The sequence below is a fragment of the Canis aureus genome, chromosome 20 (assembly GCF_053574225.1).
Source record: "Canis aureus isolate CA01 chromosome 20, VMU_Caureus_v.1.0, whole genome shotgun sequence".
NCBI classification, from domain to species: Eukaryota; Metazoa; Chordata; class Mammalia; order Carnivora; family Canidae; genus Canis; species Canis aureus.
Window position 1 is genome coordinate 9,158,451 of NC_135630.1, and position 58,302 is coordinate 9,216,752.

The window sequence follows — 58,302 nt, forward strand, 5'->3', positions numbered from 1 at the left end:
GCACAAGGCTCTTGATTTCAGGGTTGTGAGGTCGAGCCCCACGTTGGGCACAGAGCTTACTTGAAAAACAAAACAAAACAAACAAGAGGCATTAAGCTTTTAACTAAGATGGATAGGACCTGGAGAGTGGCACTATTTATCTCACAATTCTGGCCTCTCTCAGCTGGCAAGGCCTCACCCAGCATAGAGGACGTGATAGACACCCCACTAGATCTTACCATATGATAAGAGAGTGGAATACAATGGGTCCTGTCGTGTGTGCCTTGAAAAGCAGCAGAGGGATGCCTGGGTGGCTCAGAGGTTGAATGTCTGCCTTCAGCCCAGGGCGTGATCCTGGAGACCAGGGATTGAGTCCCACATGAGTCCCTGCATGGAGCCTGCTTCTCCGTCTGCCTGTGTCTCTGCCTCTCTCTCTCTCTCTCTGTCTCTCATGAATAAATAAAATCTTAAAAAAAAATGAAGGAAGGAAGGAAGGAAGGAAAATAAAGAAAAAAAGAAGAAAAGAAAGAAAGAAAGAAGAAAGAAAGAAAGAAAGAAAGAAAGAAAGAAGAAAAGAAGAAGAAGGGAAGGAAGGAAGGAAGGAAGGAAAGAAAAGAAAAGAAAAGAAAAGAAAAGAAAAGAAAAGAAAAGAAAGAAAAGGAAAGAAAAGAAAAGAAAAGAAAAGAAAAAGAAAAGAAAAGAAGAAAAGAAAAAAGAAAAGAAAAGAAAAGAAAAGAAGAAAAGCAGAATATGGTAAAAGGAGCTTTGGGCTCCAGCTTGGGCTGGTAGCCAGAATCTAGCAATGCCTCCTCCAACTAGGTGAGCATGTTTCATACTTAATGTGCCTTAGGGCTCACATGAACCCTATGAATAAAGGAATTATCCACATTTTACTCAGACCAGTAAAACAGACTGGGTATCTGGCTCCAAAACTCACACTTCCAACCACACTAGTATACTACCTCAGTGTTTCTCATGAGTGATGATAAAGGGATAAGCAACATTACCCAATATCCCTTGGGATTGTCAAGAGGATGGAGTACAGAAATAAATGAGGCAATACTTTGGGAAAAGCTTTTAAAGTCCTATACATGTGTGTTATTCTTGCATCATTTAAACCAATCGGTTTGCATTGTTAAAACTAGTTTGGTTTTAGGGGTCCCTGGGGGGGGAGCTCAGTTGGTTAAGCATGTGCCTTCAGCTCAGGTCATGATCTCAGGGGCCTGGGATCCAGCCCCTCATTGGGCTCTCTGCTCAGTGGCAGTGGCAATTCTGCTTTTCCCCCATCCTTTGCCTCTGTGATCTTTCTCACTCTCACTCACCTCAAATAAGTAAATAAAATATTTTTTAAAAACCTAGTTTGGTTTTAACCAAAGGCCTTAGATTACATTTATTATTAATATCCGATCGGAGATTTCTTTGTGATCATTGGCCCCACTGACGGTGGGCTTGGTAGCAAAGGTGGTTCTCCGCCTCATATACCTGCAACTATAACATCTCTGTGATGGCAGAAATCTTGTCTTGTTCCTTGGAGAGTGCCTTGGAACAGTGCCTACCGTAATAATACTCGGCAAGGATTTGTGAGATAAATTATGACCAATCTCCAGCGTCTAGCATGGTCTGTAGCATCTTGTGAGCATTTTGACACACATTTAGAGTCTGACCGATGGGGTGACTACTATGCAACCTAGAGGTGATCCAGAACACCTCAGACTATACCAGAAAGAGAATACAATTGCACTCTGAAGAGGAGCCTAGAACAGTGTCCCCAGAGCCACCATCATTTACAAATATTTACTCAGAAAAAAAAATCCTTCTTTTTTTTTTTGTTGTTGTCTTTTTGCTTTTTAGAATCTGTTTATTTTCCATCAACCTTATTTCCATTTTGTTTGCCTCTGTAGAAGAGCAGCTTAAGGCCCCTCCACGGTTGTTCCTACGCACTCAGCGGCCTGAGCAGCAGGAGCTGCAGACCAGTCGTTGGGGGGTGGGGGGACGGGCTGAATAGGTGCACAGGGCCCCAGGCCGCCTGCAGACCATCTGCGACTTCAGGCTGGGTCGCAGTGACTCAGGGACTGGAGCCATCCACTCACCCTGAACTTCCTCCTTGGTCACAGCCTGGTCAGCAGCTCTTCCTTTTCCATCTCCCCAGTATCTCTGCAGAAGCAGACATCAGGCATGACTTCCCACGGGTGCTCAGGGTACACGGTGCCACACACATGCAGGATCTCCCGGGGCCAGCACCTCACTGCGTGAGCTCCCTTGGTTGCAGGGATGGCAATGCCCACGCAGGGGAGGGTCTGTGTTAGAGCCACGGGAGGCAGGCTAAGGTGAGGCCTGGGGGTCAGCCCTGGGATCGGTCACCGCCAGAAGCCTTGGCTCTCAGAAGGCGGCCTGGATCAGCTTAGCGAAAGTTCCAGGAGCAGAGAGGCCAGCAATCGGAGTGGCTCCCGCGGCAGCAGCAAATTCCGGATTTCTGGATGATGCGACACATCAGCTGGGGTTTCAATGGCAACAACGGCACCAGCTGCCAGCAGAAGCTTCTCCCGGGTTCTCTTCAGATTTAGGAGGTAGATACCATCACTTTGCCCTGTGTACTGTTCCATTTGGAAGTCAAGGTCGGTACCACCGAAGTGGGTTCCTGCTGCAGGAAGTTGAGGGCCTCCAACTCCATCATTTGCAGAACATCAAGGGCCCCAGACATTGTGAAAGTTTCCCCTGTCATATGGCAAAATGTATATGGCAAAACAACGCCATATGGACCCTTCCCTGGGTAGCAAGGAAAGGCAGAAAAAAAAAAAAACATTTTAGGGGAGCTTCTGACACAATAATAGTATAACGCACGCATTAATTCATTTAATGCATTTATTGCCTTTGACTACTTCTCCCTGGCAACCAAGTAAAAATTCATCGCCAAGTATACCAGGGAATGAATGAGCCATAGTGGAAGGCAGATTTGGTTTGATTTGTCCGTTGGTCCTACCAGCTAGCAGTTCACTAAACATCCCACACCCCACGGAGATAGCTAATCTCTAGTTGCCAACGGATGTGTGCCTGATGCTGCTCAACGTAGTAAATGCACTAACCTGCATTCTGCTACTATCAGGACTATCTCCTTGGTGGAGGCCTAGCCCCTTCTCACACTGTTTGGAAACCAAAATTTGATCTCTCGTTACCTACAGATTACCTAATTGCTTTTTTTTTTTTTTTTTTTAAGATTTTACTTATTTATTCATGAGAGACACACAGAGAGAGGCAGAGACACAGGCAGAGGGAGAAGCAGGCTCCATGCAGGGAGCCCGATGTGGGACTCGATCCTGAGTCTCCAGGATCAGGCCCTGGACTGAAGGTGGGGCTAAACCGCTGAACCACCCGGCTGCCCACCTAACTGCTCTTATTTAAATGTTTCATCACTAGGGATAGCTAGCTACTCTGAGTATCAAAAAAACAGTTCGGATCATTGACTTTGTATTCTTCCAGTGAGAGTATGTCAGAGTACCCAGCGTTGGGTGCAGAAGTAGAACCTCTAAGGAGTGTTTATTCACACAGCAAAATGTGCAAATGTGCCTGTAACATGCCAAGAGAACTTGACACTAGAAGAACTATGATCACGTCTTTTATTTTTTAATTCATGGTCATCAGCTCCTGGACATTCCTTCCTACCACCAAGCCATTTGATAAAGGCGAGAATGTTGAAATGAGAATTAAAAGAGATAATAAAGGTGCAAGTGCTTTATAAACTATCAAGTTCCAAACACACAGGAGGGATTATTATAGGAGGAAACATGCCTTCCAAAAATGAATCATTTAGAAATACTGTAAGGGGCAGCCCTGGTGACTCAGCGGTTTAGTGCGGCCTTCAGCCCAGGTTGTGATCCTGGGGTTCCGGGATTGGGTCCGACGTCCTGCTCCCTGCGTGGAGCCTGCTTCTCCCTCTGCCTGAGTCTCTGCCTCTCTCTCTCTCTCTCTATGTCTCTCATGATTAAATAAATAAAGTTTTTTTAAAAAAAAATACCATAAGCATCAATTATTGGTTTCCATGCTCGAATCATGACAAATTCTTGTAGCCACAACGAAGCAATAAATTGAAATCTGAGGTTAGAAACTAGTAATTCAGCATTTTTTGTCCGTGTGGAGATCCTAAATTTCACAACCGGTGGAGGTATCTACAGCATTTTAGAAGTTTATAGTTAAAAGTCTTCGTAACGGTGAATTGCCTAGAGATCCAAGTATTCCTGGGGCTTTGAATACTCCGAAACTTCCCGCTACCCCTTCCACCTCTAGGAAGGCTAAGGGCTGGGTAACTTAATGGGTTCAGGAGGTGGCTCAGTGGTTGAGCGTCTGCCTCCGGCTCAGGTCGTGACCCCGGGGTCCCGGCCGGGATCGAGTCCCCGCGGGGACTCTGCGTCTCCCTCTGCCTGGGCCTCTGCCTCTCTGTGTCTCAGGCATAAATAAATAAAATCTTAAAAAAAAAAAAAAAAAAAACACTCTCTCTAGGTCTATCATAAGTAAATAAATATTTAAAAAATATAATAAAAAAACCCCAAACAAACAAAAAACGGGGTCAGGATTTCACCCGGCTGGTAAACCGCGTCTATGTCACGCGAATCGCGGAGCACTTCCAGCGGGCCGCCCCGCCCCCACCCCCGCCCCCGGGCCGCGCGGGGCTGGGCCGCGGCGGGCGCTCCTCCCCGGGGCGGGGCTCCCCGGCTCCCGGCTCCCGGCCCCCCGCTCCCCGCTCCCCCGGCGCAGCCGCACGCGGCCCCGAGTGTGCGGCGCGGCGGGCGCGGGGCGCGATGTACCTCCGCAGGGCGGTCTCCCGGACGCTGGCGCTGCCCCTCAGGGCGCCCCCCGGGCCCGCGCCGCTGCGCAAGGACGGTGAGTGTCGCGCGGGCCTGGGACCTGCCGAGCGCGGCCGGGGCTGCGGAAGGGGGCACCGAGCCCCCGGGGTGGGGGTGGGGGGACCGAGGGAGGCGAGTCCGGGGCCGACGCCCCGAAGGTCGGGAAGACCTCGGAAGTAGGGAGCCTTTCCCGCGCCCTTCGGAATCCCGGCCGGGCTTCCCGGGTCCGAATCCTGACCTGGGGCAAGTGAGTTAACCTCAGTTTCCTCATCTCTGAGATGGGGACAGCAGTGGGGTGAGTCGGAAGGAGTCACTATGCGGTTAAAGCGCTTAGAAGGGCGCCTGGCTGACGGCTGCGTAGCTGAGCACCTCTATGAGGTTAGGGACCAGGGCGCTGCAGCTGCCCGAGGGCGGAGCGCGGAGGGCGGCGGGGCACACGCATCGCGGCCAGGAGGGCGAGGGGCCCCGCGGGCCGCACAGACGTTAGGGACCAGGGCGCTGCAGCTGCCCGAGGGCGGCGGGGGACGCGCATGGCGGCCAGGAGGGCGAGGGGCCCCGCGGCCCCGCAGACGTCGGGTAAATGCCCCCGAGCGAGTACAGCCGAGGCTCGCCCAGGGCTCGGGCAGCCGGGACTCCACGGGCCTTCGAAGCCCCTTCCCTGGGGCTGCCCGGGAACCGGGAGCGGTGCCCCGTTCCAGCGGCTGGGCCCCGCCGTCCCCGGACCTGCCACCCCTCCATCTGGGGCTGCCAGGGAAGACGGGGTGCGCAGAGGTGTCCTAAAGGGGCGGCCGCGGGGCGAGCTGAGGCTTCCTAACTGAACCTCGAGGAGCAGGGCGGCGCCGGCTCTAGCGCCTGGAGCGCGGTGCGGCCCGCGGGGTGCGAGCGCGCGTGTCCCCCCCCGCCCCCCCCGCCGCCCCCCGCCCGCGGCTCTAGCCTGGAGCCCCGCGGCCTCCGCCCCGCACCCCCGGACGCCTCCTGGGAAGGGCGCGCTCCCAGAGCGTGCATCCGAGCCGAGAGAGACAGAGACAGAGACAGAGAGAGAGAAAGAGAGAGACAGAGAGACAGGGACAGAGAGAGAGACAGAGACAGATAGAGACAGATAGAGACAGAGAGAGAAACAGAGACAGAGAGACAAAGACAGAGAGAGACACAGAGAGACAGAGACAGAGAGAGAAACACTCCTGAAGAAATATGTATGGACCCTTTTTTTTAGAGAGAGAGAGAGAGAGAGAACACTCCTGCAGGAAATTCTGTGGACCTTTTTTTCCCTTTTCTTTTCACATTCATTAGGCCTGTGGCGGTGATGCTGGTGGTGGGACGGAAGGAAGGTCTGTCCCGCTAACTTTATTTTTCTCTTAAAACACCGGGAATAAGTTGCCTGGCAGGTAACAGAAGAAGGCATCTTCGTTTCCTCTGATCTTTGCGCGCAGAGATAGAGGCAGTTTTTTCGCAGACGAAACAGGGAGAAGCGGTTGGTGCCGGACCGAGGCAGGTGACGGTGGTGACTGGGGGGGTGGGATGCGGAGAGAGGAGCGCCCGCCCCGACCGCCTGCACCGCCCCCCGACCTGGGGACCGGCCTGCACCCCCCCACCTGACCCGACCGCGGCCTGGGGACCCGCCTGCACCCCCCTGCCCCGTCCCCGCCCCGACCGCGGCCTGGGGACCCGCCTGCACCTCCCGCCCCCCCCCCGACCTGGGGACCGGCCTGCACCCCCCCACCTGACCCGACCGCGGCCTGGGGACCCGCCTGCACCTCCCGCCCCCCCCCCCGACCTGGGGACCGGCCTGCACCCCCCCACCTGACCCGACCGCGGCCTGGGGACCCGCCTTGCACCCCCCTGCCCCGTCCCCGCCCCGACCGCGGCCTGGGGACCCGCCTGCACCTCCCGCCCACCCCCCCGACCTGGGGACCGGCCTGCACCCCCCCACCTGACCCGACCGCGGCCTGGGGACCCGCCTTGCACCCCCCTGCCCCGTCCCCGCCCCGACCGCGGCCTGGGGACCCGCCTGCACCTCCCGCCCCCCCCCCCCCCCCGACCTGGGGACCGGCCTTCACCCCCCCACCTGACCCGACCGCGGCCTGGGGACCCGCCTGCACCTCCCGCCCCCCCCCCCGACCTGGGGACCGGCCTGCACCCCCCCACCTGACCCGACCGCGGCCTGGGGACCCGCCTTGCACCCCCCTGCCCCGTCCCCGCCCCGACCGCGGCCTGGGGACCCGCCTGCACCTCCCGCCCCCCCCCCCCGACCTGGGGACCGGCCTGCACCCCCCCACCTGACCCGACCGCGGCCTGGGGACCCGCCTGCACTCCCACACCCACCCTCGTCCGGCGCAAACACACACACACACCCCTTTTGTAACGACGGTTTCAGAGGATTTCTTTCCCAACTTGGGATAAGGGGAAAGTAGGTTAAAAGTCCTAAATCGGAGGGTAGCAATTCGGGCTGTGGCAGCACTGATCTGTCCCTAATTCTCGTCTGATTGTTTTTTCCTCGTAGCCCTGATTTATGTAAGTAGTTTAAGAACCATTATTTACTGCAAACCCGGCTTCAGTCAGGAACGTTCATTGACCATTTTCCTGGTACTTTCTCTGTTGATGAGAAATAAAACTTTCAGTTTTATCGAAGAGCAAGATGTTAGCTGTGCCTGGTCAAATTGTGTTTTCTGTGTTTTGCTTTTAAAAATATGACTTTTTAATGAGTAAAGAATTTGGGTTTGTAATCGATCATTTGGAAGGGATGCAAAAAGGCAAAATAGAAGTCACCTGTAATCCTAAGTGAAAACCACCATCTACGTTCTAGTGTATATAATGCTCCAGACCTTTTTTCCTCTTGCATTTTATTCTTATGCACTTGGCTTCCACAAAGTGAGATAGCCCTGTATAGATTATTCTGCTATAGCTTTGCATTTAATATATTGTAAATATTTTCTCATGTAAGTAAATATTCTTCTGCAAAATTTCAAATATCTAGTTCACATTGTATGGATATGCTCAAATTAAACTAATTAATCTTTATTTTTCATTTCATTGCTCTTTTAAATAACAGACATAAGTGTATTTGTGTTTGTCTTTACCTAAATCTCTAATGAGTTATTTATTGCTTCCTACTTAAAATAATCTTTTTGGTATCTATGGCTGGTTGACAAGTATGGAAGCTACATATTCCCTATTTAATAACAAATGTATTTTTAAACGAACAAAAGCCCCCCCACACACACACACACAAGTCAAAGCCATTACCTCTTATGCTGTCTTCTTTGGGTACATTTGTGGGGGAAAATATTTTTTTGCAAGAGACGGTCATTTGTATCCAAACTAAAAACACAAGAAATCTCTCTAGTATTGCTACTATAAAGGTTTGTGATCAGTGCAAATGTCTTAATATTTGCCGTGTGCAAATCACAACTTCTTACTAATCCTCACACCCATACTCTGTGTCAGGCCACGTCCGATTTCTTTGCACTTTCCCAGTCACAGCTCTCCTACTCTTGCATATACTGTGCCTTCTGCCTCCAGTGCAATTTCTCTTGCCTTATTTATCTGATAATCTCCTCTACTGTTCCTTCAAAACCCAGGTCACGTCTCTTCAATTGTGACAGGTACCTTGAGCCAACTAGCTGAGATTTTTCACTGAATTTCCATGCTGTTGTTGCAACTTCTACTTACTTCTGTTCCTGCATTCGTCCTACTACATTGCAGTTATTTGTCTACAATTATTTGTCTGTAGCCTACTTGAGGCTAGAGACCTAGTATGTCTTGTTCACAGTTATATCCTTAATGATTCTAACCGTGCCAAACACACAGGAGGTGCTCGGCTGTATTTAATGAATGAACAAATATATAAATGCCTCTACTTTTTAATCTTTAAAATAAAGAATTTGAGCTGTATGAACTTTCAGTTATTTCTAGCTCTGAGTTTATCATAAAAATTTCACTTCCAGGGCATATGGTATAGGTAAGGTTTATATATTTAAACATAATAATATAGCACTCTTATCTATTTCTATTGTACAGGATTGTACTTCTATTTCAAACATGACCTTGTAACATTTGTCTTAAGCTTATATCTACCTGTCTTTAGAGGCTTTTGTTAGAAAAAATAAGATTTCTGCCTATTTGTATGTGCATTTATATATGATGAATTTGTATTATAGATTTATAGAAATGTGTTGGATTTCAACATGTTTTATTTAACATGTAAGTTTTAAGTACAAATATATTTAATTCACTTTTTGGAAAAATAATCGTTTCCATTGAATCCTGTGGTGGAGTACATACAGCAAGTGGATTTCTTTTGCATCTTGTTTGACTATTAAAATTGTTCAGTGCTTTTGTCATTTCTCCTTACCTACGCCTGCACTCCTTCCAAGAAAAGCATGATGCTAAGCATGAAGGTGACAGGTTTCATGACCACTTGTCAAATTAGATTGGGAAAATGTCAAATGGAATTATTACCCTACCTTGTAATACTGTATTCCCTTAAGCCAAAAGCACTTGATGTTAATAGATTCTAGGTTCACTGATGGGGAAAAGTTTTTTAAGATATAATTATTTTAAATAGTTTTGCTTAAGTGGTGGAGCTAACTGCGTTTCAACTTGTTTTCCTAGCATCTCTTCGCTGGATGACGTCTAACAAATTGCCTGGACCATCTGGATCAAATATGATCTATTATCTCGTTGTAGGTGTCACAGTCAGTGCTGGTGGATATTATGTAAGTGTTTAAATAACCATAATGTTCAGGAATTCATATATTTTACAACCTATGGTAAAACTCAAAGCATTGCTAAAGTCAGGACATGGGATTAATTAAATATATGAGATTATGGAGATTTTTTTAAAGTATAAATCAACATTTCTTATGCATCATACACTGCCAAGTATGGGTGACTTTCAGTAAAAATGGTGTTATTATAGGGATGCCCAGGTGGCTCAGCGGCTGAGCGTCTGCCTTTGGCTCAGGGTGTGATCTTGGAGTCCTGGGATCGAGTCCTGCACGGGGCTTTCTGCATGGAGCCTGCTTCTCCCTCTGCCTGTGTCTCTGCCTCTCTTTCTCTGTGTCTCTCATGAATAAATAAATACAATCTTTAAAAAAAAAAGATGTTATTCTAAATACTAATAACACTAGTTGACGTTTGAGTATCCATCTATCAAATGACAGACTTATGGCTCATTTAATAATTACACCAATTTTATTAGGTAGATACTATTATTAACATTTAACAAGAACTATTTGGAAAGATTAACTTAAATTAATAGACTACTTTTTTCTAGAGCATTTTACGTTTGCAGAAAAATGAGCAGAAAGTACAGAGTTTTCATACCTCCTCTCAGCACTCCCTCCATTAACAATCTTGTATCAGTGTGGTACATTTGTTACAATTGATGAATCAATATTTATACATTATTATTAACTAAAGTCTATAGTGTACATTAGTCTTGGTATTGTACATTCTATGGGTCTGTACAAATGTATAATGATATATCCATTATAGTATTATACAGAATAGTTTTACTGCCCTAAAAATTCTGTGTTATATCTATTCATTCTTTCCTCCCTGAATCTTTTTATTGTCTTCATAGTTTTTATTAATTTTACATATCTTTATATACCTTCATTATTTTACAAAGGTAATATTCATACATTTTTTTAAAATTCAAAATAGACATGGAAAATTAAAAGTGTTTTCTTCCCTGGTCCCTTTACCCACTCCTCCCAGGTAATCACTGTAAAACAAAGCTTTTGGGATCCCTGGGTGGCTCAGTGTTTTAGCGCCTGCCTTCAGGCCAGGGCGTGATCCTGGGGTCCCGGGATCGAATCCTATATCGGGCTCCCTGCATGGAGCCTGCTTCTCCCTCTGCCTGTGTCTCTACCTCTCTCTCTATGTCTCTCATGAATAGATAAATAAAATCTTAAAAAAAAAGCTTTTGATGACATAATTTTGAACTTAAAATGATGGAATATTTGCGCACTAAATAAGATGAGTCTATTGAATCATTCATCATTTTGTCATAAACTTTTTTTTTTTAAGATTTTTAAAATTTATTCATGAGAGCCACAAAGAGAGAGGCAGAGATGCAAGCAGAGGGAGAGGCAGGCTCCCCACAGGTACCCTGATGCGGGACTCGATCCCAGGACACTGGGGTCATACCCTGAGCCGAAGGCAGGCATTCAACCACTGAGCCACCCAGTGGCCCCTCATCTATCAGCTTTCACTCATACCTAGATTTGTTTCTTCTACCATCTTTCAACGGCTTAATGTTGAATTCACTGCCCAGGGCTACTATTGTTGGATGTAGGCCATTGAAGAAACAGAGTGGACTAGGCCTTGTGATTATATGGGAAGCTGGAAGATGGAATTTCATCTGGAACTAACTGTACCCATAATTATGTTTATTAGTGCCAGACATGAACGGCTCCAGTCCATGAATTCTTTCTTTCTCCATCGTAAACTGGAAGGTTGTAAACTGACTGAGCTTTTGAGTCCTTTCTAGCCTTGTTCTCTCACAGTGGAAGTGGAGGTTGGACAAGGTGATAGTCTCCAAGTCCCTTTCCACTTCTAGGAATATGTAGGTTTACTCTTGAATGGTGGAAGCTTTAATTCCTAAGAATCTTAGGCTTTTGTCAGCAGGAAATACAGAATACGAGGCACTTGAAAACCTGTATTCGAGTCCCCTTCCTTGTCCTATACTAAAATAAGTGCTGTCCTAGATTTATCTGAATTGAATCCACAGATGCTCACTAGCCAGTTTTTCATTTCCAAGTAAAATCTTTTACTATGAGGACATCCTAGAATCTGGGAGAGGCACAGGTCGTGTCAATTTTTGAGGGTCTGAGCTATTTGTGGGATATTTTAAATACTAACGTTTCATAAATAATATAATAAAATAATATCATTATATTATATATTATATATTATTATTATAATAAAATAATATAATATAAATAATATCATTTGGAAATAAATTCCAGAGTCTAGATTGGAGGCCGTCCAAAGGCCTCTTCCGGCAGGCCTTCTTTCCACCCTGCGTTTGACCATGTTAGATTTGGAAAAGGTAGGTTCTCTTGGCCACGGGGGTATGAATCAGTCTAATACCATCATCTCTTTGATTCTGTCTAAACTAGTCTTTCTTCTCACCTTGTGTTTTAGCCCCTTGAACAACAACAAAAAGGTAACATTCCTTGGGATGTCATTCATTGTTGGGCTGGCGATTTCAGGACTGTGAACCCCTACACAGGCTCAGCTCTGTGTACTGAGGATGGAGGGTGCTAAGTCAGCAGAGTGGCTTTATAAGCTACGAGGAGCTCCCACCCGACTAGAAGAGTAGTCCCTGCTCTTACTCAGAAACCATGACCATCACTCCTGCTGATCCTGTTTGCTCTGCCTGTTTCAAACCCCAATGGTTCACATCAGAATTCACCAAACCCTGTGGGATTTGATAGGGCCACTTCCATATCACTTCCACCCTTGAGGTTATAGATTTTCCGTTTCCACAGTCTAATTTTAACATGCTATCAAATGGTTTGTGATTTGCAAAGCACAATTTTTATTTATTTTTATTTTTTAAAAGATTTTATTTATTTATTTATTTATTTATTTATTCATTTATTATTTATGAGAGACACAGAGAGAGAGAGAGGCAGAGACACAGGCAGAGGGAGAAGCAGGCTCCATGCAGGGAGCACGATGTGGGACTCGATCCTAGGTCTCCAGGATCACGCCCTGGGCTGAAGGCGGCGCTAAACCTCTGAGCCACCCGGACTGCCCACAAAGCATAATTTTTAATAGATGCTTGGTCTTTCATTATGAGAAATTTTGAGAATACTATATACAAATATACAGATTCTGAAAATCTGTCATCCTACTACCGAGTGATAAATCACTACCATCCTTTCTTTAAAGCTGAGATAATACAAACAATATTATCTGACTAGTGGGATTTTCATTTTTGAAATATCATTGGCTAATATGAGTACAGGCCAGAGACGACTACTTGAATATGAAATGAAAGGAAGCCTGCACTTTGGATCTATGCTTCAGATGGTGTTATTCCCAGTTCTGTTTCTGAAAATAACCATGGTCAGGTCATAGTGCTGCTTTTAAGGAATAACACTAGCTTACATAAGGAGTCTTCATGAGGGTCTACAAATAAGCTATTTTGGAAGATTTTTTTCATACTTTTTATTGTGGGATGATCGAGTTTCACATGCAGTGATAAGAGCTCATACCAAGAGGATCTCATATCATCTTTGCCTCATTTCCCCCGGTGATTAACGTTCCTGAAAGCTCCAATACAATATCACACCAGGAAGTGGACGTGGATAAAAATCCATTGTCCTTATTCAGATTTTACCACTTTTACATGCACATTGTGTGTATATGTGTGTGTATTTAGTTCTGGGCAAGTCTGTCACATGGAGATTCGTGTATTCACCACCACTGTGAAGATACAGGCTCCCTCATTTAGCCCTTTATAATTGCCCTCAGTCTCTTTTTGCCCCTCCCCTCCCTTCTTCCTGGCCCTCACCACTAATTCGTTCTCTAGTTCTATCACTTTCCACTGCAAGAATGCTACATAAATGGAATCATAAAGTACATAACCTTTTGAGACTGGCTTTTTCCCCTCAGCATACTTCCTTGGAGACTCATCCAAATTGTTATACCTGTATTGACAGCTCATTGCTTTCTAATCCTGAATACTGTTCCATGTTATGCGTGTACCAGTTTATTTAACCATTCACCTGCTGTTGGACACCCAGACAGATTCCTGCTTTTGGCTATTACAAATAAACAATCATGAACACTTGTATATGGGTTTTTGTGTGCACATCAGGCCCCATTTCTTGGGGATAAATGCCAAAATGTCTCTGCCTCTCTCTCTCTCTCTCTCTCTGTCTCTTATGAATAAGTAAATAAAGTCTTAAAAAAAATAAAAATAAAGTGTTCTGCTTCATAGTGAACGTTTCCAAAGGGGAAGCAGAAGAGTAGAGAGTGCGCATTGGTTTCTCTTCTTTGAATCGTAGATACCTTTGAATTTGGCCTGATGAATCCTTGAACTCCAGAAATAACCTTAAGCACACATTTGTTTTCAGACTTATAAGATGGTCACATCAGAGCACGCCAAACCCACGGAACATATAACAAATTTGAAAGAAAAAAACAAAGCAGAGTTACATCCACCGCAAGGTAAAGTGAATTTATTATTTTTTTCCCTTGAGGCACTGACTTCCATCACCCTAGCCTAGCAATGGAATACTATTGGTTTTTGGCTTCTTTACCAACTTAATAGAATGGCTCTGGGCGGGAGTTCATTGAGAAAGGGAAAGCCCGACCAAAACCTAAAAAATATTGTTATGTTTTGGATGAGTGCATCAGATAAATGAGACGTTTTACTTTTGTACTGCTGACCAGTGACTTTGAATTCTTTGTGTGGTAATGTTCCTTTTCCCCTACTCAGACTTCCATTCATGCAGGCATAATTTTAGTATCTGACTCTCTCAGCAGCTTCACCTTTCATTTCCCTCATTTTTTTTTTTTTTTGAATCACAAAACTAATTTTCGTTTCAGTTTTGGGTGCCTACCCAAAGTACACTTGACATTAGGACAGTCAATCATGTCTTTTAAGTCCCTCAGGTGATCTGATTGATAAAATAGCAACTACTGGAACAGAAACTTTATATTTTCACTCTAATGTGTATTTTTGCCTTAAACTGCTGCTTTAAATACTTTTTCTTCCAGGCAGCCCGGGTGGCTCAGCAGTTTAGCGCTGCCTTGGGTCCAGGACATGATCCTGGAGTCCCGGGATTGAGTCTCACATCGGGCTCCCTGCGTGGAGCCTGCTTCTCCCTCTGCCTGTGTCTCTGCCTCTCTCTCTCTCTGTCTGTGTCTCTCATAAATAAATAAATAAAATTTTTATAAATAAATACTTTTTTCCATCTCAATTATAATACCATTATTATTAATGAGTATGATCACTCTTTAGGGACAGATAATAGCTACTTATGAGAGGCGCCTGGATGGCTCAGCAGTTGAGCATCTGCCTTTGGCTCAGGTTGTGACCCTAGGGTCCTGGGATCGAGTCCCACATAGGGCTCCCCACAGGGAGCCTGCTTCTCCCTCTGCCTGTGTCTCTGCCTCTCTCTGTGTGTCTCTCTTTTTTTTCCTCTGTGTGTCTCTCATGAATAAATAAAATCCTTTAAAGAAAAGCTACTTATGAGCCAGTTTTAGCCTTTTAGTCATGACAACAGTAAGAAATGGAATATCATCAATAAATACCACTGAAGGGGCAGCCCCGGTGGCGCAGCGGTTTGGCGCCGCCTGCAGCCTGGGGTGTGATCCTGGAGACCTGGGATCAAGTCCCACATCGGGCTCCCGGCATGGAGCCTGCTTCTCCCTCTCCCTCTGCCTGTGTCTCTGCCTCTCTCTGTGTATCTATGAATAAATGAATAAAATCTTAAAAAAAATTGATTTACTAAAAAAAAAAAAAAAAACCCACCACTGAATACAATTATGAGAAGGCTGATTGTAATGATAATGAAATAACAGCATTTCCATAGCACTTCTTTGTTACTGGGGTGGGGAGGAACCGAAGGGAGAAAGAATCCCAAGCAGACTCCCTGCTGAGAGCGAAACCCCACAGGGGCTGGATCTCCAGATCCTGAAATCATGACCTGAGTCAAACTCAAGAGTCGGGTGTTTAACCTACTAAGTGACCCAGGCGCCCTGCACTTTTGGTTTTAAACCAAAATGATAAAAAATGTATGATAAATCGTACACATTATTTTAATCAACCCTCACAGTAGCTCTGTGAGGTAGATATTATCAATATCCTCATTTTACAGATGATAAAACTGAGGTTGAGACAGGATTGTCTTCACATTCCTTATATTAAAATAAATAATATTTATTAAAAAATTTTTTTAAGGTTTATCAGGTTCAAAGTGTTTATGAAAAAGCAGGTCCCCATTTTCCCTCCCAGAGGCAGGCAATAATACCAGCTTCTCCGTAGCCTCCTGGAGAGAGTCTTTGCAAATAAAAACCACCTGGGTGGGGATCCCTGGGTGGCTCAGTGGTTTGGCACCTGCCTTTGGCCCAGGGCGCGGTCCTGGAGTCCCGGGATCGAGTCCCGTGTCGGGCTCCCAGCATGGAGCCTGCTTCTCCCTCCTCCTGTGTCTCTGCCTCTCTCTCTCTCTCTCTCTCTCTCTATGGCTATCATGAATAAATAAATAGATAAATCTTAAAAAAAAAAAAACCACCTGGGTATATCTTCCCTCCTTTTGCCCTAGCACATATGGTGCCGTACAATACACATTGCTCCTTTTTTCACATAAGAGGCCACCTTGAAGACCATGTCCTATCAGTACATATAGATTTGTCTCATTTTTAACACTGACTGTGCAGAGTTCCCCCGTATTCCCGTGCTGTTTAACACTTTGTTTAATGGACTAAATCTTAAAGGTGAAAAAGAGAACGTTTTGGGAGCTGAGAAAGCAGGTTCTGAAGTCCATGCAGTATCGTTAGTGGAAGTTCCGGAGGTGGACGCAGAAGACAGTCCGGATGCTGCAGGTGCAGCCCCAGAGGCCTCGGCCTGTGCAGGTGACACGGAGGCCACTGCGCTTGGGGCCGAGGGTACAAAGGCAGCGCTGGGCCCCGGCCCTGAAATGCCCCCTGAGGGTCACAGTGCAGCTTCGGATGAAGCTGTTGCCAGAAGTCACGATAAAGGGACAGCAGAGGGGGAAAGCTTTGGTGGAAATGCTGAACTAGAAGAAGAGAATCCTCCGGTTGAATCAGAAGCCTGTGCAGGGGATGATTTACAGGAGGAAGCCCGCGGTGGTGCTGACGCGGCCCCGGCCCAAGGCTGATCCCAGGCTGATTGACACCTCAGCAGAAAAATGCCAGAGAGGGTCTGATGGGTGCTTTTGTAGTTTCAGTAACCGTAGCTTCAAAACAGGCTGCTTTTCTAGAACGCTTTAATGTGCCTTGAAGATTTTTGGTGTCTACTGACAGATTTCAGGATTGAGAGACTTGAGATTTTGCACATCTGAATAGTTTCCTACTGAGATCATATTCGGAGATCAGAATATGCCGTTGGGGTAAAGAGCTTAAGGAATTCCATCTTTGCATTTGAGTTTTATGTTACAGGAATCGAGCTATCCATATAATCTGCATTCACTTTAATTTTGCTATTCCTGTACCTTACTTCAATGTATGTTAACTAGATTCTCGAGTTTTGATTTGAACTCATTTAAATAAAATTGTAAAATCTTTAGTGCCTGTTTTTATTTGCTAATATTTATATGTATAAATAGTCTATAATATTAAAGATTATGTATAATATAATAAAATGTTATATTATGAATTGTAGATTACCGTACACACATATAGCTTCACATGAACAATCAAAGAAAACATATAATCTACAGAGAACCTTAATGGATGTCTTATGAAAGAAATATATTCATTAAAAACATAGGATGGGGGCAACCCTGGTGGCGCAGCGGTTTGGCGCCGCCTGCAGCCTGGGGCATGATCCTGGAGACACTGGATCGAGCCCCACGTCAGGCTCCCTGCATGGAGCCTGCCTCTCCCTCTGCCTGTGTCTCTGCCTCTCATTCTCTCTCTGTGTCTCTATAAATAAATAAATAAAATCTTAAAAAAAAAAACAAAACAAAACAGGATGATGTGAAAAAAAATCTACAGAGAACTCTGCATATAGCAATATACATACCTGTTCTCCCGTCTGTATTACATGGGAGGCTGTGCCAACATTTTTCATTTCAGTTCAAATAATGTTTACTGAGGATTTATACTTTGTGCCAGGAATCATTCTTTCGTTCACATATTCAACAAATCCTAAGTGAGCACCTGTAATGGACTAGGCACTGTTTTAAGTGCTGAGGTTAAAAAAAAAAAGACAAAAATTCCTACCCTTCGCAGCTTATATTCTAGAAAATGATCAAATAATAAATAAGATACATAAGAAAATTATATAGTATGGTAGATACTGGTAGGTATTTTATTTTTATTATTTTTATTTTTTATTTTATTTTTTTTATTTTTATTTTTATTTATTTTTTTTTATTTATGATAGTCTCACAGAGAGAGAGAGAGGCAGAGACACAGGCAGAGGGAGAAGCAGGCTCCATGCACCGGGAGCCCGACGTGGGATTCGATCCCGGGTCTCCAGGATCGCGCCCTGGGCCAAAGGCAGGCGCCAAACCGCTGCGCCACCCAGGGATCCCGGTATTTTATTTTTAAAGATTTTTAAAATTTATTTATGAGAGACACACAGAGAGGAAGAGAGGCAGAGACACAGGCAGAGAGAGAAGCAGGCTCCATGCAGGGAGCCTGATGTGGGACTCAATCCTGGATCTCCAGGATCACACCCTGAGCTGAAGGCAGCGAGCCACCCAGGCTGCCCCTGATAGGTATTTTAAAAGAAAAGCAGTGAAAGGGAAGGGGTTTATAAGTGTTGGTTGGGAGTGGAAGTTGTCATTTTAGATGGCATGGCCCGAGACAGCCTCACTAAGAAGCTGTCTAGTGAGTAAACACATGAAGGGTGTACAGGGACCTAGTGGTGAAGACATGAGGGGATAGAGGAAAAAGAGACATTCCAGATGAGGGAACCGAGAAGTGCAAAGGATCTGAAGCATGAACATGCTAGAGAATTTGAGGAATTGCAAGGTGGCCAAGTGGCTAAAGTGGAGTGAAAAGGAGGGAGAGTAGTTGGAGATGATTTCAGAAAGAGTGCAAAGTTATACAGGGATGGGCGGTATCCTGCAGGGTCTTGTAGGATTTGGGCTGTTACTTGGGGCAAGTTGGGGTGTTGTAGTGGATGCTGCTGATGCTTTGCTTAGATCCCCTTACCTGGACCAGTATTTACTCCCAGCCTCTGGGAGAGGTACGCACACACACATACACACACACACACACCCTGCCCTAGCCCCAGGCTGCTCAAAACCAATAACTGACTGCCATACTGGTCCAAAAAAGGCAGGGCCAACTCTGTGAGACAACTCATGCTCGAGGGCTCAGCTTGAAGCTGGTTTCCAATCTAGATTACATCTTTGCTTCGCTTTCCTCTCCTGTCCTATCTTGCTTTCCTCTCTACTATTCTCCCAACAGCACCTCTTCCATAGATCACTTGCCCCCAGATTCCTGCTGTTTCAAGCTCTGTTTCTAGGGATCTCCACCTAAGATAATTGGCACTAGATGTGGTCCTAGGATGCAGACACTAAGAGTAGGATTCTGGAATTGCGTCACTCTCCAGCTAGATGGTAACAAGGACCTTATCACTACTGGTAGATGGAAGATTGCTAGTTCCTGGTGTTCTGTAGCAATGTGATCGCTGAGATTTTCACCCGTGGTAAACTAGGTTGGAATATATAGACATACCTCAGAGGTATTGCAGGATTGGTTCTGGAGCGCTGCGATAAAGCGGGTATTGCAATAAAGTAAGTTAAAGGGATGTTTTGGTTTCTCAGTGCATATAAAAGTTATATTTAGGGGCACCCAGGAGGCTCAGTCGGTTAAGCATCCGATTCTTGGTTTCAGCTCAGGTACTGATCTCAGGGTCATGAGATCGAGCTGGCTTAGTTGGTAGAGTGTGTGACTCTTGACCTTGGAATCGTGAGTTCAAGCCCCATGTCGGGTGGCAGCAATAGACTTGCTCCATGCAGGGAGGCCAATAAACCTTCTCTTTGTAAAAAATGTAATATCCATGAAGCACAACTAAAAGAAGTATGTCTTTAAGTCGAAGGTGATCTACTACTATTGGCTTGATGCCTATGGAATTTGAGAAGTACAAAGAAGCAGTAACTTTAAGGACTGGATCATTACAGAACAATGTTTAACTCCAAAATTAGGATGGTACCTTGGGTTTGTTTTGAATTTGTCTTAGTGTCAACTCTGTATTAGACTCACAAGTCCAAGGCCTATGGCACAATTAAGGGATGCTGTTTTATTTTATTTAAAGATTATTTATTTGTTTGTTTATTTATTTATTTATTTATTTATTCATGAGACACAGGGAGAGAGGAAGAGGCAGAGAGACACAGGCAGAGGGAGAAGCAGGCTCCATGCAGGGAGCCCGATGTGGGACTCGATCCCGGGTCTCCAGGATCACGCCCTGGGCCGAAGGCGGTACTAAACTGTTGAGCCACCCGGGCTGCCCTTTTTTTAAAGAAGGGGATGCTGTTTTACCAAATAGTCTGTAAGATGAGGCGGAAACACTACCCAGTACCACACTTATGACTTCAACATACACACAAAAATACATTCTTTTCCACTGTTTTGCTTAGGATGGTTTCTGCTGCAAATAACAGAAATAAACTCAAAATGGGTTAAATGACAAAGACAGTTATTATCTAACTAGGTATCCAGAGGTTGAGCTGCTCCAAGGTTGGTTTATCCTGTGGCTCAGTCATCAAGAATCAGGTTGTTTGTCTTATTCTGCTCTACTATCAAGAATGTCTTGGCTTTGTCCTTGGTAGGCTTTCTTCATAATCACAGGATGAATCACCACAATTCTAAGTATTTTATTCAGACACAATAATGTCCACCAGAAGTCTTTCAAAAAGAATTTCCTCATCTTAAGAAAATAGTTTAAATGCATTTTTTTCTTTTTAATATTTTATTGTGGAAAATTTCAAACAAAAGTAGTGAGGACAGTATAAGGGAATCTTCATGTGCCCTACATCCCAATCACCAATTATCAACTCTTGGCAAATACTATATTTTTAGTCCCACCCACTTATCTTCCACCACCTGGAATGTAAAATAATAATATGTATGTAAAATAATAATATGATAGCAATAATAATTCCTTCTATTACTAATTATCTAGTCAGTGATCCAATTTCTTCAACTGCCTCAAAGGGTTTTCCCTCCTTCAGTTTGTTCTTTGAATTAGAACCCAATTAAAGTCCACAAATTGAAGTTGGTCAGTATATACTTATGTTCTTTTTTTTTTTTTAAGATTTTATTTATTTATTTATTTATTTACTTACTTACTTACTTATTTTAGAGACAGAAAGAGCTGACCTGGGATAATGAGGATTAGAGGAGAAGGGAGGAGGGGGGAAAGAATCTACAGCAGACTCCACATCGAGCTTGGGGTCTGTCATGGGGCTTAATCCCATGACCCTGGGATCATGACATGACCTGAAATCAAGAGTCCAATGCTTAACTAACTGAGCCACCCAGGCTCCCCTCCAAGAGGTCCCCGCCAAGATCCTTGTTAGTTCTTTAGTTGTCTATTTTTTTTTAGAAACTCTTTATGTACTAGAGATAACACACTTTTGTCTGATATAAATATTTTCCATGTTTGTTGTTCATCTTCTTACTATACTTATGGTGTTTTTGTAGCACGAGAGATTTTTTTGAATTTTTACATAATTAAACTGATCAATCTTTTCCACATTGTGAATTTTGAGCCATTGTTAGTGTGGTAGACTGGGGAAAAAAACAGTCACATATTCTTTCCACGTACACTCCCGTGAAGTGTACCTTTATATCTCTTCCCATCAAGAGATAGAGACTCTTGGGCACTTGGGTGGCTCAGTTGGTTAAGTATCTGCCTTCAGCTCAGTTCATAATCCCAGGTCCTAGGATCGAGTCCCACATTGGGTTTCCTGCTTAGCCGGAAGTCTGTATCTCTATCTCCCTTTGCCCCCCCACACTCATGCTCTCTCTCTCTTTTTCTCTCAAACAAATAAATAAAAATACTCTTAAAAAGAGAGAAAGAGAGATGGAGACTATTGTTCCATCTTGGATTTGAGCTTCCATTGTACTTTGCTTTGATGGAATGCTGTGGAAGTGACTTTGTGAGAATTCTCACTTTCTTGGAACCTGGAGACCAGGATGTGGGCTCCATGAATGAGAGACCTTATGGAGAGAGAGGCCCCATCTATAGCTAGCACTAACCCCACATATGTGAGTGAGGCCTCTTAGACCCTCCAGCTCCAGCGTCCTTGCCAGATGACTGCAACTGAGTGATCCCGGGCAAGACCAGAGAAGAACCATTCAGCTGAACATAGACCAAATTGCTGATCCACAACATTACGAGTAAATAAGAGGGTTGTATACTAAGCAAGGAAGGTGAGGGAGTGTAAGCAGCAATATGTAGTGAACATAACTAGGAAATAAAATGTAACTTTGAATTTGGTGCAGACTAGCTTTTGTATTGTCACCTGTCAACATTCCTCAACAGGGATGAAGAAAGAATGAGTTGTACTCTGCAGATCCAGAATTTGGCCAATTTTTGCCTTTTCTGAAAAAAATTTCTATTACTAAATGCCACACATGACTGCATACAGAAGGATTTTTTTCCTTTTAAAATCCAGTGTTTATTTAGAGATCATGTTACTATCTCTAAAGCAGCAGCTTTTAAGTCCAAAGCAACCTATATTTCACTAACCTTTTCTAGACTTTAACAAGAAATGTAATGAAAGTTTAACAGTATTTCATAAACAGCATTTTTATTATTAGACATTGGCTGATTTTTTTAAAATTAAAAATATATATCTTTAAAAAGTCAAAATGGGATATAGTGTGGGGCTTAGAATATGAAATCAGTTACAAAAGATTAAAAATGGCAGCAGAATCAGATAACCAAGTTCTGTTTGATGAAGACAGGGAGATAAAGGAGGACTAAATTTATAAAAACACAATATATGTTTTAATCAGTGACATGCCCCTGAAATTTAAACAGTTACTTTCACTATTGAAAGAAATGTATGGGTCAGTCTTGAATAATGTGAACTAACTCCTCTGTCCATTTTTTTTAAATGTGAATTTTCCAATGCAGTGTATTCCACAGCCAGCTTTTGAGTCAAAGCTGAATTCAGGGAAGATTAGTTTCTGAATGTGTTAGTAATTTCTGTGCCAAGTATTTGTCCTGTCAGATAACATCTGTTGACCAGAAGCAACACTGTCCATTACAATAAGGCACATTATATAATGTTGGTCCTCTGTTAAAAACCTCTCTAAAGAAATTTCTAGAAAAAGATTTATTTATTTTATTTAACTTTTGGGGCAATAATGGGAAGAATTTGACCAGTTAAGTATTATTATTTTAATTTTTCACATAGATATATAATTTTAAATAGCCGTTGCCTAAAATAATAATTAATGTAAGAACTTATTTTCTGAGACTATTTCTTATGGATAGTGATTTCTGGGGAGGAAGAAGAGACTGAAGACAAAATTAGCTTTTTCCTTTACTGGATGAGAACATTGTGGACATTATTACTCCTATTCAAGATTAGAATCCCTTTTCACATATAAGAAATGCTTTCCTTCAGAATTAGGGAAAGAATGTTCCTTTGGAGTGGAAGATTCGTGGACTGTGGTTATATCTATTATGTCTCAAGCAGAAACCACATAGAATGACCAATTAAACTGATTTTTTAAAATATTTTATTTGAGAGAGAGAGATCAAGAGAAAGAGAGAGTGTGTGTGCAAATGCACGTATGAGCTGGAGGAGGGGCAGAGAGACAGGGACAAGCTGACTCCACCCTGAGCATGGAGCAGAGCCCTATCCGGGGCTATCCATGGCCCTGAGATCATGACCTGCCCCAAAGTCAGATGCTTAACCAACAGAGCCACCCAGGGACCTCTAAACTGATTTTTTAAATTCATCTTTCGAGCAGCATCTGGGTGGCTCAGTCAGTTGGGCACCCAACTCTTGGTTTGTGCTCAGGTCATGATCTCAGGGCGATGAGATCGAGTCCCAAATGGGGCGCTGTGCTGAGTGTGAAGCCTGCTTAAGATGATCTCCCTCTTCCTCTTTCTCTGCCCCCACCCCCGGCTTGTACACACTTTCTTTCTATCTTTAAAAAAAAAAAAAGAAAAAAAAATAAATAAAAAATAAAAAAAATAAAAAAAAGAAAGAAAATTCATTTTTTGATTAAGTGATAATTGAATTAATCATGCAGTGATTTTATTCTATTAATAGGATATTTATTAAACAAATTTTACAAAGACTTAACCCAGTTATTTTACTCATATAAAACCTTCTTTTTTCTTTTAAATATTTTATTTATTTGAGAGAGAGAGTGCAAGAAAGCATAAGCAGGGAGAGCAGCAGAGGGAGAGGGAGAAGCAACTCCTCACTGAGCAGAGGGCCGATGTTCAGCCAACTGAGCTGAACTGAGCCAGGCACCCCATATAAAATTTTCAATAAGGAAAATGTAACATTCTTCAAAAGAAGTCAAATGGTAGAGAATATTCTGGAACTAAGCTCTTTTGCATTTACTACCATCACACCTCTCACTCCCCCTGGTCCTCTCTATCCCCATACAGGCTGCAAAATGTTACCTTAGCTCAGTTCCTCACCTGTGGCTGCTTGGCGAGGCTCCCTACCATTCCATTGACAGAGTTAGCCTTCGAAAAACATACGTTGAACACGTTGCCTCCCAGTTTAAAGCTTTTCACTAGCCCACCAATATCCAGTTGAGGACATTTAAATTTGTCACCATTCTACAGTCAAAATTCTTACTCTATAGTGTGACACAAAGCACACCTGTTCAACCTCTCTCCATTTTTATTTTGTCCTTGCTCCTATTTTCCTGCAACCTCCAGCCACTTTTCCTTACCCAGGATCCAAAAGGCCTAAACGATGAAACAGTGTCATTACTTGAACTTGTCATCCTCTGTTATACCTCAAAGATGGGTGCATGTAGTTTCCTCCACCCGGGAAGACACTCCCAACTCTCAACTGGCTCCACTGCTTTCTGGTTACTCAGCTCAAGCACCATCTGCTTCGCAACACCCTTCCTCACTGGGCTGTGCTGAACCTTTCACACCTTCCTTTGTGTCATTCTGTACCTTCTCTATCATTGCTTCCATTTTCTGTTTTTTAATTGCTTATTTCTATTTTAGAGTCTCCATATAGAATGGGAGTTGCCCGAGAACACCATATTAGGGGCCTCAATAAATATTTGTTGAATGAAATTATGAGGTTCAGAGACTAATGACCTGGTGGAGAGAATTGACCTCTACCAACTGCTGATATTTGGCCATTTTGATCTACAAAACCAGCAATTCCCTTCTCTTTTTAAATTCACTTAGTTACTTGAGAGAGAGGAGAGCAGGGGGAGAGGCAGAGGGAGTGGGGGAAAGCAGACTCCTTGCTAAGTGTGGACCCCGAGGCAGGGCTTGATTCCACGACCCTGAGATCACGATTTGAGCCAAAATCAAGAGTTCGATTCCAATTAGCAATAATCAGGCCTCGGATAAACCTCACTGGCAACGAGCCTGCCACTGTGCAAAGCAAAGAGCCCAATTCCAAACGAGCCACCCAAGTGCCCCCTAAAACAGCAATTTCATAAATACGTTCCATGAGGTAAATCTTGAGAAAAATTCAGATGGTTAGTTTCACTAAAATATTTACAGCTTCTAAGGTAAATACGAATTTTGTCAGATTGTGTAGAAACCCAAACAAAGATAGTCTCAAATGCAAATGTCATTTCTTTACATAAAGAAATCAGCCTATATATTTCTTCTCAAAGTACAAAGCCCATTCGTTATTCTAATGGAATTTTCATTTCATTTGTATTTTTTCCCCCAAAGCCTTACATTCATAGATATCTTGCAGAGGTTTCTACGTAGACCATTTCCCATCATATCTTTGTTAATAGTCCAGAGAGAATGAGCATAGGGGTTTGGTTCAACGGTGCTCTGGGAAGCCTTTTCAGTTTCAGGACAAGCATCACCACATTAATCAATTTACATGAGAACTGTGGCTGCAGGCAGATTCCAGTGCAATTCATGTGCCACCTCACATTATTTTAGCTTCACTGTTCCTGAAGAGATTGTTTCCCAAGTATTTAGATATGACTCTTCTTGACAATGACTGGCTTCCTCCTAAGCTGAAAGCTGAACAGAAATATCCAGAAGTATCTTCGCATTATTCCTTAAAAATCATTCAAAAATCAAATCAATATAATGAAATTGACATTGAATTGTCTTGCAGACATTTCTTGTGCAATGATAACACACTTAAAACAATTTACCCGTGAATATAGCAGTAATGAAGCAGTGTTCCCAGTACCACCTTAACTCTTTTTTCCCCTATTGGCTATTTTGGTTACAGTAATATTTTCTGCTTCTCTCTAAAAGTCAATTTCCTGTTTCCTCCTAACCCAGGATTAATTGGAAGCAGAATTTCTCATATTCTTGTCAGTGCGCACAGTTGGCCATCATCCGGACTGTGTGGAATGTCATCATGTGGATGAGTCCAATTCCCATTGTTTGTGACCTTACATAAATATATGGCTAAAAATATATGTTTAAAACATGGAGAATATTGAGTGTCTGGGAACTTATTCTACTAGACATAAAGAGCTGTAAAGCTATAAGAATTAAGATGGTGAGGTGAATGGATAAACAAATAGCCAATGGAAAAGAATAGGGAGCTGAGAAACAAGCCTATGCATAGATGGAAAGGAGAATTATGATTGATTAGAAACCAGTGAGGGGGGCCTGGCTGGCTCAGCTGGTGGAGCATGCAACTCTTGATCTCGGGGTTGTGAGTTTGAGCCCCACATAGGGTGTGGAGATTACTTTAAAAAAATCTTTTTAAAAAATTGTATTTATTTATTCATGAGATACACAGAGAGGCAGAGACACAGGCAGAGGGAGAAGCAGGCTCCCTGCGGGATCCCAGGATCATGCCCTGAGCCAAAGGCAGATGCTCAACCATTGAGCCACCCAGATGCCCACTTTAAAAAAAAAAAAAAAAAAAAAAAAACTTAAAAAAAAATAAAAAGAAATCAGTGAGGCAATAATGAACTCTTTAGTAAGTGGTGCAAGGATTATTGGGTATCCAAATGGAAAAATAAAACAAAATTAACCCATTACATTATAATACACAATCAAAAAATTGCAATAACAAATTTGAAGTGAAAAGAAAAAATTTAACATTTTTGGAAGAAAATATTTCTTTAACTTTAGAACAGGGAAGGATACCTCAGACACAAAATTGCCAAACAGGATAAAAAGACTGATTAATTTGGGGTTCCTGGCTGGCTCAGTTGGTAAAAGCATGTGACTCTTATTGGAGAAGGACAAACATTATATGTTCTCATTCATTTGGGGAATATAAATAATAGTGAAAGGGAATAAAAGGGAAGGGAGAAGAAATGGGTAGGAAATATCAGAAAGGGAGACAGAATACAAAGACTCCTAACTCTGGGAAACGAACTAGGGGTGGTGGAAGGGGAGGAGGGCAGGGGGTGGGGGTGACTGGGTGGCGGGCACTGAGGGGGGCACTTGATGGGATGAGCACTGGGTGTTATTCTGTATGTTGGCAAATTGAACACCAATAAAAAAAATTATTATTAAAAAAGAAAAACATGTGACTCTTGATCTCATGGTCATGAATTCAGGCCCCACGTTGGTCCCAACATGAATTCAGGCCCCACACTACTTTTTTTTTTTTTTTAAGATTTTATTTATTTATTCATAAGAGACACAGAGAGAGAGAGAGGGTCAGAGACACAGGCAAAGGAAGAAGCAAGCTCCATGCAATGAGCCTGATGTGGGACTCGATCCCGGGACTCCAGGATCACACCCTAGGCTGAAGGCAGGCGCTAAACTGCTGAGCCACCCAGGGATCCCCCCACACTACTTTTTAAAAAAAATCTAAAAAAATCTGAAAATTAACAAAAAGAAAATGAAAAAATAATTTATGATTTGTTGATACAATTTTATCCTGGAAAACTGAGATTCTGTATGGATATTAAAATTAATCTGTTTGAGTCACTTATTTACTATTCTAGGAAAACAACTTATTTATAAAGAGGGCTATTCCTATATTGTATGTATATATATGTATATAGGTAGATATATTAATAAGAAAAACTTATTTAACATTATCAGTCAGGTGATAGTTGGTTAAATATGACAAAATCATTGAACAAAATCAGCCTCCTATGCAAACATATTTTATAATTCAAAGTGAACAAACTTTAGGTCTCTACACCTCATATTTTAACCAACGCAATTACCTATTAAAATAAAACTTTAAATGTTACAGAAAAGGTGGTTTTTGGGTTGGTATTTTTTTCTTGCCATTTTCAGTAAACAAACTTAGAAAAGCCATTTTCTATTGTCAGGACAGAAAAAGATACATGATTTCTTTGAATTTTTGGTAACTGATATGCAAATATAATATTCACCCTTATATTTCTTTCTAAATAAAAGATAATTGTGCTTGAAGTTCTCAAAATCACTTGTTTCAATAGCTTATTCATATTTTCCATTAAGTGCTATTGAAATTTAGGACCTAGGGGCACCTGGGCAGCTCTGTTGGCAAAGTGTTGGAGTTTTGATTTTGGCAAAAGTCACGATCTGGGAGTTCTGAGATTGAGCCCCAAATCAGGGTCCACTTCAGGTTTCGCACTGCTTGGGAAGCCTGCTTGGGATTCTCTCTCTCTTTCTCTCTCTCTGTGCCCCCTTGCCCGCATGCATTCACTTTTTCTCTTTCTCTCTCTCTCTCTCTAAATAAATAAATACTCTTAAAAAAAGAAATTTAGGGCCTGTTATTTCAAGTTTTCTCGTAATCAACAATGAATTTAAAAAATTGAAGGTTTATATATTTGTATTTGTATAAGCAGAAAAGCAGTGGGGGAGTCAAGAATGGGAACAGTAGGGAAGCCTAGGTGGCTCAGTGGTTGAGCGTCTGCCTCTGGCTCAAGTTGTGATCCCGGGTCCTGGGGTCAAGTCCTGCATCAGGCTCCCCGCAGGGAGCCTGCTTCTCCCTCTGCCTGTGTCTCTACCTCTCGTGTGTCATGAATAAATAAATAAAATCCAAAAAAAAAAAAAAGGAATGGGAACAGTATATAACAGTGAAAATGAAGAAAATAGAATTACTTGTATCAATATGGATAAATCTCAAAAATACGTTGAGTGGAAAATGCAAGTGGTACGTAGCATATGATACCATATACTTAAAAATAAGAAAAACATTGTTAATTATAGATACCTATGTATAAAAGTATGAATTTATGCATACACATGATGCATGTAATTTTAGAATAATGGTTAGCTCTGAGGTGGGAGGGAGAAGAGTGAAATAGGAAAAAGACATATAGGAGAATTTTATATTTTTATTGCTTGATGTCTTTAAAAAGATGGAAAGCAAAAATGGCAAAATGTTATACTTCAAAGCAAGTTAGTGGGTAGATGTGTGTATTCATCATACTTTTCGCCGTCCTTTTTTTATATGTTTGAAATATTTTGAAATCAAAATGCTAGATAAAAGTAAGAAAACCTCACTGCTTTGTGTTTAACACTGCACTTTATCCTTCTTTTCCAAAGCTAGAAGAATATTAGCTAACTGGACCTTCTGCAACAGAAAAAAAGAACATAGAGGCACTTGGGTGGCTCAGTCGGTTAAGCAACTCACTCTAGATTTTGGCTCAGGTCATGATCTCAGGGTCTTGGGGTTCAGCCCTGTGCTGAGCTTGCTGCTCAGCAGGGAGTTGGCCTGAGATTCTCTCTCTCCCTCTGCCCTACCCTCTGCTTGCACAGGCATGAGCTCTCTCTCTATCTCTCTGTCTCTCAAATAAATCAATTTTTTTTAGAAAAGGAAGAAAGGAAAAAGAATACTTGGGGCATAGAGCACTATCATGAGCTTGGAAGCCTATGTTTTATGATCCTTGAGCATCAAACTGTGTGGCCTTGAATAAATCTTACATCCTTCCTGGACCTTGGTTTCCTAACCTGTTAAATGAGAAGATTGAACTAGAATGTCCTCTAGGTTTCCTCTGAATCTAAAAAAGTTGACATCAGTGTACCTATGAGAATGGTTGGGAGAAAGACTCCTTAATGTCACAGGGGCCTGTTCTGAAGCTAAATGGCTGCCCGGAGACTGAAAACTTCTAGGCATATCCTGTCTTACAGCAGATGTGGCGTCTGAGCCAAGGACCGTGTAGTATTACAGTGTCCGTGAGTCCTACTCAAAAGTAATGTGCATTGTGGACTAAACCTCTGAGGAATTTTGACCATTTTCTGACCTTCCAGTTAATAAGTAAATAATACTGTTTCTTCCTCTGAACTTCTCACAGCTCTTCTTCCATAAACACGGTATGACCCTTCTTTATTTATCAATTTAATTGATTCTAGGTTTATTTTCTTACTGATCTTAAAATCCTTCCCTTAAATGTGTCACATCTATTGTCTTTTAGGCCTTAAAAATTCCACAACAGTCTTCTAAATAAAGTTAAAGGTGTTGACTACAGGCTTCAGCATTTTCTCCCAGAAGGCTCTGTCCTCATGGCCTTTCATTATCTACCATTTCTGTGCTGATTCACAGTCCATGATTCCACCAGGTACTTTTGTTTCCTTATTAAAAAAAAAAAATCATTTCCTCAGTCTCCATTTCCTTTCCCTGTCTCTTGGTCTTTTCAGAGGACATCTGTACATTTGAAAATAAATTATTTTCTCCTTTTGATCTACTTCTGTTCTTCCTTTCAATATTATCCCCATAAGAAATAAAATAAACTTGCATTAAATATTTATTATCTATCATCATATATTGCACTATGTATTTGTTGATTTATTCTTTGAATGCATTCGAGCTTAGTATGATTGTCATGATTAAAACTGGAAAACGTGTTCCTCTCTGCATCTGGCTCCCTTCTACATATTTATGTAGATGTAATTAGCACATAGAGGATGAAATCAGGCCAGGCTTATGAATGAATACCCCTTGTATTCTGGTTTGCTCTGTTTAAAGAACAAAACCCACATTCTCAACTATAGGACTTCAAGAAAATGTATGCCATTAATCAAAGAAAGGGCCACATAGGAAAAGGTTGTTGGTATAACACAAACTCATGGATACTAGTGGGAAAACATCACAAAGGTAATGCTCGATTTATGGTAGATAAAAAATATGAGAGGATATCACTGTCTGAGTCTTTGGGTTACAATCTACATAATGATACAAAATGTGTCATTAGCCTTCCTCCACGGCACACAGAATGGGGCCAAGATACATGTGCACCCCAAGTCAGTGATGGATGATTAAGGAAGTATAGTTTTATAGTTGTTATTTGCTTATAATATTTGTCCATATGGACTTCAAAAGATACAATGACCTGCAATGAAATCACATCCATTCTTTGTGAAAATTAATATAGAGAAATGTAAAACCAGGTAGAAAGAAGAGGCAAAATGATTATAGATTCATGAGTAATTTTATTAAATATAAACTCTACTAGTACTTTATTATTTTTTTAAAGATTTTATTTATTTATTCATTCATGAGAGACAGAGAGAGAGAGGCAGAGACACAAGCAGGCTCCATGCAGGGAGCCTGACACGGGACTCGATTTCGGGACCCCTGGGCCTAAGGCAGGCGCCAAACTGCTGAGCCACCCGGGAATCCCTCTATTAGTACTTTAATCCTTCCTCAAAGTTAACCACTCACTACACTGACTTCAGTTGTAATTTTAATTTTAAAGGAGCATGAATATATTTAACATAGCAAAGAAATACGATAATGAGAATTAATTCAATTAAATTAAAATTCACTACCTCTCAAAATCTTAGGATTTAGTAAAAGTCATAGAATTCTTTTCTGCCTCCAGAAAAGAGATACCCAGACTGACTGCACAAATAATTGGCATTTTCTAGAGGATGTTTCAGGTTTTCTACTGCATCCTCCACACTCAGAAGAAACCAGCTAAGCACTTCCCCAGTCACTAAAGACTTGGAAGCAGAGCTGAAGGTGACAGCCAAAGTGTTCTCCATGGCCAGAAAATGCAGACAAAAAGCTGCTTTTTCATCTCCTTTGGACTACTGGGACATAGGAGGTAAGAGTGGGTCTCAACATGTTCCCAGCTGCAAACGATAAATCGTGTCTAATTACGATGGATAGGTAGCCGAATGATAGCCACCTCCGTCCTTTGGGACACTGAGAATGAGACATTACTAGCTTCCCTCCCCCCTTTGGTAAGTTTTAATTTAAAAAAAAAAATTCCTTTCCTCTGAATGGTTTGAAAATATTTGATTTTCTGCCAAGGATTTTCTTGAAGTAATTTCCTGCTTTATTTTCAGAAATATAAAATGTGGGTTAGGGATAAAGAAAGATCTACCTGACTTTAGGACACATAATGCTTATAAAAGGCCCTGTCTAGAACATGGAAGACTTCTAACTCTGGGAAACGAAGGGGTGGTGGAAGGAGAGGAGGGCAGGGGATGGGGGTGACTGGGTCATGGGCACTGAGGGGGGCACTTAACGGGATGAGCACTGGGTGTTATTCTGTATGTTGGCAAATTGAACACCAATAAAAAATAAATTTATTATTAAAAATAAATAAATAAATGGCCCTGTCTAAAATATTCTGAGAAAAGTACATGCCATCTTTTACAAATGATTTAAAAGATTAGACTAAAAAGTAAAAAATTTGCCCCTTAATTGTATGGTAAAGCTTCCAGCTCCACTTTGAGGTTGCTTCGCCTATTAGGCCAAATATTCTATGATTCCCTTCTGGGATCTGTTACAAGTTCTGTGATTGGCCAAGTGATCAAAGCCTGGTGGTTTTGCAGCTCAGCATCTGTATTTCTCTGTCAAATAGAAATTCAAGAACGACTTTTCTCATTAACCACAGATGTTGCAGATTTGAGGCTAGATTCTTAGTTTTTTGTGGTCGGGGGATGGGGGGGAGGTGGGATTGAAAACTGCCATTTTGAACCTGGACAAGAAGGAAAGGGTCCAGGTTCTCCAGAGCCATCTCTGCCGGTCATTTTCTTTGCCACACAGCAAGAGCCCTTGCTGAAAATGGCAAGAAAGGTGATTATCCTCATTTTTAGATTTTTCTGAGTTTAAGGAGCAAGCAAGAGTGAGTTCTTAACGGTGCTTTTGGAGAGAAGAATCTGAAAGAAAACTCGACAGTGCTTCTTAATTTTTCCCTCTTTTAATGACCACTGAAAAGCATTGTAGCATCAAGGCTTGCTGTTGATAGAGCTCTCTAAGCAACTACTTTTATTTAGTCAAATCAATTCACTACTTTTCAAGACCCGGAATAACATTTATTAGTGGACATTTAGGTGCCTGGATAGATGGCGAAGCTTACATTCCAGGCAGAGAGAGACACAGGCAAAGTGTGCTATAAAATTGAGATGACAGTAATGTTGGAGTAGCTACGGGGGCCTATGAAAGTGGGAAGGGAACTGGGGTCACAGAGTGCTTCCGTGCTTCCGGGCAAAGACAATCACTCACCTGAGTTTTCAAGGATGGGGAGCACCGGCCAGTTGAAGAAGTGGGGACTTGGGTCAGCAGGCATTCCAGGTGAAGGGAGAAGTCGAGGTGACCATTCAGAGGCTAAGATGTTGGGGGTCTGTAGGCCATTCCCGTTGGCACCACCACTGTTCATCAGAGCGTAGGCCAGAGCAGCTGCTGAGTGACAGTCCGTGCTACGTGCAGCTCTAACATTTTGGAATATAACCAGATAATCACAGACTAGGGACATTTTCGGCCATTCCATGGCCTTTCTGGTCCTTTTGCACTGTTAACTGCTGTATTCATGCCTGAAGCATTTCCATGCTTTCACGTGAACTAATATATATATATATATATATATATATATATATATATATATATATAAAATATAGATGTTGTGTAACCAGAACAGCAGCACCTACGGGCAACTCTTCTTGCCACTAGTGAGGTGTGTTATTGGCTGCTCCGTCTCAGCTACGCCAGCTGGATTATGTTGCTTCACTTTCCCACCAGAAGAAGGTTCCCTTTCTTCGAAGGCAATAAAACATTGTGACGATTATGACATTCTTGGGAGTTTCTTGGTTCAAAAGAGACAAAACAATAAGGCGTTTTATCAGACTTTTTGAATGTAAATCTTCATTTTTCAGGATGAATAACACATACAGCTACAGCCTAACCATTACATTCTAAGTGTGATCCGCTTCAGAGAGAACGTATTTTACTATCATTATTTTAAGGCATATTTCCTGACATTTTTGTCCACCTTTTCTCCTCTCCACCCCCCCAAAATCTCCTCAAACTCTAAGCTAGATTCCAACCGTGCTTGTGAACCACACAAAGGTGCCATTTCTTCTTCTTCTTCTTCTTTTTTTTTTCCCCCCAAATTTACCATTTCTGTTTCAGAAACTTGGCACATAGGACACCTGGGTAGCCCATCAGTTGAGCATCTGCCTTCAGCTCAGGTCCTGATCCCAGGTCGAGTCCCACATCTGGCTCCCTGTGAGGAGCCTGCTTCTCTGTCTTTCTATGTCTCTGCCACTCTCTGAGTCTCAAATAAATAAATAAATAAATAAATATTTAAATATTTTTTTTTAAAAATTGGCACATGCTATGTGTAGAAACACGTCTGTAGTGCGCTGCAAGGTGGCTGGCTCGGGTAGGGGACCCGGCTCCAGGAGAGCACAGGCCAGCAAGGAGGGGGAGTTCAATCTGAGGGATGGCAGGGCCCCCTCCCCCTGGACTTTCTAAAAACGAGCTAGTGAAATGTCCCCCTTTTACGTGTAAATCGTGCAGGACACATGCATCACTGGCTTCCAGACCTCGCTGCCCTTGCCTGCGGCCTCCGGGGCCTGCCTGCTGCCAGGTCAGCTGTCGTGGCCTGAGGCCGTAGGAGCACCGCAGGGCAGAGGCCCGTCTGGGCCCCCTCATGGCCTCGTTCCTCTGCTCAGCTCCGACGTGCCCACTACGTGGCACTAAGACAGACAAAGCTCCTCATCCTGGAGAGGCTTGTGTTCTGAGCTGTATTCCTGTCAGCCCCGGGCCCTGTTTGCACGGCTTCTGTTCCCGTCTCCGTCACCATGGCCGGGCCTGTGTTTCTTCCAGGCCAGTGTCCCTCTCAGAAGTGGCCTTCCTGGCACAGCTCTTCCAGTTGAGCACAGGCTGATGTGTTCTTCAAGGCCTCCCAACAGCGTCTAGGTCGGGACAAGTTCCTGCCTCCACTGCACCCTGGACCCCAAGTGAGCATCTGCCTCCAGGGAGTCAGGTCTGGATCCTCAGTCCAGACTGTCCCTCTCTCTAGGAAATGTCCTAGCAAGGACCCTCCTCTCCTATCTCAACTCATAGTCCCTTTAACTGATCCCTACGTGGCTCCCCACAGCCCTCTCTGCCATGTGAACCTTCAAAGAAAGGCTCCACATCCCAACCTCGACTCTCACAAAAGTTACTTCCTACTATCCCCACATCAACTTGCAGATGCAAATAAAGATGAGAAGAGAATATCTTTTCAGCTTCACTCCATAGGGTCCAAGCTCAAAAGCCTTTGATCTAACTAAGCCCCAGGCCTTTGTTGAGCTAGAAAAATGCCCTGTTACCTATAAAATACAATAAACATTGTGCTGAAATTAACTTAAAAAAAAAAGCTATCTGAGTATTTTCTTTCTTTTTTTAAAAGATTTTACTTATTTATTCATAGAGACACAGAGAGAGAGAGAGAGAGGCAGAGACACAGGCAGAGGGAGAAGCAGGCTCCATACAGGGAACCCAATGTGGGACTCGATCCCGGGACTCCAGGACCGCACCCTGGGCCAAAGGCAGACGCTAAACCGCTGCGCCACCCAGGGATCCCAGTATTTTCTTTTTGAATTAAGCTCTTTGCAGTTTTTACTGTAAAGGGAAAATATATTCATTTTTAATTAGAAAATAAATGGATAAAAAGGAGTCATATTTTACTATGTAAAGTTCATGATCCACAATTATATATGTCATTAGATATGAAATTATAACTCCATTGCATTTCATGCATCTTAACTTCCTACCTCTTAAAAATTAGTTTTTAGATTTTTAATTATTTCCCCTCAAATCATACAGGAAGACAGAGTATATAAAACAGTTCCCAGTTTTCCCCTACAATAGCATTGTGGTTTTTTTTTTTTTTTTTAAGATTTATGTATTTATGAGAGAGAGAGAGAGAAAGCAAGTGGTGAGGAGGGGCAGAGGGAGAGGGAGAGAATCGCCACTAGCTCGGGGCTCTATCTCACAACCCGGAGATTATGAACTGACCGGAAATCAAGCTGGACACTCAACTGACTGAGCCACCCAGGCGCTGCTACCATAGCATCTCTGAGAGTTAATCACTACTAACAGTGACTCTAGACATTTCTCTGCGTATATAAACCTATATATTTTTTAAAGATTTTATTTATTTATTCATGAGAGACAGAGAGAGAGAGAGAGGCAGAGACACAGGCAGAGAGAGAAGCAGGCCCCATGCAGGGAGTCCGATGCGGGACTTGATCCCAGGACTCCAGGATCAGGCCCTGGGCTGAAGGCAGGTGCTCTGAGCCACCCAGGCTGCCCTAAACCTATATTTTTAATCTTTTTGAATCCATTGGGTTTTTTGTTGTTGTTTGATTCATTAAATATTGGCAAATTGAACACCAATAAAAAATAAATTTATAAAAAAAATTACATTTATTTTTTTCCAACAGTTTTTCAAGGAGTATTTTACATATCATATAATCACTCCTTTCAGGTGTACAATTCAATGATTTTTTTTGTACAGACATTTTACTATTTTGCATATGTGACCATCACCATATCAATTTAGAACATTTTCATCTCTCACTAAGATTCCTCATGTACATTCACTGTCACCCCCATTCCCCTGAGCCCATATCTGGGCAGCTACTAATCTACGTTAGTCTATAGGGCTTTGCCCTTCTCTGGACATTTCATTTAAATGGAATCATATACTATGTGGTCTCTTGTGTCTATTTTCTTTCACTTAGTATAAATATATATGTGTATATATATATTTATATATATTTATACTCTCTAATTTTATATGTATATATAAAACATATGTATATGTAATAGAAAAATATTTATGGATGCTTTAATGAGTCTTACCTGAAAATGATCTCCATAAGTAAAAAAAAATATTAAAGATTTATATAGTGCTAATGTTAGGGAAAGAACTAATACCAATTATCAGCCATTGAGAATCCATGAAGATAACTAATTTTTTGATATTCCACTCTTCCCTCTAGTGGCCAAGATGAAAAAAGGCTATTGTGTTTGTTAGTCTAGACACATCCTAGATCCTCCAAAAACGCTCCTAAGTATTCATTCACAGCTTTTCCCACCATCATACCAGCTTCCCCAGGTGCAGGGATTTACTATTGGTGTGAAGAGTTCAAAGTGCGAAGCCAATAGCCTGAGTTCGAATCCCAACGCTTCCACTTAACTAGTTACGGGCACTGGGGGCAAGTTTCCCCTCCCCCAGCCTCCCCAAGGCCGAATTTCTTCTTCTGTAAGATGAGGATGGTAATAGTGCCTGTCTCAGAGAGTTGTTGGGAGGATTAAATGACTTAAGATCATGGAACTCCTTTGAACAGTCCTGGGATATAGTAGAAGTTGAATAAATCTTCTCTGTCCCAGGTTTTCTTTTTTTTCTTTTTTTTTTTTTTTTTTGATGTCCCAGGTTTTCTGCTTCTGTCCTCCCAAAATAAATGCCCAAGCCAGTCCTCCCTGTGCTCTGCTGTTGGCCTCACCTTTCTTCCCATGTAGTCCACTTTGGCAAGTTGTTTTAATCTTTTTCTTTCGGCAGCTTTCTCTTCTTTACCAGCTCATCCCACCTCCTTCTATCTCCACTACGGCCTCTAGTTCACGACACCATCGTGCCCTGATCCTGAGGGAGGCTGCCCTACTTCTCCCACCAGCTGCCCTACTTCTACTTCTCCAGCATCCTGTCATGGCTCAGCAACCAGAATTTATCTATTTGATGCTTTGTGGGAGTTGGGTGATCTGAATGCCATACGTGATGGGTGCGGAAAGCCTTTCAGAAATAGCTCCCCTGCAGCCAACTATCGATGCTCCATAGTCCTTGCCTTTCCAGGTCCAACGCCATAGCCATGGGCTTTCCAGTTCTGGGGACAGTCCTGACCCAGGCAGGCAACATATCCAGAGTTGATTTGGGGGGTGTCTGGCTGGCTCACTGTGTAGAGCATGTGACCCTTGGTCTTGGGGTCCTGAGTTCAAGCCCCACATTGGGAGTAGAGATTACTTAAAAAAAATTAAAAAAAAAGGTGGTCAATAGATGTTAAAAATAAAATAAAATAGAGCTTATTTTTATCCACAGGTGGTGTCTGGGCTTAATTTTATTATCAGCCTTACACTTCTGTCACTCTCACACTTCCAGAGTGAACTCTGGTGCCCTAGTATGTGTCCTTTAAGCAAGCAGCCCTTTTCCCAATCACTCACTATGCTTCCCTAGGACGTATGGGCCTAAACTTTTGCTGTAGTATATGCTTTAGACACCAAGATCCTCTGCCAGAAGTAGAATCTTTCCTTACTATGAATTTATTGGATTGGGATACTCAAAATATGCTTAAGTTTTGTCATTTTTTCTTTTATTTTTTCTCTTTTTTTAGAGAAAGAGAGAGAGAGGGAACACTTGAGTGGGGGAGAGGGGCAGAAGGAGGGGGAGAGAGAGAACCTTAAGCAGTGTCCGCATCCAGAGCGAGGCCGACACAGGGCTCTATCTCATGACTCTGAGATCATGACCTGAGCCAAAATCAAGAGTCAGACTCTTAACCGACTGGGCTACCCGGGTATCCTGCCATTTTTTTTTTTTTCAAGAGATTGGACTGGGCCTCCATCCCCTATAGCTTATCTGGGGTCCTGCTGGAGGCTAGATGGATCCACAACACCACCTCTCATGGTGGTCAGACTCCTGCTGACATGCCTGAGCTGCCAGATTAGAACTCCTTGGATATTGTGGGGGTGGAGATGCTTATGTCCCCCCAATTCTGACACATATGATTGACCAAGTTCCATGTAGCAGATTTTGCTTATTTTGCTACAAAAGCAAGGAATAGATCTATTCCCTCTCTTAGACCTGTCAGGCCAAAAGCACTCCTCATGATATACCGATATGGACAGGGTCTGTCCCTCTATCCCTGACCACAACAGGACTCCAGTTTTCCTAGGCTAAGTCATGAGAGTAGGGCAAGAATTTAAACGGAGGCCCACATACCATATGTCTACATATGCATGGGTTATAAATCAAGCAGAAAAACTGTTTAATAAAACCTATTTTATCCTTCTGCCTTGAAAAATATCCCTTCAGAGTGATAAAAATGAATTATGTGTAAAGCTGTTTTTTAATATAACTAAAAACAGGCAAAATCTTAAAGATGAGTGAATTTAATTTTTGCACATCTGTGTGTTCTCTTGTGAATATAAAATAAAGGCAATCATAATGCATACATTTTTGTATATTTATTTCCCTGGTGTTTGTTTCAGCAAATCACTAATTATGCCATTATAATCAAGATTTTCACAAAGCTTGTGAAAATAGTGCCTATGATCTAAAAGATTAAAAAATGAAATGTAACTACATTAAAAATATACGAAATTTGAGTGTCTCTAAAAATTATAAATTAAAGCAAAATCTAATTATTTTTTTAAAAGATTTTATTTATTTGAGAGAGAGAGAGAGACAAAGAGAACATGAGTGAAGAGAGGGGCAGAAAGAGGGAGAAGCAGACTCCCCACTGAACAGGGAGCCTGATGTGGGACTCGATTCCAGGGCCTGAGCATCATGACCCCAGCCGAGGGCAGATGCTTAACTGAGCCACCCAGGTGCCCCTAAATTTTAAAATTTAAATAAATAAAATCTTTAGAAAAATAAAAGTTCAATGATTTTTTAAAAGTAAAGTTTTAATCTTACTTTAAAAAATTTAATGAAGTGATGGAATATTCCTCAGCCATTAGAAATGACAAATACCCACCATTTGCTTCGACATGGATAGAAATGTTGAAGGGTATGATGCTGAGTGAAATAAGTCAATTGGAGAAGGACAAACATTATATGGTCTCATTCATTTGGGGAATATAAAAAATAGTGAAAGGGAATAAAGGGGAAAGGAGAGAAAATGAGTGGGAAATATCAGAAAGGGAGACAGAACATGAGAGACCCCTAACTCTGGGAAACGAACTAGGGGTGGTGGAAGGGGAGGAGGGTGGGGGGTGGGGGTGACTGGGTGATGGGCACTGAGGGGGGCACTTGACCGGATGAGCACTGGGTGTTATTCTGTATGTTGGCAAATTGAACACCAATAAAAAATAAATTTAAATAAAAAAATTTAATGAAGTGGTATTAAATATTTGTAGAAAAATAAAACTAAACAAAAAAAAGAGAAAAAAATTAAAATAAAACTACAGTAGTTCCCTCCTCTCCATGGGGGATAGGTTCCTTTTCTTAAATTAATTAATTAATTAATATTATTTATTTACTTACTTATTCATGAGACACACAGAGAGCCAGAGACACAGGCTCCCTGCAGGGAGTGGATGCAGGACTGGGGATCCCAGGACCCCAGAGTCACACCCTGGACCCAAGGCAGATGCTCAACCACTGAGCCCCACAGGTGCCCGCCATGGGGACTAAGTCGAGGGGGTTTTATGGGCTTGTTGGCGGGCTGTTTTAATCTGATTAACCCTCCATATGTCTGTTTTCCAATCAGGTTTTTGTCATCTCTCTTTCTCATGGGAGAGAGTGGAGGGCTCTTTCCAGGGTGGTGTGAAAACTCCTTAAGGGTGGTTTCTTAGGGCAAGAGCCCCTTGTCCCTGTCTGCTGGCCTTCGGTCTATCCTTCCTCTTGACTACAGCTCAATCCCAGGCCCCCTTGTGGTCCCTGGCTACATTAGCTCCCTGTTAGGTTCCCACCCTGTGGTAATTAATCTGGGACAGCTCGCTCTGTCCCCACCAAACCTGCTTACACGGCTCTCATCCCCATATCTCTGCCTCAGAATCCAGACACAACAATTCTCAACCCCTGCTAAATCCCAAAGAGAAGAGGAAGGAAGATCTTTCCTCCTGTGAGCCACAGCCCCTCTCTTGAAATCCTTAGCTTCCTTCTGTCCCTGAACCAACTTTTTTCTAAGCTAAGTGGCAGTGGGAACATAGTTTTCTTTCAGGGAAAAATTCATACATTCAGGGAAAACATTTTGTGTAGGTGTGAATTCTGGCCTGTGGCTCAAAAGTACAGTTTCTGAAGTCTGGGTTTTGTAGTGTTAAATAACATTATGGGCGGGAAAGCAATGAATCGTAGTTCCCAGTGAACTAGAAGAGGCCGAGCCTAGTTCTTTCCATAGCCTGTCCTTCCGCCTGAAGGGAAGATAAGGCCTGACTGTCTCTTCTGTGCTCTGCTCCCTCTGAGTTCTGCATCTCCAGGCAGCTGTTCCAAAACAACACGCAGGACTCCTCAGAAGCCTGGGAAAATCTGGTTGCCTAATACTCTGAGAAAATTTAGCAGTTAGTGAACCGTGGCCTAGTGAGGGCCTTTGCGGAGATACCGTCACAGTGGGGTCAGATGTCCTTCATCAGATATCCCTCACCTCATTATTTAGCAGATGTGTCAGTAGGGTCAGAGAAGGAGACTGAGATCTATTGTGAACGATAAAGAGGGAGGATGCGGGAGAGGGCAGAGAGAGCCCCAGGCCTAAGCAGACCCCACAAAGTCTCAGCCAACCCACACAGAGCCGACTGGCCGTAGGGGGGTCCAGCTTTGGGCAGCCTGGGTCAGCGCTGGGACCCCTGCCAGGACCGCCAGCGGGCTGGGGCTGCCCAGCAAGAGGGTTGCTTAGGTGAGTAATTCCCTTGCAACTGCACAGCAAGTTCTTCCTTGATAAGAGATCCAAGCACGGAGCCTCCATGGCCTCCACAGCAGGGAGGCCTCGATTTGTCAGCTGATTTTCCATCCCCGGAAGGGGCCAAGTGAACCCTTGAAAATGTCTTGCTCCTCACTCTAGCAAGACCGTTACCCACCTATTATTCTCTTTCTCTTTTCCTCCCCCGCCCCCATCACTCCCGCCAGCACCTCCTTCCACGCCACTACTCCTTGCTAGGGCTATTCCAATAATCTCTATTGCTCTACCCCTACCTACTCCTGTGCCTTCCAGACTGCTCTTCCCACTGCAGCCAGAGTCGTTTCAAATACAAATCTAATTAAACCCTTAGTAGCTTAGCAACTCAACACTATCCTCAAGGTCCTGAGGGTCAGCCCACCTACCTCATCCCTCCAGTACACATCCTTCTTTCTATTCGGAGAGAATACGCCCCGCCTCTTTCTTTCACAAGACTTTTGTATATGCGAATCCCTCTGTCTGGGATGCTTCTTGCCTCTTTTCCATGTCAGAAATACAGCTCGATGCAGTTTGGGGTTTATTTTTTTACCTATTGTACATACTCTTGATGTCTTTTTTTTTTTAAGATTGTATTTATTTATTTGATGGAGAGATGGGCCAGGCCAATTGGGGGGTGGGAAGGGAGGGGGAGGGCAGAGGGAGAGGGAGAAGCAGGCTCCCTCCCTGTTCAGCCCAAGAGTACCATGACCTGAGCTGAAGACAGATGCTTAACCGACTGAGCCACCCAGGTGCCCCTCTAGAAGCCTTTTTTAAAATTAAGCAAAATGAGGGCAAGGTTTTCGTGAAAATACAATTAAATATATAGAGAGGCTTTAAACAGACATGTAAGAGACTGAAGAAGCATGTTACCACACAAGTCACAGGTAGAAGGAGTTGACTGCATGGTTGCTTTTGCAGAAATAATATATTAATTACTTTAAATTATTTTTCAGAGGACTATAAAGAATAAATTTTCAGCCAATTATTTTTGTGGAACCATAAAAAAACTGTGTGATGTTGTCTGAAAAACAAGTAGAATACAAACTGATAAATGTAGGACTTCCATTTCTCGAAGTACAGGTGACTGGATAACCTGAAAAACTTCTTGCCAGAGAATATCTAGAAATTTTGGATGAGATATAATAAATGTTCTTTTAAGTGCATGGCTGAGCTTGTTTGCCTAAGAGTAAGAAATATCTCTAAGAGAAAAAGTGAGAGGGAGAAATGGAAGAGGGAGAGAGATGTTAACAACTGATTAAGATAGGCGGCGTGCTTACAGGTGTTCCTTGAACTACTGTTTTTTTTTTTTCTTTTTTCTTTCTTTTTTTTTTTTTAAGGCTTATTTATTTATTCATGAGAGATACACAGAGAGAGGCAGACACACAGGCAGAGGGAAAAGCAGGCTTCATGCAGGGAACCTGACATGGGACTTGATCCTGGGACCCCAGGATCATGCCCTGAGCCAAAGGCAGATGCTCAACCACTGAGTCACTCAGGTGTCCCCCCCCCTTTTTTCCCCCATTTTTCTCTGTGCTTGAAATTTCTCGAGTTAAAAAAATTAAAGTAAGGCAATGACAAAAATAACAAAATAGAGCCCAAATTCTGAACACAATATCACATGAGACAAGAGAGAGGATGAGGGGTGATCAAAATGAAAGCACGTCAAGCCCCTTGTGCTCTACAGAAGGGTAGAGAGAACTGCCTTCTACGGATGTAAATAGAGAATAAAAAAGCTGTGCATGTTTGCAATTCCTCCTACCCACGACTTCATAATCCATAACATGCTGTCTATCCCAAAGGCATCAGACATGCTCGTTTAAATACCCCTGAAAGTAGTGAAAGGAATGTACAAGGGTATTGATCTCATCATGGTTTCTTTTCTTTTTTCTTTTTGAGAAACAAAGAATCAGGGGTGCCTGGGTGGCTCAGTTGGTTAAGTGTCTGCCTTTGGCTCAGGTCAGGATCTCAGGGTCCTGGGAGTCCTGGCAGTCCTCTCTCTCTCTCTCAAATAAATAAATAAATAAACAAATAAATAAATAAATAAAATCTTTATTTTTTTAAAAAATTATTTATTTATTCATGACAGACAGAGAGAGAGAGAGGCAGAGACACAGGCAGAGGGAGAAGCAGGCCCCATGCAGGGAGCCCAACATGGGACTCAATCCGGAGTCTCCAAGATCACACCCCAGGCCAAAGGTGGCCCCAAATCGCTGGGCCACCGGGGCTGCCCAATAAAATCTTTTAAAAAAGAAAAGAAATAAAGAATCAGGGTTTGTTTTTGTTATAGTAGCCTCACAAGTTGGAAACGGCCTAGCTGAGAACTGGTTAAGTGAACTATGATATATATATTCAGAATAATACTATGCAATCCTGAGTAGTGATGATGTTATTCCATATTTACTGACTCAAAAAGATTTCATGCTTATGGTTGAATAAAATAAGTCACAGAATGCATGCATGAGCTTATTTACATAAAATTATTTTATACATCTGTAATTATGACATTGGGGGTCTTCATAATAAGTCTGTGGGTGAAGGGCATGTAGAGCATGCAACAATTGATCTCAGGGTTGTGGTTCAAGACCGACTTGAGTGTAGAGATTATTTATTCATTTATTTATTTTTAAAGATTTTATTTATTTATTCATGAGAGACAGGGAGAAAGAAGAGAGAGAGAGGCAGAGATACAGGCAGAGGGAGAAGCAGCCTCCCCACAAGGAGCCCGATGTGGGCTTCGATCCCAGACCCCAGGATCATGGCCTGAGCCAAAAAGGCAGGTGCTCAACCACTGAGGCACCCAGGCGTCCCAGAGTGTAGAGATTATTTAAAAATAAATCTTTTAACAAAAAGTCTCTAGGTGACTTTTTACTTTGTGCTTTACACTTTCCTGGGCTTGACTGTGTTAAAATGGGCATGTATTATTTAAAAAAATAATAATAAAAGCAGCAAAGCTGTTCTTAAATGTAAACAATAAAATAATTGTCAAGTATTTTGCTCTTGCATTTTCACCGGGGCTCTGTCCATCAGGAAAGAAGTCTGAGATCACTGTACCTAGGAAGGAGGAGAAGTGAGCAAAGAAGTGACCACAGCTGCACTTTCTCCTCTCTTGTAAGCCGGGGAGCTTCTGCAGCCTGAAGGAGGACTTCACTATAGAGACGTCTACTGGATTCTCACCTGGCAGGTAGGACTAGACGGCCTCCTCCTGTCTAGCAAGGAGATCCACACAGAGAAAGGGGCATCGATTCCCTGACCAATTTGAATGAAAAAAGGGCTCTGGAAGGCTCAGCTGCCTCTAGGGATTAGAGTAGCAGCTGTGATCAAATCCGCACCCCAAGGCTGTGGAACTCAGAATCAAAGAATTCTTCTCAATCCCATTGCTCAGGATGACCCCTCCCTCCACATTCTTTCAATATTTCACCTAATTCATCTACTAGAACACTTTTTGGGTTCCTTCTCAGCAGTGCATTCCCATCTTTTCTTTTTTTTTTTAATTTATTTTTTATTGGTGTTCAATTTACTAACATACAGAATAACCCCCAGTGCCCGTCACCCATTCACTCCCACCCCCCGCCCTCCTCCCCTTCCACCACCCCTAGTTCGTTTCCCAGAGTTAGCAGTCTTTACGTTCTGTCTCCCTTTCTGATATTTCCCACACATTTCTTCTCCCTTCCCTTATATTCCCTTTCACTATTATTTATATTCCCCAAATGAATGAGAACATATAATGTTTGTTCTTCTCCGACTGGCTTACTTCACTCAGCATAATACCCTCCAGTTCCATCCACGTTGAAGCAAATGGTGGGTATCACCCCGGCCCCTCTTCCATCAGGGTTTTGGCCAAGTACATGGGTGCACGCGAAAGCTTCTTCCAAGGGATGAGCAGTGGGTGCCTCCTAGGCCCAAGGACGCATCACGATTTGCAGGGGGCATGGAGCTCACAGCAAGAAGATGAATCTGAGAGTCTGAAGCATTTATTTATTTAGAATTTTTTTAAAAAGATTTTCTTTATTTATTCATGAGAGACACAGAAAGAGAGAGGCAGAGACATAGGCAGGGGGAGAAGCAGGCTCCCTGTGGGGGGCCTGAAGGGGAGACCCTCAACTGCTGAGCCACCGAGGTGTCCGGAGTCTGAGCCATTTAATAATGAAATATATATCCTGACCTAAGTCCTTTAGTCGAAGCTCCTATTTGTGCAACAATGAACATTCATCCAACTCTGAAGGTCCAAAAGATCCATTTTCGAAACAGGCTGGGTTTGTTAATATGAAACTTTTGGGGAGAATGCAGGATAGGCATTTGCAAACACAGAAGGCAGGACTATAAATTCGTGCCATCTATGTTGGCATGTTGAAAGACATGGTGACCAAAGGTATTGCCAGGGACTGAGTTGTGTCTGCCCAAATGTATATTTTGACACTTTAACCCCAATGCGACTATACTTGGAGTTAGGACCTTCGGAGAAGTAACTAAGGTTAAATGAGGTCATAAGGGTGAGGCTTTAATCTGTCCCATAAGAGTGGTTTCCTTAGAAGAGGAAAAGATACCACTGTGCTCGATGGCTCTCTCTCTCTCTCTCTCTCTCTCACACACACACACACACACACACACACACACACACACACGAAAGGCCATGTGAGGATGCAGGGAGAAGGTGGCTATTTGCAAGACAGGAAGAAACTTCTTATCAGAAATCAAATTTGCTGGGCAGGTGGCTCAGTGGTTGAGCGCCACCTTCAGCCCAGGGTGTGATCCTGGAGTCCCGGGATCGAGCCCTTATTGGGCTCCCTGCATGGAGCCTGCTTCTCCCTCTGCCTGTCTCTGCCTCTCTCTGTGTCTCTCATGAATAAATAAATAAAATCTTTAAAAAAAAAAAAAAAAAAGAAACCAAATTTGCTGGCACTTTCACTATGGACTTCAAATTTCCAGAATGTTCTGTTGTTTAGGCCACTCCATCTGTAGTAGTTTCTTACAGTGGCGCAAACAGACTTATATAGGTAACTATATAGCACAATACTTTAAAGTTTATTGTGCTAAAACATACATAACAAAATTTATCATTTTAACCATTTTTAGGTGTATGATTTTAACCATTTTAGGTGTACAGGGACCTATATTAGCACAAAACCTTAAAGTTTATTGTGCTAAAACAAACATAACAAAATTTGCCATTTTAACCATTTGTAGGTGTGTGATTCTTTGGCATGAAGTATATTCACAATGTTGTACAACTGTGTCCACTAAGATAAATTTATTTTTAAACAGTATGTGAGGACAGCCTGGGTGGCTCAGCGGTTTAGCGCCGCCTTTGGCCCAGGGTGTGATCCTGGAGACCTGGGATCAAATCCCACGTCGGGCTCCCTGCATGGAGCCTGCTTCTCCTTCTGCCTCTCTCTCTCTCTCTCTGTCTCTCATGAATAAATAAATAAAGTCTTAAAAAAAATAAAATAGACAGTATGTGAGTTGCATTTTCAAAAAATACACCCAATATGTTGTTTTCGACCATTAGATGCCTTTTCAGGTACGTTTAAAGCAATGGGTCCAAGTGTCAATGTGAACAAACTAAATATGCTATTTTACTTATGTTTCCAAGTCTTGTGGACACCATGCTGCAGACACTATAATGTGGACATTATATAGGCAGGCAAAGAGGTAGACGGGGTGAACGGGAATTTTGTAGTCTTGGCTCAAATCCTACTGAATATGTGACCTTGGGCACATTATTTAACTTATTATTCTACTATTGTTTGACTGTTCTTTCTGTTTTTTACAGTCTAGTGACCTCCAGAGAGATTGACTTTATTCGGGAGGCCTGGGTGGCTCAGTGGTTCAGAGTCTCCCTTTGGCTCAGGTCGTGATCCCAGGCCCTGGGATCAAGTCCCACATCGGGCTCCCTGTAGGGAGCCAGCTTCTCCCTCTCCCTGTGTCTCTGTCTCTCACGAATAAATAAATAAAATCTAAAAAAAAAAAAAAAAAAAAGATTGACTCTTTTCCCTACCCCTATAGATATGGTTTTATAAGTTATTTCAACAAACTTGCCTACATGGTATAATTCAAAGGACTGCCCGTCTAGATCATCTTCCCTAATGGCCTGCTATGTGGCTTCAAATGCCTACTTGACATCACTGCTTCGTAGAGCTGGCTTCACGAGTGTGAAACCTGTGCAGATACAGAAGTCCTCACACTTAGAAGGGCCCTGTGCTTGGTTTAATATTCTGTTGCTTGCTGCTATATTGAAATTCTTAATTTTTGAATAGGAAGCCCTGCATTTTCATTTTGCATTGGGTCCCACAAATAATGTAGCAGGTTATGTGGTCCTGCTCCTTTGGGTGAAAGCATTGTCTTCAGAAAGACCTTATTTTATGAGCAAATAATTTACTCAAAAGACTTCCACATTGACACCAGTTAACACCATTTTTTCCACATTGATTAATGTGTTAATTAATTCATTAAAAACAGATATCTGAAGGATCAAAACACTGACTCTATAATTTTTTTTTAATTTTATTTATTTATTCATGAGAGACACAGAGAGAGGCAGAGGAAGAAGCAGGCTTCATGCAGGGAGCCCGATGTGGGACTCGATCCCAGGTCTCCAGGATCATGCCCTGGGCTGAAGGCGGCGCCAAACCGCTGGGCCACCAGATCTGCCCGACCCTATAATTTTTTATGTAAAGAAGCATTTTGATGGACCCTGGATATCTCGGACAGTTATGTGTCTGCCTTCGGCTTGGGTCATGATCCCAGCGTCCTGGGATTGAGCCCTGCATCGTCTGCCTCCCTGCTCAGCAAGGAGCTGCTTCTCCCCCTCTCTCTGCTGCTCCCCCTGCTTGTGTTCTCTCACTCTCTGTCAAATAAATAAAATCTTTAAAAAAAAAAAAAGAAAAAAGGCAGCTTGAAGAGGTCTGGAGCATGAATACAGGGTACCTTGAGGGCCTTCGAGAGAGTAGGAGGGAGGGGGTAATGAAGGCATTAGACAGCAGAGGACTTGATATATTTTTGTTGAGTGACAGTACAAATAAATGGGTGAATGAATGAATGGGTGAATGAAATGGGTGAATGAATGCTAAGGGAAAGAATGGAAGAGACATGTAACTCAAATATATATATATATATCTCAATATATATTCTATTAGGCAATATACATTCTCTTAGGTATATACTAGGAGCCCCGTCCTAAAGAGGGAGTCTGAATGGTTGCTTCCTATCTGAGCTAGTTTCCTTGGGGTATGCAGTAAGCTGAAACTAAGCCTGCTGTCCTGGTCCTCATAGAAAACTGGCTTGAGGCCTAGAGCCCAAGGTCAAGGCAACAACAAGGCATGAGGTGTGCTAGCTGCCTCTAAGGGTGTCTGGCTAGCAGTTTGCCCCCCAGGATAACACTCTACAATAGATGGTGATAAACTGACTCAAATGAAATATCTCTTTTGGGAAGTATAAATGCTAGGTATCCCAAAAATAGGGGAAGTCATTTTAGCTAAGATTGTCGCTGTGAATAAATGTCCTGGTTCCTCTAGTTTGCTTTACACAATCTCCTGAAGTATGGGCAGCCGGATGAGGCAATCTTGAGAGCTAACATTCTTCTGGCAACCCCCATCCTATGACTGAAGGTGATGTGTGCGTGTCCCTTTGATCTTAAACGAGCTAAGTGACTCGGAACATAATGTCATTTTGACAAAAATATTACACAGACCAGGTGAAAGTGACCCAAATGTCCATGGACTGACAAACAGATAAACGAAATGTGGTATATACACATAGTAGAATATTCAGCCTTAAAAAGGGGGGAAACCTTGTCCACAGTATCCAACAATAGATGAAACTTAAGGACACCCTGCTATGTGAAATAAGCTGGTCACAGAAAGACAAATGCTATATGATTTCACCTTTTTGGAGTATGTAAAGTAGCCAAATCCATGGAAAGGTCCCCTAACTCCCAGGAGAGAGTTCCCCCACTGAGAGAGTGAGGAATACGGTACATGCAGGTCAACATTCATTGTAGCGACCTTAAAGTTATACTGTGGTAAGAATCAACATTTCATGAGGAAGTAAATTTATCTCTTGACTGTGAGAATCATTATCTGTGAGAATTATCACTTTTTTGGACAAAGAGATATAACCAGGACACCTGGTTTCATTGGCGGCAATGTAATTTAATTGTGGTCAAGGTCAAGGACACTTTCCAAACTCAAAGCTTTGTAAAGTGATGGCTACTGTACTCTCACTTCTTGCAGTGCAGGACATGCAGTTCTGGGAGGTTGGGTCACTGGGGACAGGAGCAAAGGCAAGGGCCATGCTGGGGAAAGAATCCCGAGTGGCCATCCGTAGGGTGTCCTTCATGGAACTCCTATTTTCTATTCTATAAGTGTCTGTCCCAGATGCCCCCAAAGTGAGTATTTTCCTCCTACATGCCAGTTCCCATCTGATTAGAATGGGGAATATTATCCTGTGTCCCCCTCTGCCTCTCTAGCAGGTAAAGGGGAAGGCAATGGGACTGTCATCAAGAACGTGGCATAAATTAAAACAAACATTCACTTTTGTCAGAACAACTTAAAAAGATTTCAACATTAGTGTAATGAAACAGATAATATACCCTGTCTCACAAGAAAGCAAGCAGACTGGGTGTTGTTGATGCATAAAAGTGTGTTGATAGTCACTAAATCAGAAACACCATGAATGCAAAAATATTAGGCATAGTTTTGGAAAAGGAAAGTGAGACAAATCTAATTTTCAGCCATATTGTTCTTAAGATCTGAAAACAAAGTCCTTTTGAGACCCTTTGCTTGTTCCCACATTTCTTAGAAGCTTCCATTTACACAATTTCCACCTGCCTACAAACCTACTAGGTCTGCCCCAATAGTTGCAGGTTTTTTTCAGGCTGCTTGAGAACAAGGCCAATTGCCTGGATGCGCATGAAAGTTTTAGACAGAAGAGGGCACTAAATCTGAGAGTTTCAAACACCAGGCTCTACGGGGAAAGGCGGCAGGAGTTGGGGGGTGCGGGATGAGGGTGCAGGGTGGAGGCTGGGAGAGCAGAAGGCTGGAGGGACACTTGACGGAGAGGGATTCCTAATCCAACTCAACCACAACTGTAAGTCAGGAAATGAGTATTCGTGTGAGTTTTCTTTCAAGCCAGAAAGCACTTGGGATTTGGGGCAAAGCATCGGGTTTGAGATTTTGTGAGTGATGCTTTGAAGAACAGCTTGACTTGAGAGGGTTGACTGAGGTCGACTGCACACTGAATCTAAATGCTACATGTAAATAAAGGAAATCATCGAAAAGACCCTGTCTGTGCATTCATTTTCTAAATATATGGACCAAGAAAGACTAGACTAGAATGAAACAAATAGTTTTGGTCTTACTGCCACCGAGTTCTATTAAAAAACATTTTTTTTAACATGGAAATCTTGCAGTAAATACTTTAAAATCCTATTCTAGAAGGAAAAATACTATAGGTGACTGTTTTAATCCACACTGGAAAATTTCCTTTTCAAATATTGTGGGTAGATTGTCAGAGAATTTAGCTTTTCTGTTTAAAACTATGAAGCAAAACTTCCTAAAATGACGATTTTGAATAGATTTTAGGTAGTTCAAAACAAATATTTCAGTATCCCACTGTAGGAATAATGTTTTTTTTTTTTGTATTTGAGGTTTTCCTTTTCTGGGAGAACTGCCCACACTGTTCCTCACCTCCCTTTTTCCAGGATGTGCAGACAAGGGCTAAGCTCTTCCTGCTGTCAGAAAGTCTGTGCAGAACAGCACTGTTCATCGAAAATAGAGTGCCAGCTATGTGTATGATTTTCAATGTTTTAGTATCCACATTTTTAAAGAGTAAAAAAAATGGTGAAACTAATTTTAATAGTTTAACTCAGTATATCTAAAATATTATCAACACGTTATCAATAAAAAAATTATACCTGAGCTATTTTACCTTTTGGCGGGGAGGAGGGCCTACTAAGTCTTTGAAACCTGGGGTATTTTATATTTACACCACATGTCAATTTGGACAAACTACAACAAAAGTGCTTAAAAGCCATATGTGGCTAGTGCCTACCATATTGGACAGTGCAGGTCTGGAACATACTGATTTTTGGTCATGAAAAAATACGCAACTAATCAGTTAGATAGCAAATTTAATGATGTACCTACGAGGCACTGCCTTCTATCAGTCTAATTCTATGTTTTCTTTTTCAATTGTTTTTATTGCAGCAAAATACATAAAATGCAAAATTTACCATCTTAACCATTTTTAAATGTACAGTTTACTTTAACTTTTAAAATAATTCATTAAAAAATAATAATTCATTAAAGTTACTGAAATATTGAGGGATGCCTCGCTGGCTCAGTTGGTGCAACTGGGACTTTTGATCTTGGGGTCATGAGTCCAAGTCCCACTTTGGGTGTAGAGTTTACTTAAGAATTAAATTAATTAAAAAGAGGCACCTGGGTGGCTCAGCTGTTGAGCATCTACCTTTGGCTCAGGGCGTGATCCTGGGGTCCTGGGATCAAGTCCCATGGGATCGAGTCCCACATCGGGCTCCCCACTGGGAGCCTGCTTCTCCCTCTGCCTGTGTCTCTGCCTCTCTTTGTGTCTCTCATGGATAAATAAAATCTTTAAAAAATTAAATTAAAAAAATAAAGTTACTGAAATATTGAATATCCTTTTCACTTCGAATGTTTACATATTTTTTTCCTCCTGTAGATACAAGAAGAAGAAAGGAAAGTTTCAATATGAAAGTAATGTTTTTCATTTTCAGCAAAATTATTAATTTAATTTTGAAGTGTATATTTGAGGAGTCATTTTTCCACCATCTAAGAATCTCATAGACACAAAACTCAAAAACACTATGGGAAAAGACTAGGAGAAAGGAACATGAGCTGCTTTATAGCACAAAAAAAGAAGTTAAGGAAGAAATTTGGATTTATATTAATTTTGTAAATATTGAAATAATATTTTAGTTATACTGATGATGCTATTATGGATTTTATATATCTCTATAAATTAAGATCAACATAATGTTGCAATTTTTTTTTTAACCTGACATAGTTTTCTCTATTTTTTTTCCCTTCTTCAATAAATAAATACAAATGGAACTGGAAGATTCAGAATAAAAAAAATTAACTCAAATAATCTATTTCTTTGTAAATTCCATTCTATTTTTTATTTAAACAACAGCTTTACTTTCACAATTACAGAATTGTATGTGAGTGATGGAGTATTAATTCTTATTTCAAAAACTTAACTTTTGTATTTGCTTAGTTGTGTGAACTAAACTGTCATAAAACTTTTATAGTTTTATGTTTACTTACTTATGTTTACTACAGTAAGTTTTGTAGTTCATGACTACATTTTTACAGATCCATTGAACCTAGAACTCTGAAGTAAAATAAAGAATTAATTAGCGGGCTTGTTCACTGAGGATCCTAAGGCAGCTGGTCCCCACCCCCAGCTCCACTGTCTCCACCCCAGCCCTTCAGTTGGGGGCACACCTAGAAGTCAGGCTCAGTATCAGACTCTTCTCCCATGGTTGCCCCACAGCAGGGATATCTGGGCTCAATATGGTCCAGCACCACCTCAGCCGGCTTCAAATTGACCCAATGAACTTAAATCTAAATACTAAAAAGGGACAATCTAGAACCAAATAATTTACTGTACTGTTGTTCATTTGCTTGTCTTTGATGTCTTGTAAACAGGTCTTTTTTTTTTTTATTTTTTCCAAGATGTTCTTTAGGTACTGGCTGTTTCATGGATTTACTTTCTTTGTCAGTATTCATACTTGCTAATATGTTTGTTACTTCATAAAAATAAGGAAATTATAATATTTCTTATAATATTCTAAATATTCTTCTCAATAAAGGGAAGATTATCCTTCTCTCCCTTAGGAGTTTCTTTATCTTCTACTCAAATCTGCCTAAAATCCTGAGCACAATACAACAATTAAGGTGCAAATGTCTATTGTGAAAGAAATCAAGTATACGTTTCCTTGTTTAGGTCTTTCCTTCTTTCCTTTTTTTCTTTTCTTTTTTTTTTAATTAATGTTTTTTGAAGATTTTATTTATTTATTTGAGAAACAGAGAGAACACTAGGTGGAGTGAGGGGCACAGAGGGAGAGGGAGAAGCGGATTCCCCACTGAGCAGGGAGCCCGACTCAGAGCCAAAGACAGACATACCCAACAGACTGAACCACCCAGGTGCCCCTTTTGATTTATTTTTTATTTCAGCTTTTTCCCCCACTCTTACTGAGCCAGACCTGACAGGTAACATTGTGTAAGTTTAAAGCCTATAGGGTAGGAGCTCCTGGCCGGCTCAGTTGGGAGCACATATTACTCTTGATCTTGGATCTTGAGATCAAGCCCCACGTTGGGTAGAGAGCTGACTTTGAAAAAGAAAAAGGAATAAAAAAGCCATTAATAAAGTATACAGGGTAATCAGGGTAATGGTTTGATATCTGTATTCATGGCATCTCTCTTTCTTTTTCTAATCTCCATGTAATTTAAATGCCAGTGGGTTTAGTTATGTCCAAGCAGCTTCTAAAAAAATTTGGGTTCAAAATGTCATCACATGAAAACTACATCAGTTGCAACCTACTGATAAATTCGTAATTCTTCCCATTCGGCTAAGACATATAGACATGTAGAGTCCTAGTAATGCCCTCTATAAAGCCCCTTCCAAGCTTCACTGCTCTGAGGCACAAAAGACTTGCTATGCCTCTCCAGGAAGAAGGGGCCTATGTTCTGTGTATGTATTGCTTTTTCCATTTACCCTCCTTTGACTTTGAAAAGAATGTTTGTCTTATTTTTTACTTAGGGGTATCAAGGATATCCAGATTTATTGTTTATTTGTGAGTTGTAAGGAAATGAAATGCTTCAAAATCCTGATCGTGAATTGACATGGCATGAAGATTCTGTAGGTGGGACAAGGGTGCCTGGTGGGTGTGCAAGGACATGTTTAGAATTGTATGTATGGGAAGAAGTGTACGTGTATGTCCTATTAACTTTCTAAAGTTGCGGTGGAGGTGGTGGCAGCCAAAGAAAGAAGGATATTGAAATTTTTTTTCTCCCAACATTTTTCTATTCTTATGGAAATAGGACTCTTGTTTTTGGTAAGAATTTGCCCTTGATGCTCAGGGACACTGAAGATATGAGCCAATATCTCTAATGTTGCAAGCTGGCTTAGGGAAAAAGCCAAACTACTAAAAGCAGCAGAGAAGAAAGATGGAGAGTGAGCATCCTGAAAGTGAGTGGCTTTGTTACAATTGTCCTTGCCTGTCCGGTGGTCTGGGTACGTGAGCCAATAAGTTTATTGCTGTATTTGGCTTAGCTGGCTCAAGTCAGTTTTTGTTGTTAATCTTAGAAATACAAACTACCAGTTACTTTACTGGCAAAAATAGGTTTATTCAGGAATAAAAGAGAATTGCAATCTGGGGCAAATAAACAGCTGGCAAAACTATAGTTGAGTCTGGAGAACAAAGGAAAGATACGCTTTTTTTTTTAATGGAGAAAAGGAGCAAGTTTGGAAGACCATTATATACTAAGTCCACTGGAGAAAACCGAGAGTTCGAAAAGTAATGGCTTTTCATTGGCTTAGCTGTTGGGGGGAGGGGAGCCAAATAGTATCCATGTGCAAGGTCAAGTCCATGTCTTCCTGTTGGGTCTTCAATTTACTAGAAATGATAGGATGGGAGAAGTCCCCCTACTGAAACCTCTTGATTCCATTTTAGTGAGGTTTATTTCTTTTTTTTTTCTTCTAAGTTTATTTATTTGTATTTTTTAGTAATCTCTACACCCAACATAGGGCTTGAACTCATGAATTTGAGATCAAGAGCTGCAAACTCCTCTGACTGAGACATCCAAGCACCCATGAGGTTTCTCATTATTATTATTTTTTTAAAGATTGTATTTATATATTCATGAGAGACACAGAAAAAGAGAGAGAGACAGAGATACAGACAGAGGAGAAGCAGGCCCCATGGAGGGAGCCTGATGTGGGACTCCATCCCTGGGTCTCCAGGATCACGCCCTGGGCTGAAGGCAGGTGCCAGACCGCTGAGCCACCCAGGGATCCCCAAGGTTTCTTATTATTAATTTTCACTTTGTCATGTGCCATCAAGAGTCCTGATAATTCAATGGATAAAACTCCAAGTTCTTTCTCCTTTTATCTTTTATCTTGAAGATACAATGACAGTTTATAGCTTCTACCATTAATTCACTCTTCGCATATGCTATTTACTCCAGGGATACTACTGAAAATGATCTTTGCATTTTTCAGAAAGCTAGACATCAATTTATTTTATAATTTAAAATGGTTGCTTGGCTGGCTCAGTCAGTGGCGTGTGCGACTCTTGATCTTGAGATTGTGAGTTTGAGCCCCACATTGAGGGTAGACATTACTCTAAAAATAAAATAAATTATATTTTTATGAAAGGCGTGGATCTACTCTTTCAAATTTTTAAACTTTTCCCAAATAGTCATATACTATTACTGAGAATAAAGGCCAACTTTAAAAAAAAAAAAAAGGCCAACTTTTTCCTTTTTTTTAAAGATTTATTATTTATTTATTTATTTATTTGAGAGAGCAAGTGTGTGTGGGCGGAGAGGCAGAGGGAGAGGGAGAGAAAGTCTTTAGCAGACTTGGTCCTGAGCCTGGAGCCAGTGTGGAGCTCAATCTCACTACCCTGAAATCATGATCCTGAGATCAGGACCTGAGCCGAAACCAAGGGTCCATCACTCAACTGACCGAATCACCCAGGCACCCCAAGGCCAACTTTATTATTTTTTTTTTCAAGCTAAAAAATAAAAATGATATTTATTTAGCTTTTTGGAAATATAAATAACACAATAGGTGACAAAAAGCAAAACAAAACAAAACAAACTCCTGACATGTTATATGATCAATCATTTCCAGGCACAACAGCATTTATTAATATAAAAAAATAAATTCAATTTCATTTTTATCTGCTTTCCTCCCAGTTTTAACTACATGGGTGTTTTGGGGAGTATTATTTTTTTTTGACCAACTTTATTCTTAAAAAATTAAATCTTCAGATAAGAAAGGATAAAATTCTTATCTCTGTCTGAGGGGTCTTAATTTCTAGACAGGATAAAGGTAGGTGCTACAATAAAGTAGAGGAATCTCTGTTTTAAAGTACTTTCCCACATTTGCTCAAAATTATTAATACAGTGAGGAAGTTCCCTTCTTATAATTTATTTCTGCTCTATTAGTGAATGTGGTCTGCTTGGTTTTGTAAGCAAAATGCTCTCTTGTGCTAAGATCCCCTAAAGCTTGCTTCCTTGGGGTTCTCTGGACCTTAGACTAAGATGGATGTTTAAAAGCATGCTCTTCACTGGTTTTGCACTGCAATTCCATACCCACCATGAACTTTGTGAGGTTGATAATTTTGCCACGGGTTTGTGGCATTGCTGAACGAATGCATCTCATAGGGCACAGCTAATTTTTTATCATCTCTATGGCTCCAACTCCACCCCCTACCCCTTAAGTGCAATCAACAAATTCCTCCCCTTATTCTCCTTTTTTGATGAATTGCTCTTCACACTTAAATCTCAGCTTCTCTGCTGGCTAAACCTGGAACTTTCCCAACAGGTAGGACTCATTCCTAAGAGAAATAATCACACCAGTTGCTAGAAGAATAAGATCTCTCCATTTGTTAAACTAAGAAAGGGGAGCCTTTGACCCCTACTTGGGTTAACAAAGCTCTATCTGGCTGACACCTCCGTCATCCCATTGATTGGAAAGGCTGTTTCAATGATGATGCTGTTTAAGAGTCTCCTTTTCACTATCTCTCCATGTGGTCCCTTTGAAAGACAGGAGCCGTGAAAGAGGAGAAAAATGTCTCTGACAATGGAGTCTTTTAACTAAGAGACTTGTAGTCCTATTAACTTTCTAAGCATTGTGTTTATTACTCTATTTGTCATCACATTTGGGGGAGGATCAGTTGGTATTATTATTTTTATTTAAAAGATACAAAAATGGGGGGCACCTGGGTGGCTCAGTTGGTTAAGAATCTGCCTTTGGCTCAGGTCATGATCCCCGGGTCCTGGGATGGAGCTCCAGGTGGGGCTCCCTACTCAGCGGACAGTCTGCTTCCCCCTCTCCCCATACCCTTCTCCCCCGAGCTTGTGCTCTCTGCCTTTCCACTCAATCACTTTCTCACAAATAAATAAATAAAATCTTTTAAAAAAAAAGATACAAAAAGGGAGCGTCTGTCAGGAAAGCAAGAAAATCGATCTCAGGGTCATGAGTTTGAGCCCAACACTGGATGTACTTAAAATACATAATAAAAAAATAAGAGATACAAAAACATCTAAGACACAAAAAGATTTGTACCCAGTTACAGATCTAAAATTATATATTTCTTGGTATCTTAGCTTTATTTCTAAGGTGATTTCATACCACAGATGATGAATCGCCAGCTTTCAAGATCAGTTTCTATAGCACAAATATCCTTAGTAAAACCCGGGGAAGCCAAAATCAACATTTATCCCCAAGTAATTGACAGTCCAACTCTGGTACCTGAATAACCCCTTACTCAGTAAGTTACTCAGTGCCATCTGGGGGAGTTCTTGCTGGGAAGAATTTTGCAGAAGATGGTAAAGACAGCTTAAGAGGGGAAGGAAAGTCACTCAGGTATTCATGAATAGATTTATTTCTTTAGAAAAGCTTGTAAAAATTAAGATCAATGTGATTCAGGGCGCCTGGCTGGCCCAGTCGGTAGAACATGTGACTCCTGATCTCAGGGTCGTGGGTTTGAGCCCTACATTGGGCAGAGAGATTATTTTTTTTAAGTAAATGAAATAAAATAATCTCAGTGCCCTGATGCCTTGAAATGAT

General features: G+C 42.0%; 1 protein-coding gene, 1 long non-coding RNA gene and 1 pseudogene across 3 annotated transcripts; 2 read left to right on the forward strand and 1 right to left on the reverse strand.

Annotated features, from left to right (window-relative positions):
* The first annotated feature begins 4,695 nt into the window (after positions 1 to 4,695).
* On the forward strand, positions 4,696 to 17,088 carry MGARP (mitochondria localized glutamic acid rich protein). Of its 2 annotated transcripts, none has more exons than XM_077860989.1 (4): positions 4,696 to 4,854; positions 9,429 to 9,532; positions 13,913 to 14,006; positions 16,278 to 17,088. In XM_077860989.1, exons 1-4 carry the CDS (start codon positions 4,773 to 4,775, stop codon positions 16,679 to 16,681), a joined length of 684 nt encoding a protein of 227 aa, XP_077717115.1. In that variant the 5' UTR covers positions 4,696 to 4,772; the 3' UTR covers positions 16,682 to 17,088. The 2 variants fall into 2 exon arrangements, with proteins under 2 accessions (XP_077717115.1, XP_077717116.1); XM_077860990.1 differs by lacking the exon at positions 4,696 to 4,854 and adding an exon at positions 4,964 to 5,064.
* A 7,877-nt stretch (positions 17,089 to 24,965) lies between these two features.
* Positions 24,966 to 25,095, reverse strand: LOC144292019 (U4 spliceosomal RNA; annotated as a pseudogene).
* Positions 25,096 to 28,719: 3,624 nt separating this feature from the next.
* Positions 28,720 to 39,415, forward strand: LOC144291463 (uncharacterized). Its single transcript, XR_013358728.1, has 3 exons — positions 28,720 to 30,155; positions 31,465 to 31,643; positions 37,380 to 39,415. It is a non-coding gene; the product is annotated as an uncharacterized LOC144291463 (long non-coding RNA).
* The last annotated feature ends 18,887 nt before the right edge of the window (positions 39,416 to 58,302 follow it).

What these genes read in the sequence shown, in the direction of transcription:
- MGARP (XM_077860989.1), top strand. Translation starts at nt 4,773, where the DNA reads ATGTACCTCCGCAGGGCGGTCTCCCGGACGCTGGCGCTGCCCCTCAGG. An exon ending in TCAGTGCTGGTGGATATTAT is followed by an intron (nt 9,533 to 13,912) that starts GTAAGTGTTTAA and finishes ATTTGTTTTCAG; the next exon opens with ACTTATAAGATGGTCACATC. An exon ending in AGAGTTACATCCACCGCAAG is followed by an intron (nt 14,007 to 16,277) that starts GTAAAGTGAATT and finishes TAAATCTTAAAG; the next exon opens with GTGAAAAAGAGAACGTTTTG.